At 46.8% G+C, this 71,713-nt stretch overlaps 1 protein-coding gene and 1 pseudogene across 1 annotated transcript; one reads left to right on the top strand and one right to left on the bottom strand.

Annotated features, from left to right (window-relative positions):
• Positions 1-28,354: 28,354 nt before the first annotated feature.
• Positions 28,355-29,091, bottom strand: LOC112609314 (annotated as a pseudogene).
• A 3,217-nt stretch (positions 29,092-32,308) lies between these two features.
• CDRT4 (CMT1A duplicated region transcript 4) lies at positions 32,309-36,068 on the top strand. The gene is made up of 2 exons (XM_025361876.1): positions 32,309-32,336; positions 33,901-36,068. Exons 1-2 carry the CDS (start codon positions 32,309-32,311, stop codon positions 34,326-34,328), a joined length of 456 nt encoding a protein of 151 aa, XP_025217661.1. The 3' UTR covers positions 34,329-36,068.
• The last annotated feature ends 35,645 nt before the right edge of the window (positions 36,069-71,713 follow it).

The following is a 71,713-nucleotide window of genomic DNA, read 5'->3' as shown; positions in this document are numbered from 1 at the left end:
GAGTTAATAAACTGACCTCACACATTGAGATTTTTCTGTGATTTTTTTGTTCATATACAGCTTGAGCGTGGAGGCCAAAGGGATACACCTGAGCCCATTTGGCCAGTGATTTGGGGTTGTGGGGCAAGAGGAAGAGCAGCCCATGTGAGTTGGGGAGGGGTGGGGGCTCTGGGCAGGCTCACCATGGATTTCAGGGGGATTCTCAGGTGGGGAGAGCTGCCTGGTGGCCCCTTCTTAGCGGTGTATCTTCTGGAGTTTGCACTTTGATTCTTCTACTTGGGAACTGTGTATCCATGGGCAACTTACTGGACTGTGTGCCTTAGTTTCATCACTTTGTAAAATGGGGATTAGAGTAGTGGAACCTGCCTTGTAGGTATTTCTGGGAGTTTTGAGGTGGAGTAAGTTAGCGTGTGAACAGTTGTGAACAGTACCTGGCACGGGGCATGTGCATGGGTGACCTGGATCTGACTCTGGAACCCCAGTTTTTAAATTCTTTTTTTTTTTTTGAAATGGAGTCTCACTCTGCCGCCCAGGCTGGAGTGCAGTGGTGCGATCTCGGCTCACTGTAAGCTCTGCCTCCTGGGTTCACACCATTCTCCTGCCTCAGCCTCCCGAGTAGCTGGGACTACAGGCGCCTGCCACCACGCCTGGCTAATTTTTTTGTATTTTTTTTAGTAAAGATGGGGTTTCACTGTGTTAACCAGGATGGTCTCGATCTCCTGACTTTGTGGTCCATCCACCTCCGCCTCCCAAAGTGCTGGGATTACAAGCGTGAGCCACTGCGCCCGGCCTAAATTCATTCTGCCTTGAATGAAGGGGCTGGCCGCGCTTAGTACCTGCCTGTGGGGAGGTTACCAGGCAGCCCAGTGCTCAGGCCAGCAAGGGACACTGAGGGACCTCAGAAGCACTGAGGTCAAGTCCTGGAGTCCCATGGAGCATCTCCGGGGTGGTCAGCACTGGGGTCACATTGCACGTTTGCTCAGCTTGCCCCTTCTCAGTGCCAATAGAAGCCCATGGTGAGCCCAGATACAGGGTCTGCTGACTCGCGGGGAATTTGTTGCCCATAGAGGAGGGAAAAATGCACCTCCCCAAAGTCAACAATCAAAGGCCAGGCAAGCCCTGTGGGAGGAAAATAACTCGGGCTACAGATTTTCTTTTCTGGGCTTGGAGTCTTGCCATGGACAACACGGAAACAGACATGATTAGCATCATGGCTTCCTGAAACACCATCTGTGCACACTAGCAGGTGGTGGGCTGATGTCACTCTCAAATGGCTCTTTCTGCAGTCTGAGGGTCTGACTTCCTGCTGGGCCCTGGCCCATCGCACGTCAGTGTTAGGTATCAGCAGCTCAGAGAGTCACTTCCAGCTGCAGAAGACTTCTGGGGTGAGTCTTTGGAGGTTCTTGTGGAACCACAGGGGAGGTCCCTGCTCATCCGCTACACTTCACACCTGGCCTGTGCACTCAATGATGTCCACCGTCTTTCCCAGACTTGCTGGGAGAGACAGCAGAACCTTGTCAGACTGGACCACCCCAGCTCCCTCCTCATCCCTCTCACCTGTGCATTCCCTGTAGTATTTCCAGACACCCAGGCCGCCCCGCACCTCTGTGACTTTGCTCAGATCTTTCCCTTGTTTAGAGCTTGCTTGAAGAACTGAATGGAGGTACTCAGGGCTCACGGACACTGAGCCACAAAATAGGGGCCCATGGAGAGGTTGAAGGCACGGCTCCGCTGACAAGGGAGCTCCAGAGCGAGAATGAATTCAGAGAGTTTAGGGCTGGGCTTGAAGAGGAACTAGAGCCTGGAGAGAGGGGAGGATAGAGAAAGGCTTTTTGAGAACCGCAGCAATGAGTGCTCTGCGTGAGGCTCTAGGTGCTGGCTCCTGGGCAGTGAGGAGAGGTAGACTTTTGTTGGGGAACCACTTGATGTATGTTTCCTTACAACTAAATGATAAAACTGAAGCTGAACACAGGTATTTTCTGCCTGGTCTTTTTCTAGAATGCACCTCTCTCTGAAGATGATAGAGAACTATGAAGAAAGGGAGATCATGGGAAATATATGATTGAGTCAGTATGATTTGGAGGAGGCGCAAGAGCTTGCTGTGGTTGCACAGAGGTGAGGGGACTTTACATTCCTGGCTGGACAGGTTGAGCTCTGGGATGAGAGAGGTGATGGGGCAGTGGAGAGGAACAGACACAGGGAGAGACATTGCAAAGGATTGTCAACAGGGCTTGATGATAACACAGGGAGAGCAAGTCCAGCCTGTCTCCTGGGTACTGCCCCGAGTTAATGACCGCAATTAAACTGCCAGACTTTACAGCCTGCCCTGCACTGTGTCCTCCTGGCATCTTGGGGACTTTTTCACAGGGTCACAGGGGAGGTTAGAAGCTTCTCACTCTCTCCATTGCCAAGCAAGCACGGGCTGGTCAATGGAGTCGGGGAGAAGGAGGCTAATTCTCAACAGCCTTTTAGTGACAGTCATCCTCTCTGCAGCTTACGTAAAGCGCATTTGATTTCAGAAGAAGGCTGGGAGCTTGTTAGAAAGGCAAGTTCTTGGGCCCCACCCCACATCTACTGAATCAGAGACCCTGGGAGTGGGACGCAGCAATCTGTCTTAATAGACCTTCTAGGAGATTCTGGCGCTAAAGAAGGAGACCACAGGTCTCGTCTATCTCTGTAGTGGGCCATGTCTGGCCCAGAGTAACTGCTTGTTGAAATGATCAGAGATCTCAAACGAGGTCATGCATGTTGGGGGGTGTGTGTGTGCGTGTGTGTGTATTGTGTATCTTTGTGTGTGTGTGTCTGGTCTAGGGTTCGGCACATAGTAGGTGTTCACTCTTGGGGGTGGGAATAATCACTCCAATGTCCGCGTTTGAACACTGCATTGCTGGTGCCCACTGAGCCTGCAGAGGAGGAAGAGAACAGGGCAGAAGATTCAGGAGGGGATGCATGACAACTTCTGATGTCACAGTGCCCCCTTCACTCCTGACTTCTGGCTTGTGGGTCACTTTGGGGCAGGGACAAGAGGATGGTTAGGTGCAGCAAAGAGAGGGCCAAGGAGAAGTGTACAGGGGACAGCTGGAGACAAAATATAAACGCCGAGCAGGGAAACAGCCAGGATAGTGAAGGAAGGATGGGGAATCACAGAAACTTCTCAGGTAACAGTCTGGGCTGGAACACTGGGTGTCCCCAGAGAGGGAAGTCGAGGGTGAAAGTGAAAAGGCTCACACCCAACTTCCGGGAGAAGGTCAGGTCCTTCACTGAAGGATAATCCTGCCTTTAAAGGGTCCCCGGAATCCCCAGCATTACTTCCCTTCAGTGGATTCCAATCCTGGTCACCCAATGCCCTCGGGACTCTGTAAAACGTACTGATGCCCAGTGCCTGCCAACAAGCTCGTCCCGTTCCTGGGATTCTGATTTACTGTGTCTGCAGAAGGCTCGAGCTCAGGTGCGTCTATAATGACAGCCAGGTAATTCTATTGTGCACACACGGCTGACCACTCTACTTACACAAAACACACACACACACACACACACACAACCAAACACACACACACAACACACTCAACAAAACAACACACACACACAAAACAAAACATACACACACAACACACACACACACAACAAAACACACACACACAACAAAACACACACACAAAACAAAACACATACACACAAAATATATCCCCGTTCCGCCCCCTTCCCCTGGGGGTGATGGACCCTGGGGACGAGGGTGATGATGTTCCCACAGATGTATGACCTCTCCACAGAGCTCAGGACCAAAGGAATGTTTAGCCAGAACTGGCAAATGCCTTTTCAAAAAAAAATTATTAAGCACCTATAGAAACCTACAGGGACAAAGATAGCTAAGAGGATTTTTACAAAGCAATAATAATCAAGTCACTTATTTAAAAATAATTAATCATGCTTGTAATCCCACCACTTAGGGAGGCTGAGGTGGGAGGATTGTTTGAGGCTGGGAACTCAAGACCAGCCTAGGCAACATAGCAAGACCCTGTTTCTAAAAAAACAAAAAACAACAACAACAAAAAAATTAGCTGGACATTGGTGTGCACCTATAGTCCCAGTTACTCTGGAGGCTGACGCAGGAGGGCCCCTTGAGCCCAGGTGTGTGTCTGTGTTGTGTGTGTCTGTGTGAGCCCAGGAGTTTGAGGCTGCAGTGAGCCATGATTGTGCCACTGCACTCCAGCCCGGGTGACAGTGAGACTGTCTCTATAAAAATAAAAATTTAGGCCGGGCGCGGTGGCTCACGCCTGTAATCCCAGCACTTTGGGAGGCCGAGGCGGGCGGATCACGAGGTCAGGAGATCAAGACCATCCTGGCTAACATGGTGAAACCCCGTCTCTACTAAAAATACAAAAAATTAGCCGGGCGAAGCGGCGGGCGCCTGTAGTCCCAGCTACTCGGGAGGCTGAGGCAGGAGAATGGCGTGAACCCGGGAGGCGGAGCTTGCAGTGAGCCGAGATCGCGCCACTGCACTCCAGCCTGGGCGACTAAGCGAGACTCTGTCTCAAAAAAAAAAAAAAAAAAAAAAAAATTAAAAAAAAGTAATTTAGAACAAGGAATAAAAGACACCAGTGAATGAAACAAAAAATTAGTAGGAAACCTTATGATCCATGAAGGCACCTTGGTGTAGACAGGGGTGGGGAGAAGAGAACAGAAGAGACTCGTTTCTGCAGATGAGGCAGCCCTTCCCTTCTCCCCATCCCAGTGGAGGCCGGCCCGGCGCCCAGGCTCCCACCCCAGGCAGTGTTTCTGGAGGCCTGAGCCCCAAGCCCACTGTGCTAGAAGCTCTTGCTTTACACTCGTTTGAGCTACATTGAGTCAGTATGAGAGAAGCAGATAGGTGACGCAGGTTAAGAACGTGGGCAGCCGAGTCCCTGGGTTCAAATCCAGACTCTGCCACTTGTCAGTTCACCCACCGGTCTCGGTCAGGGAGCTGACCTTCTGGGTCCTAGGTCGCAGGCTTCCTCCAGGCTTCCTGGTAGGCTCTGCCCTCCCTCCCCCTCCCTGTCCCTCCCTCCCCCTCCCTTTCCATCTCTCCTTCAGGGATGTCTTCTAAGTGCTTACTGCTTGTGCGGGGCACAAAGAGGGTTTCCCCACCAGCTGTAGAACGCTCGGGCCCTGTAATACTTGACCTGCCCCCAGGTGTAGCAACTCCAGGATCCTCCCTTGCCCTCCTGCTGCTGCCACCCTTAGGGGTCTGGAGTCCTCATGCTGCGTGTCCTCGCCATGGTGGATGGCCAGGCTGCCTCCCCCTCTTCTCTGACCACAGCAAGAGCCCCTTGGCTGCCATGTTGGAAGGCGTTAGTGTGCATGTCTGTGCATGTGCAGGTGTATGTGGTGTATGTGTCTCCGTGGGTGTTTGTGATGTGTCTGTGTGTTTGTGTGTTTTGTGTGTTGTGTGTGTCTTTGTGCGTGTGTGTCTGTGTGTTGTATGAATGTCTCGGTGTGTATCTCTGTGCTGGTGTGTGTGTGTCTGTGTGTTGGTGTGTGTGTGAGTGTGTATGTACCCATATATCTGTGTTGTGTGTGTGTTGGTGTGTCTGGTGTTGGTGTGGGTCTGTGTTGTGTGTGTCTGTGTTGGTATGTCTGGTGTTGATGTGTGTCTGTGTTATGTGTGTCTGTGTGTTGTGTGTCTGGTGTTGGTGTATGTTTGTCTGTGTTGGTGTATGTCTGTTGTGTGTGTGTGTGTTGGTGTGTGTCTGTGTTATGTGTGTCTGTGTTGGTATGTCTGGTGTTGATGTGTGTCTATGTTATGTGTCTGTGTGTTGGTGTATGTTTGTGTTGGTGTGTGTCTGTTGTGTGTTGGTGTGTGTTTGTATTATGTGTGTCTGTGTTGGTGTGTCTGGTGTTGGTATGTGTCTGTGTTGTGCATGTCTGTGTTTCATGTGTCTGTGTGTTGGTATGTCTGGTGTTGGTGTGTGTTTGTGTTGGTGTGTGTCTGTGTTTATGTGTTGGTGTGTGTCTATGTTGGTGTGTCTGTGTGTTGGTGTATGTCTGTGTTGTGTGTCTGTGTGTTGGTGTATGTCTGTGTTGTGTGTCTGTGTGTTGGTGTGTGTGCCTGTTGGTGTGTCTGTGTTGTGTGTGTCTGTGTGTTGGTGTGTGTCTGTATTGGTGTGCATCTATATTGGTGTGTGTTGATGTGTGTCTGTGTGTTGGTGTGTGTGTGGGTGTGTGTCTGTGTTGTGTGCGTCTGTATGTTGGTGTGTCTGTTGGTGTGTGTCCGTGTGTGTGTATGTTGTGTGTGTCTGTGTGTTGGCGTGTCTGTTGGTGTGTGTCTGTGTTGTGTGTGTCTGTGTGTTGGTGTGTGTGTGTTGTGTGTCTGTGTGTTGGTGTGTCTGTTGGTGTGTGTGTCTGTGTGTTGGCGTATCTGTTGGTGTGTGTCTGTGTTGTGTGTGTCTGTGTGTTGGGGTGTGTGTGTTATACCCACTTGTACTTTCTTGAACCCCGCTTGATGTCTGTGCCTCTGTTCCCTTGTCCCTGCTGGTTCCTTCCCATGCCGGCTGTCAGCAGAGCTGTGAGTGTAGATGCCAGGCTGGAGTGAGCGAAAGAGCAACCGCTGGTGTGGGCCATTCCCTGGGGGATTGTGGCAGAGAAAAGGAGCAAAATAGAAGTAACGGAAGCTTGGGGGCCAATGGAAGAGCTTTTTAGAGGAGGGGAGACTTGGCAAGGTTTGAAAGCAGAAGGGGAAGGGTGCATGAGGAGGGACATTTGGAAAAGGGCTGGAGAGGAGAGCAGAGGGAGACTGCCAGGGAGGTGCACCAGCAGGGATTGGGGTGAGGGCGCAGGAAAGGACACAGCAACCCCACCCCAGGACTTGTTACCCAGCTTTCAGATTGCTAATGCCCAGAACCTAGTGCTGCCACTCAGGAATCAGCTCCAACTAGCAAGGGGTGGGAAGGGAAGAAGCAAGCTCGGAAAAGGCAGCTGCTGCCGCAGTGAGGGTGATATGTAATGCTCATGCACCCGTGCTAATCATTTCCTCCTCTGACTTGTGCCAGGGGCCAAGCCTAGTGCAGGTGCTGGTCTCTGCCTTTGATGGACTTAAGGTCTGTTTGGAGTCCGGATACGTCAGCTGTCAAACTTGAAGCCTTGCCTGGCCCGGGGGTCTCCACCTCTACCTGTTGGCGTCTCCATCCCCATCCCTGGCCCTGTGCCCAAGCTCAGTGACACGTCACCAGAGAAAAATGAGGCCAGAGAGATTAACAAGTTTCCCAAGGTCACACAGTTGGTCAGAACCAAGACTCAAACCTAGCACTGCCTGATGCCAACATTCGAGGTCTGCACCTCCATGCCATACTCCTAGAGGGCATTGGGTTCCTGGTCCCCGTGCTCTGTCTGACTTCTGACTCTGTTACTTGCTTGACCTTTGAATATCACTTTGCTGGCTCCTCTGCCCGCCTGACTTGGACCCTTGCTGATTTCACCCAGCTTGTGAGTCTCAGCTCAGACTTCCCCACCAGCTACTGGCCCCTGGCCAGACCCTAGCCCTGTATCTTCCCCAGGACCTTCTGGGGGCTCCCTCAGACTCCATTTCCTCAGGCCACCCACATCTCTGATGACAGGCAGGCAGGCGGGAGGATGCTCAGAAGACAGTGTTAAGGAGGAGGTACTTTAGGTTGGAATCAGCCAGCACAGCCTCTGGCACATGGCACGGTCGAGAGCCCACCGCAGAGAGGGCGGCTGGGAGCAGCTTCATGGCTCAGAGGGTGGAGCTGCATGGAATGTGCGGGGAAAGTCAACCAGGAAAGTTTGGCCAAGTTACAGTGAGTGCCTAGCTGAAACCAGACACCAAGAATTTGCAGCAGGTCAGGCCCGCTGCCTGGGAAATAGTTGGCCTGCTTTGCTTTTCAGTTTTCATCATTTATTTCTAAAATAAATGTTTATTTTACCTTTGTATTTAAGGTTTTTAGGAACATGGGAAGGAATGATTTTGTTCTGGTTTTAGACGCTTACTTTTAGCCTCAGAGAGACAGGAGCCAACTTGCTAATTACAGCCTCAAAGTCAGCGTCTGATGGTGGGGTCTTTCTTTGATAGATGCGACTGCTTGGTGGCACATCTCCAGGCTTTGCGTTCTCCACCCCAGCCCAGTGATCCAAGATTTCAGCCCCACTCCTAAAGACCCTAGCCCTCCCCTACCTACTTCTTCATTGTTTCCCAACACACCTGATCTTTCCTCACCCTTAATCCAGGGCTCCTGACTGACACTGAAGAGAATGGCACACTCACACCCACACACGCATACGTAGCCCTGCAGTCATGCTCTCGACAATCTTCATTTCCCTCCTTCTAGCAGTTTTTGTTCCATTCCTGTCCACCTCCTCCCGCCCCCATCTCCTGCTCAACTATCTTAATGTCTTAATTTTTTAAAAAACAAATTTGAAATATAAAGTGCTCAAAGTGAGGCACACAGCTTACATCTTGGTGATGTGTCTAAAGTGAACTCAGTAACAATCACCCATGACAAGAAATACGACACTGCTAGCTTCTAGAAACTTCCTTCCTTCCTCCTCCCATCAATAACCCCTTTCTCTAATCCTCAGAGGTCACTACTCTCCTGAATTTATGGGAGTCACACACTTGCTTTACACTAAATGTATTTCTAAACCCTATATTTTGCTGGTTTTTTGAACTTTATGTAAATTGACTCATGTTTATTATTTTGTGCCTGGCTTCTTTAATTCAGCATTATGTTTATGTGATTCATTCATGAGGCTGCACGTATGTATAGCCTGTTCCTTTTCATTGCTGTATAGTATTCTACTGAATGAATGCCCATATATATGAGCAATTCTGTCTGCAGCCTCCAGCTAAGGAACCCTCTGATTCCCCATAGGACCCAGCCCCAAGGTAGGGTCCCTTCATGGTTTCACTTCTACTTTTCTTTAGAATCTTTTCTTTTCTTTTTTTTTTTTTTTTTTTTTTGAGATGGAGTCTCACTCTGTCGCTGAAGTGCAGTGGCGTGATCTTGGCTCACTGCAAGCTCCGCCGCTCGGGTTCACGCCATTCTCCTGCCTCAGCCTCCTGAGTAGCTGGGACTACAGGCACCTGCCACCAAGCCCGGTTAATTTTTTGTATTTTTAGTAGAGACGGGGTTTTGCTTTCGGGGTTAGCCAGGATGGTCTCGATCTCCTGACCTCCTGATCTACCCACCTCGGCCTCCCAAAGTGCTGGGATTACAGGCGTGCACCCGGCCTAGAATCTTTTCTTGATAGAGACCTCTCCCCTGACCCTTGAGCACCCTCTGTATTGGCCACCATTTCTGCAGTTCCCTAAGTGTGCTGTGCTCATCTGTCTTTTATGCAGCCTGGCCTCCTGCTACTAATTTTTTAAGAGACTCGAATCTGCTGCTTACTTCAGTCTCACCTTCAACCAGTCTTTGTTTTATGCTTTATGCTTCAGCAATATTGAAATATATTTTAATTTTTAAGACTATATACTACTTTGTCCTTTTCCTCAAGTTTTTTCTGTTTTTCATCCCTTATTTGTTTCAGTAATGCCTACTCATTATTCAAAATGAAACCCTACTTCTTGAAACCTCCAAGAAGTACCTACTGATTCCTTTTATTTGTAGCCTATATTTATATATAGCCTATATTCCTATCACAGCAAATGGTATACAGCATTGCACTGAGCAATACTGATGGTGAGCTGTGACAAGAAAATGGTCCAATCTGGTGGTTCTCAAAATGTGGTCCCTAGATGACACTGGTCTTCACCTGGAGACCTGTTAGAGATGCAGATTCCTGGTGCTTACTCCAGGTCTTACTCCAGAATTAGAAACTCTAGGCATGAGACTCAGCAGTCTGTGTTTTAAAAGGCTCTCTAGGTGATATTGGTACTAAGGAAGCAGACCACTAGTCTCATCTATCACTGTAACTGGCAGGTCTGGTCCAGAATAGATGTTGAAATAAAATAAACTCAAATAAACTCAAATCATCTACCCCAGGAAGTCTTCCCAGCATTCCTAGGATGGGTGAGGAAATGCTTCTGTCCTCGTGGCAGCCCGCATGCTGTAGTGGAACTGCAGATGCCGACTTCCTTAAGGGCAGGGATTCTGCTGCCTTCGCCTTGCTATCCCTATGCCTGGCACAGAGCTCCGTATTATAGCTTTAGCTTTAGGTCCTGGGATATATATGAGAGAAAAGACAGAACAATTCCTTCCTTTCATGGAATTCAAGTTCTAAGAGGGCAGGCAGAAAATAAATCGTAAACAAATGTAAAATAATTTCAGATAGCAATAAGTGCTGTCAGGGAAACAGAACAATGTGACGTGATAGAGTTGGATTGAGTGGCTAGATTGAGTAGGAAGTTAGAAAAAGCCTTTCTGAGAAGGCAACACTGAGCTAAGATTTAAATGATCAAATGCCAGCCATGTAAAAATCTGTGAAAGTCAATCTGGAGGGAGGGAATGGTTGGAGTTTGGTGAGTTTGAGGACCGAGAGGGAGGCAATGTGGCTGGAGGGTGGTTGGGGGTGGGGAAGGCGGGGGACGGAGAGAGAGAGATAGAAACAGGGAGACCTAAGAGGTGGACAGAAGCAGCCACGGAAGGAGTTTGGATTTCATCCCAAGGGCTCTGGGGGAACCCCTGGAAAGGGATGTTTGTGTTGGGGAGTGGTGTGTACTGGTGCAGGTTTTAGAAAGATCACTCGGGCTGCTGTGTGGATAAAACAAATTATACAGGGGCAAGAGTGGGAGCAGGGAGGCCAGTTTGGAGGCTGTGGGGGCAACCAGGTGGATATGGGGGCAGCACAGGGGCAACACGCTTGATCACGTGGAATTCTGCTTCCACTGTATTAGATGTATATCTTTCAGGAAGTCACTGAACATTTATATACCTCAATTTTACCCTCTGTAAGAGGGAATAATCCAGCACTTAATGCACAGGTTTGCTGGGAAGGCTCAATGAGTTAATAAATATAAAACATAAACACCTATGGTGTGAGTTATTTTTGTATTATTATTAGCAGCAGTAGTAGTTGTCATAATTGTAGAATAAAGAGAACGAAGGATTTAGGATATTTACAGGTTGCGTTGACATGACTTGCTGGTAAATTGGATTTTGAAGATGAGAGGAAGAGGAAAAGAGGATTCCTAGTTTTTTGGCAACAGGTTCATTAGGGGTGCTGGTTAACAAACTGGAGGAAGGCCAGTGGGGAAGCAGGTTTTTGAATGTGGTGGGAGAGAGAGGTGTCAGGAGCTGTTGGAATGAGGTAGGTTGAGGTACCTATAAAACATCTGTGAGGAGATGTTTGGCAGGGATTGGATATAAGAGCCTGCAGTTCAGGGAAGAGCCCATGGCTAGAGACACACGTTTGGGAGTTGGGGCACTGTGATGAGTTTGCAGATGAAGATGTGAAGGGTGCCGGGGCAGGGGCTCCCTCACCCTAAGTGGAGCAGAGGAGCAGGGGCCAGCATGGGGCCTGAGAAGAGAGGCCTGTGAGGTGCTAGGACTCAGGAGAAAGGGGCCTGCTGGCTCCCTTGCCAATAGGTCAGATGAGATAAGCAGAAGAGGCAAAGGAGATCATTCCGTTTGGCAGCACGGAAGTCATCTGCCAAGTGAATGAATAGAATTCTACCTCATTGATTGGTGCATCTCTTTAGAAATCAATTCAATAGAGAAATCTGGTTGTATATGTTCCTTGATACCTACCAAGAGTGAGAGAATGGTGCAGGGAGGGGCCTGAAGACAACAGTGGAAATGGCCTTCTCACAGCCACCTTCAGAAAGGATGGCAGAGCCCCTGTTGGGATGGGTGCTACCAGTCAAAAGAAACCCCATTTGTCTTGTTGTTCATGAGTGGAGGGGAGGTTCCTGCCTCTTCTGCAAAAAAAAAAAAAAAAAAAAAAAAAAACGTTTTAGAAATCACCATGAAACAGTGGCCAAACTGAGGTGGAAAAAGTGTTCCTGAAACTGGAACCAAAAATTTCCAAATGACAGCTCAGGTTGGCATAGCTGTTCTGAGTCTAGGAGCATAGGAGCCCTCACGCCATTTCTGTGACCTGCCCAAGGCAAATCATGAAACTTGCAGATTTTGTTTATTATCAAGTGAGGCAGTGACAGACCTGCTCAATGATTCTTAAACTTTCATGAGCAACAGAAGCCCCAGGAAGGCTTGTGAGAATAGATTGCTGCGCCCAGCCCCCAGAGCTTCTAGTTCTAGTTCAGGCTAAGGTGGGATCCAATAAATTGCATTTCCAACAAACTCCCTGGTGCTGCTGCTGCTGGTGATGGTGGTCCCAGGACCACCCCTTGACAGCCTCTGGTCTGGATGATACAGGCTCCCCCAGAGCAGGGACTGTATCCCTCTTGCTCACGTGGCTCAGTAGGAGGCCCTCAATAATTCAGATTAAATGAGTGAATTAATAAGCCTTCGGTCGCGGGTCCCTCAGGGATCAGGAATGGGTGAATGCCATGGCTGTCAGGGAAAGACAGAAGTGACGGCCAGGACGAGATAGACTGTCATGCTGGACATTTAGCGGTTTGTTTCTTTGGCCTCTTCACAATGACCCAACTTGCCTCTGCCGCCGCCCAGCCACCCTGCCACTGAGTAGGACTCTACTCAGAGCTTCTGGTGGCCAAGTGGTCATCTTTGGACTCTCTGCATTCTCCTCCTTGAACGTTCCTGATCTGAAGGCTGCCCCCTCCACTCTGACTGTGAGAAATCTTCCAACAATTCGGTTCAGGCCTGCATCTTCGTGAATGGAATTTAGCGGAATTTTAGGCAGAGGGACACAGTGACATAAAGGGGACACAGTGACACAAAGGTGACACAGTGACACAGAGGTGATTTAAGGTGCAGTGTCTAGGAGATTCCTCAGAGACCCCGGGGTAAAGCAAGTCCTTCCTCTCCACCCTCCAGAGCCAGAGGAAACGGGGTGGGATCCTGGCATACGGCTATTGAGAGATGGAATTCGTTAAGTCCCAGTAAAAGAATGTCGGTGGCCAAATCCCATGCAGCACACACATCTTTTGGTTAGAAGGACTGTACCCTCGCCCTGCACACAGAGCCTTCTTTCTTCCTCGGGGAAAAGTGACTCTTTCACGGCCTGCTGGGAGGCAAAGGAAATGGAAAAGTCTCGCAGCGTCCTGAGCCCCTCTCTGTTTCCTTCAGGCTTTCACAAGTTCAGCGGCCTTTGCACACAGGCTGTGTCCTCTGGGGGAACAGAGGGTTCTTTAGCTGGAGGCTGTGGACAGCACTGCCCATGTTTCCATGGGAGAGGAGAAGCCCGGTGCACTGACCTCCTAGCCTCATCCCTGTCTTGGCAGCGTGTGGAGCGTGTGGAGCCCCTCCTGGCCCTCCCAGTCTGTGGCCCCAAAAGCAGAGCAGCTTAGCGGGGGCTTTTTTGAGAAGCTGCTGAGCTCAGACCCTGCTGGCTCCACATTCCTGGATGATGAGGGAGGGATTCCAGTGTTTACTTTGAACAATGTTTTCCTGTGTCTGAATCGACTGGGTGTTAAATTCTTCCAGATTTCTGGCTCCACGTTGCAGCTCCAACGGGACAGAAACAGGTTTACGGCAGTTGGCAAGAGAACGAAAGCAGGGCCCATCTGGGCACCTTCTGTGTCTAGAATTTCCACTCTGTGGTTGGAAAGGCTGTTGAGCGCCCGCTCTGTGGGCTCCATGCCCAGGCGGGGTTTGTTGTGGTCTCAATTCACAGAGCTCTGCACTTGTGCCTTTCGCATTTCCCACCCTAGAGGGCAAAAGTTAGCTTTTCTCTTTTGAAAACGCATCCGGGAAAGAGAACAAGCTGAGTTTTTGGAAGGTCAGGGCTTGCAGTGTTTTCTCGGTGAGTACAAACCCAGAAGTTGGGCTCATAAGGAATTCATTTGGTGGGATGTTAGGAAACTTCAGTGCATTCCATTTCCTGGGGACTGCTGTGCCAAGAGGTTTCAGAGACATACAGGAGATTCGAGCTGGAAGGGAGACAGGGTGCAGCAGACCTCAACCCTCATTTTTACCCAGGAGGAAACTGAGGTACAGAGAGGCAAAGTAGCGTGAGGGTTGGGATGTTGGACTGGAAGGGCCCAGCCCCAGTGCAGCTGGTTCCATCTCTTGGCGCTGTGCAGTGGGTAATCCCACCTCTGACCACGCAACCATGCAGGACTCTAGGGAACATTCTCCTCTTTATTCAGTGTTGGTAAATCAATGGCTTTAACGATACAGAGAGCTTCAGAAAACAAATAGGATCGATTCCAAATTAAAGGCACTCTTTGGGTCCACCATGCACAATAGTTTCTTCATTCTTGTATTCTGGTGAGCAATTCAGGGAAAACTCCCATTGGACTCCATGACAACCGGGGCTCCGTAGAGTCTGGTGGGGCGCCAGCCTCTAGGCAGGTAGCTGTCAGCCTCTGAATCAGAACAGCCCAAATCCAAGTCAGGCATGGGACAGATGATGGCCTTAAAACTTACTCCATTCTAGACCCTGTGCTGTTGAATTCTGGAAACTTACTCCTGAGCCCCGTGTGTGTGTGTGTGTGTGTGTGTGTGTGCGCGCGCGCGCGCACGCGCGCACGGGTGTGTGTGTGTAAGGAAAGGAAGATTAGTGGCAATCTTCTTGGCTTGAGTGCCTAGGTGGAGTTCAAACAGTGTTTATGTAGTAGGGTTGAATAAAAGAGTCCCATGACAGAACCTGACATTTTGATTTGGCTACTTTCACAAAGCCATTTTGGTGCCAAGAACATTTTTACTTAGTTTTCAAAAGAAACCATGAAAACGTCAGCTGTCTATACCTCTCAAGTAATGTGCAAGGCAAGCTCCCTAACTCCACCTCTGAGTATCTTGGATACTTCCCCCTGTATCTTGCCCTCCATCCATACCCCATCTGCAACCCCTCTGGCCATATTAGTATATCCACTGTCTCAAAATGGCCTTGTCAAAATCTGCTTTGTTGGAAGGGCAGGTTCATTTTTGTGGTATGTTATAGGCTTAAATTCTTTACTTACGTAGGTTCCCTTACGTTAGTAGAAATGGTGTCCTCTGGAGATGGAATGGGGAAGAAGGAATTATGCAGTGAAATCTCTCCCACTGCTGCCAGATTAGAAGCCCTTCTCTGTCTCAGTTTTGTGGGTGGGATTTTTCCTTGGTATGTCTGGTAGGGGCTTTGTATTGATTATCTCTTGGTGGGTAACAAAGCACTCCAAAGGTTAATTGCTTTAAACAAATATTTGTTATCTCACAGCTTCTGTGGGGCAGGAATCTGGATATGCCTTAGCTGTCTGCTTCTGTCTCAGAGTCTCTCCATGAGGCTACAGTCATGATTTTGGCCGAGGATGTGGTCTCATCTGAAGGCTCAACAGGAGGAGAATCCACTTCCAAATTCACTCATATGGATATTGGCAAGATTAAGCTCCTCAAAGTCTGTTGCACTAAAAACCCCAGTTTCTTGCTACCTCTTGGCTGGAAAACTCCCTTAGTTCCTTGCCACATGGACCTCTCCACAGGGCAGTTTGTAACATGGCAGCTGGCTTCCCTTAAGATGAATGAGAAAGAGAGTGTGAGAGAGTGCTCAAGATGGAAACCAACTTTTTTTGTGACCTAATCTCAGAAGTGACATTCCATCACTTAGACCATATTCTGTTTATTAGAAGTGAGTCATTAGATGCAGTTCATACTCAGGGGAGGGGATTTCACAAGGAAGTGAATACCAAGAGGTAAGATTATTGGGAGCCATCTTACAGCCTGCCTAGGATAGGCCTTATGGGCCCAATTGCTGTTCATCCTATGGGCTCTGTCACCCTTGCAGTTCTGTTAAGACATGAGTTGTGAGGGGCAGAGGAAAACCATTTCCATGTTCACCCTTACTCCTCCTGGGAGGTAGATAGCTTTGTTGGCATAGCATCTAGAGTTTTCTCAGGGGCAAAAAATTCTGAATTTCTAACCTATTAATAGTTACATCTACCCTCCACTCTCCCATCCCATCTCAGCTCCACTCCAAGGAAAGCAGATGAGCCCAAGACAGCAACCACACTGGTTTTCCCTTTCTCTGTGGTCTCTATCACTCTCTGAACAATGTGACACTTTTGTTCTGTCTAGAGTTCATCTAGTCCTCAAGTTGAATGCCAATGTGACCTAGTTTTCTTGTTTCCAGAATGAACCCCCAGCCATAAATCATAGAATAGAATTTATACCAATAGTTCAGGGTTCTTGGTGTTTACCAGAAAAGCTAATGGTTACAAAGCTCCTCATGGATCATGGAATACTTTTACTTACATCAATTGGATCATCACAACATCCCATGGGGCAGGATGTTTCCCACCTTGGGGATAAGGAAACTGAGGTTCAGAAAGACTAAGGAACTTGCTCAAGATTAGACATAATGAGGTGAAGTTGGGTTTTAACATGAGTTATCCTACTTCCGAATTCTGTGCTCTACCCTACAGCCGCTTGATGCTGTTTGCAGATCTAAGTCTCCAGATTACTTCCAGTAGGAATCTGGCAAGACTTCTTGGCTCAGTTTTGCTCCTTAAGTCATTCTAGACCAGGGCTGCAATGATCTGAGAAGAGAAATAGAACTCAGCTGGGACAAGGGATGTCACAGCTGGGACAAGGGATGTCGAAGCTGGGGTGAGGGAGAGCGGACATGGCTGGTGACTTAGGGAGTTACACAGGTGTGTGCCTGTGTGTGTATGCATGTGCCTGTGTGTGTACATATTCGTGCATGCATGTGTATGTGGCTTGTAGACTCTTTCTCACGCCAGTGACTATTTGGATGTTCTGCTCAGGCCTGTGTGTATATGTGCACTTGTGTGTATTGCTGTCTATTGGCTGGAAACCTTCCTCAGTTAACATGTGCACATATGTGGCTGCAAGTGGACGCAATGCCTGGGACCAATGCCAGATGGCTGGGACCCATCTGGGCTAGGGGATGAGCTCTAGAGAGTGCCTTTTAGTGAGCAGATGGTATAAACAGGACTCTTGGGATGTGAAAAGTAGTGTGGCTGGGGAGGGATGGGTGAGATGTAGGGATACCACTGTGGCAGCAGTTGTGTTGAAAAGTCCCCTGAGCATGTTTTCTGACCTCCTATGACTCTAGTCCCTTCCCCGATCTTCAACGCAGTGACTCAGTTTTGGCAAGATGTGTCTTGGTACTAATTTCTCCAGCCTGAACATTGGACTGCATTGTTTTGGCATTGCAGCAGACATTGCCACCCTGCATATTAATGATGATAACAGTCCAGCCAATAGGCTCTTACCATGTGCCTGTGCCCTCTGCCCAATGCTGTATATGAATTATCTCATTAAATCCTCATGGCACTCCAAGGATAGTTTCTCTTACTGCCTCTGTTTTACAGATGAGAACACAGAGGCTTCTGAATTTTAACTGTCTTGTTCCTTGTTCCTGGTCACGCAGCTAAGTCACTGACCTGTCTTGAACTCGAGCTCTGAATTCTATGCTATACTTTCCCCAAAGCAATTGTTTAATATGCAGTTTTACTGTTTTGGGAACTTTGGTGAATTCTCCTATCAATTGCCATCTTCAGATATTGAAATCCATACACAATAATATTGCAGAATCTCACTGGAACAGTAAAGAGACGGTGGTTTTTCTGCAATGCTGCACGAGGGTGGTTTTTAAAGGCCAGGCCTTTGTTGGGGCGAGGATGCCACAGAACACGCTTCATGAAGGGCCGGTTCCCGGATTTTAAAAGTATTTGATGCATCTCTCCACCATGCCAAGAAGACACATGAAAACCCTTTTTGTTTAATTGGATTTCTGACTCAACAAAAACTCCTTTTGTCAGAACTTCAGGATTTCCTGGCATGTTACCCACACATATTTTCTATGTGGATAGTTATGTTTCATTGTATACTATTGGGATATCTTTGTGCCTAGAAAGACTCATTTGAAATGAATAATTAAAGGTTTCTGCCCAATTTCAAGAGGCCTCTTTTGTGACTTCTGGGGAATGGACAATTGCTATTTTAATTTTTAATTACAGGCAACAATTTTTTATATATTTAAGTGTCGATTCTCTCCCCATCCCCACATCATTCATCTTAGTTACATTATATTAAAATTTTGCCAGTTAACCTTCCTGATTCTGTGTTTCTCAGGAACCCAGTGAAATGAGCTGCACCAGGGACTTGAAGAAAGAGTTTTCAGCTGGGAGAAGAGAGGAAGGCAAGATATCAGGACACGGTAAGCGAATATGGCCTTGGGTTTTGACCAGAGTCTATCCTCCCAATGGGCCAAGAGTTGTCTGGAATGTAAGGATTTCACCTCTGAGCCTTAAAAACACAATTTAAGAAGAGGGGGGGGGGGAGAGAGAGAGATATCAACTAACTAACACATAATGGGATAGACAGCCCTGATAGATAAGGTTCAGATAACATACTTGGGAGCAGAGAGGAGGGCCTGTCTATTCCACCTAGAGGCCTGGGACAGCCTCTCAAAAGAAGTATCACTGGAGCAGTCCTGGAAGGAGATATGAAGGGCGTATAGAGGAGGGACTATGTGTGTGAATTTACAATCATTATGAGGCAGGCAACTTCATGCATTTGAAAAAGCAGCTAACATCCATTAACAACATACAGAAGATACCCCTGGTGCTGCATTTGGTGGTGATGACACCTGACCCTGGTAAGAACACATATTGGACCAGGTGAGACTAGAAATGGAGTTTCGAAGGGAAAGTGGAGTAGAGCTTGAGTTAGAATTTGGTACATTTAGGTCCCATGAACTTTTTCATATTAGACAAGGTTTCATTTCTTCTTTCAACAAAGCCTGAATCCTGTACTGTCATGGGTCTATGTGCTTGAATTCTTGCTCCTTAATAGGCACTTGCGATGTCTCATTCAGTCTTCACAATAAACCTACTAGGACATGTATCATTCCCATTTTATGGATGGGGGAAAACTTTAAGACTCAGAGAGAGATAGGGCAAGGGATTTGCCCACTTAAAAGCAGTAAAGAGCAGTGCTAGGATTTGAACCCAGGCCTCTCCATTAATCCTATTTGTTTGTCATATTTTTCAGGATAATGTCCCACCTTTTGCCATTTTACCTTCTCTAGTAGTGGCTACTGCCAGGTGAACCAGTCTGTGTTTTTCATTTGTGTCCCATACAAGTGTGCAGCTGCTGGATATTTGGATTTCCAGTGATCCCTGGAGATTCCAGGAAAAGTTACTTATGGCAATTGCAGGAATGTCCATTTATCTGATGATTTTGACCCAAGGTCCTGGGGACAGAGCAATGAATGTGATGGATGAGATTGCCGCTGTCATGTGGCCTATAGTCTAGTTGGTTAAGAGAAAATAAATGAGTAAATCATAAGAAATGTCAGGCAGGGATAGTGTTAGGCAGAGTATTAAAATAGGAGATGTGATAGTGACTGGTGGTGCTGTTATGTAGTCAGGGAAGGCTGAGCAGTTGACATTTAGGCTGAATCCTGACTTCTAAGAAGGAACAACCCATGTGAAGATCAGGGACACATGCATCCCAGGCAGAGGCAGTAGCTGGGGAAGGACCCTAAGGTGGGAACAAGCTTGATGTTTTTAAAGAAGACAGGCAAGGCCAGTGTGGCTGGGCACAGTGGGTGATGTGAGGAGCCACTCTAGCTAAGGCTGGGAGGGGAGGCCGGGGCCAGATCAAAGAGGGTTTGCAGGCCAACATAAGGAACTGGCATTGGCTTCTAAATGGAGGGGGAGCCATGAGAATGTTAGGCAGGGGGATGATTTAATCTGATCATGTTTAAACATAATCACTCTGGGTCCTCTTTGGAGAAGGAGTTGTAGGGTGTATTAGTCCATTTTCATACTGCTATGAAGAAATATCCGAGACTGGGTAATTTATAAAGGAAGGAAGTTTAATGGATTCACAGTTCCACATGGCTGGGGAGGTCTCCACAATCATGTCGGAAGGTGAAGGAGAAGCAAAGCATGTCTTACATGGCAGCAGGCAAGACAGCATGTGCAGGGGAACTGCCCTGTATAAAACCATCAGATCTTGTAAGACTTATTCACTATCACAAGAACAGCATGGGAAAAACCCACCCCCATGATTTAGTTACCTCACACCAGGTCCCTCCCACAACAGTGGGGATTATGGGAGGTACAATTCAAGATGAGATTTAGGTGGGGACACAGCCAAATCATATCATAGGAGAACAAGAGTGGAAGCAGGGAGACCAGTAGCAGGTGTTCAGTAGTTCAGTTAATAGATGTTGACGTCTTAGAGGAGGCTGGTGGCGTAGAGAAGTTAAATCATGGTGGGACTGGGGAGGATAATGGGCTGGAGATATTGAATGAAGAAGCAAGAGATGTTAGATGTTTGAATTGGGCAATTCGATGAATGATGATGCCTCATTCATCATTGAGATGGAAGAGACCAGAAAGGAACATTTTATGGAGTAAGGTCAAGAGTTTGTTTGAACCATGAAAAGTTTGAGACCTTATTAGATATACAAATAAAGATGTAGTATATTGGCAGTTGGATATATATATTTGGACTTTGGGAAAGAAGTCAGTCTAGTTAGATTTGGCAAATTGATGAGATATAAAGCCACAAAACTGGTTCCCATCACTTTGGGGATATGTGGAGATAAAAAAAAAAAAAAGAAGGGGACCCAGAAATCCTCAATGGAGACTGAGAAGGAGCTTGCTGAGTGATGGTGGGATTCTACTCCTGTGGCGTCATGGAAACCAGGTAGGAGAACATTTCAAGAATGTGAGAGTGTGTGCTCAACTCTATCCATGACCATTGCATTTTGGAAGGTGGAAGGAGAGAGGCCTGGATTGCAAGTGGGGAGGTGTTCTTTGACAGGAAAAGGGATACTTCATTCATTGTAGCAGGAAGGAAGGCAAAGTGCAGTGGAGCATATGGTGGAGAGTTGGTACAAGTGATGGCGGGAGATGAGGGAGTTCTTGATGGATTCTTGGATTTTTCTCAAAGCAGGGCAAGACAAAGACATTAACCTATAATGGAAGGAGAAGGAGGTGAAGAGGAGGTTTGAAATAGTTGCTTGGTGGGGATATAAAATATTTAACTTCTATTGAAAAAAACATGAACATTTCTTAAAGAACTAAACATAGAACTACCATTGGACACAGCAATCCCACTACTGGGAATCTACCCAAAGGAATAGAAATCATTTTATCAAAAAGACACCTGCACTCATATGTTTATCCCAGCACTGTTCATATAACAAAGTCATGGAATCAACCTAAATCTCCACCAATGGTTGACTGGATAAGAAAAATGTGGCATACATATGCCATGGAATACTATGCAGCCATAAAAAAGAATGAAAGACTGTCCTTTGCAACAGTATAGATGGAGCTGGAGGCCATTATTCTAAGTAAACTAACCCAGAAGCAGAAAATAAAATATCACATGTTGTCACTTGCAAGTGAGAGGTAAACGATGTGTACACATGGACATAAAAGTGAAGACAATAGACACTGTGGACTCCAAAAGGGAGGAGGATGAGAGGAGGGTGAGGGTTGAACAATGACCTGTTGGGTGCAATGTTCAATATTGTAGGTGATGCGTTCACTAGGAGCCCAAGCTCACCATGACACGATATACCCATGTAACAAACAGGCACATGGACCCCTGAATCTAAAATAAATATAACATTAAAAAAAGAAAGAGTTGCTTGGGGAGTGGAAGAGTGAAAAGAGTAGGAAGGGGGAAGTGTTGGTTGGACTAGCTCTGTTGATTGACTTGGAGATAGAGGAGCAAGTGTGTGGAATTATAAAGAAAAGGATTCTGCAGCTAGACTGCCTGAGGGCAAATCCTGTTTTTTTGGTCACTTTATTGTGTGACCTTGGATAGACTGCTTAATGTCCCTACAGGCTCCAGTTTCCATGCCTGTGAAATGAGATTAATACAATAGTACCTAATGCATATGGGTTTTGTGAGGATTTAATTAGTTACTATAGGTAAGATGCTTAGCCTGTGCCCTGGTCGCACCACATGTCATAGAAATATTAGCTGTTATTCCACGTGGGACCAATCGGCACGGTGGCGGTTTCCTCCCATCATGCTTAGTTGCTGAGATGACGGCATCCAAAAGAGCCCCACAGGTGGACTGAACTGGTATTAAGGCTTTGCCATGCAAATATGTGTTTGCCCGGCACATGGGAGAGGGATACGGGGTTAAGGGTGTTTGCAAGGGACCATAAGGAGGAGCTGTGGGGTATCAACAAGATAAAGCAGGAAGCTGGGACACAAAGAGGACACTAAGGGGAAGGTGGGGTGAGTGAATTGAAATCCAGGAATTGCTGGACTGGGAACTGCTTGGGGAGTGAGCTGGAGGGATGGAGGAGGGAAGAGTAAGAGTGAGATGCTCGCAGCTTAGATTTTGGACATCGTGTGGTTATTGGGGACGATAAGAACAGTGGGCTGATCACAGAGGCAGGGGTGGTGGCGACTGAGAGGAAGACCTGGTGATTGGAAGTGAGCAGGTCGAGGACTGCTGGGCTGGAGGTTTGCACAGATCATTCAGGAGATGACGAAGAAGACACGGTGATGACAGGGTAACAGCGCAGAGGAGGACAGCGTGCCTGGGGCTCAAGTTGTCAGGGACTGAGGGACAGAGGACAGTGCTCAGAAGCTGGCAGCAACCAGGCCGGTGAGGTGGTGATGTAGCCCGGGCACAAGCTTCAGGGGAGGAGAAATGGTTTGAGGATGGCAGTTGTGGGTAAGGAACGTGACTGCCTCCAGGCTCCGGGGCAACCCTTCCTTGAGAGGTCTGCAAGGGCCCAGGAGAGAGAGCACGTCCCCTGATGATGACCTGACAAAGCGCTCTTGGCAGAAAGTCCCAGGGGTGTCTGCAGCAGAAGGGAGAGAGGAGAAAGGGTGTATGTCTCCATATTTCAGCTTCTTATCCTCAGCTTTTCAGATTTTGAATGCAATTTCATCAGTTTACCCAAGGCGCGAAGTAAAGTCCCACACCTTTTTGCTTTCTGGCAATTTCTCAACATAACTGTGACACACACTATTTATAATACAGTCACTCTCACCTTTCTCTGAGAGCGCATGAGTCATTCCCTTCCTGGAAGGGTTAGGAAAGTGGTTTCTGCATGGTCATGCTATGGTCCGGGGTATTTGGAGGATGTGCAGTTCCTTAGAAGTGGAGACTGGGTCCAGGTGGCTCAAGCTTGTAATCCCAGCACTTTGGGAGGCCAAGGAGGGCGGATCATGAGGTCAGGAGATCGAGACCATCCTGGCTAACACGGTGAAGGCGCATCTCTACTAAAAATACAAAAAAATTAGCTGGGTGTGGTGGCGGGCGCCTGTAGTCCCAGCTACTAGGGAGGCTGAGGCAGGAGAATGTCGTGAACCTGGGAGGTGGAGCTTGCAGTGAGCCGAGATGGCACCACTGCACTCCAGCCTGGGCGACAGAGCCACCTCGCTCCGCCTCAAAAAAAAAAAAAAAAAGGCCGGGCGCGGTGGCTCAAGCCTGTAATCCCAGCACTTTGGGAGGCCGAGACGGGCGGATCACAAGGTCATGAGATCGAGACCATCCTGGCTAACCCGGTGAAACCCCGTCTCTACTATAAAATACAAAAAACTAGCCGGGCGAGGTGGCGGGCGCCTGTAGTCCCAGCTACTCGGGAGGCTGAGGCAGGAGAATGGCATGAACCTGGGAGGCGGAGCTTGTAGTGAGCTGAGATCCGGCCACTGCACTCCAGCCTGGGCAACAGAGCGAGACTCCGTCTCAAAAAAAAAAAAAAAAAAAAAAAGAAGTGGAGACTGGGAAGAGAATTCAGGGCAAAGGAACAGAATGTGCCAAGGGGTAAAGGTATGAGAGCTTGGCTAGCATGGGGAGTGATGGGGCGTTGAGAGCTGAGTGTGTGTGTGTATGTGTGTGACTATGCATGCATGTGCACACATGTGCAAGTAAACATGTGTATGTACATGTGTGCGTGCATATGCATAAGTGCATGAAGGTGTGTGTATGTGTGCAGTGGGAGAGTCTTGGTGATGGGAGCTGAGAATGGGGAGACAAGATTTTGGGGGATGCTTATTACTCAAGAGTTGGGCGCAATGGGTGATGCATGCATTTTCTCACATTCTGACATGCGCTGGGGAACTGTGTGCTACTGAGTACAAGCTATCAATAGGCTGATGGAATAACTGAATCATGTAGGAGGCAGCTACTTTCTTTTCTTCTAGGTAAAATCTCAAATGCAAGTCATGTTCTTCAAGACAAACACTGGCCTGGATTCCTAGTGCTTTGAACATTTCAAAAGGGGTGGCCTGGCCCACGGATTGAGCGCCGTCCTGGGAAATGCCTGGCTGTTTCCCCGAAGTGTTCTCCAGGTTCACAATGTCCCTATTGTTTCAACGGAGCAGGACTTCCTTTTTCTGATGGATTATTACATTGTGAGGCCACACATTTTAATGGTCACACTGCTCGGGAGCCGTCAGGCAGAGAAAGGGTCTCTGGGCACAAATTACTTAAAGCCTTTCATGTTTGTTTTCCTGAATATGAGGTTGTAGGGCTATTTCTTACAGCCTGTTTCTCCATATCTTTCCTACGTGTCCAGCCTGCCAGTGTACAAGCCTACCCCAAAAATGTCCATGGAAGAAAAAGGTTGTAAAGCTCTCCTCTGATTATGCCTGCCTGGCTTGTTCTGGAAATTCGATTTTTAAATTTGGAACTATATCTGTAGATAAGAGATCAATAGATAATGGCCACATGTGTTTTATGCTCAATGGGCCTTCCAATGTCATCTTAAAGTGGGAGTTTAATATTTATAATTGAATATTCCTTGGATAAATGTAAAATTCAGATTCACGGTTGTACCTGATAGGTATACAATGCCTAATGCTTCTCTCTTGCAGTGAATTTGTAAAGTGTTTCTTCAGCCAATTCAGCATTATAATTCACATGCAGAAAACGCACTGTTTGGAAACTGCCTATTTATCTGCATGCTGGAAGGAGGACATGGATCTTGAATGAGCAAGCATTTCACTCAGGATTTGGAAACATTGAGGTTGGCATTTAAACCATGCCCACTGCCCATCATTTCCTTTGCCCTTTGAGATTTAGCACAAACATTGTCTCTTCTTGAATCTGCTTCTTGACACCCCTCCCCACCCAGGTTGAGTTAGGAAACTGGTGATCTGTCTTCCTCATGGGGCTGTGAGCTCCTTGAACCAAGGCTCAGTGCCTGCCTGGTGTATGAGATGCTTAGTCAGTACCTGACTGCAGAGTGGTTGATGGAACATGTATTGTCCTATGTACTGGGAGGCCTCTGCTTTTGTTTCTCATAACACAGATGGCAAGGATTCGTCTGGATTTATCAGCATGGGAAACCTGGATTGTGGACCCCTGACATTGAGAAGGGTAGATCCCAAAGTAAGAGGCAAATGCGGAAAATCCACAGTGGGTTCTGGGTGAGTGCAGGACCTGTGCCTCACAGAAGAGTAATGTTTGGAGCTCAGGATAGGTTTTTTTGAATGTGTGCAAGTGTGCATTTGTGCATGAATGAATATATGTTGAAAGGCCATAGGTACTTGAACCGTTTTCACCATTGGACAATAAAATGCCCTCAATGTACACGTATAATCGATACAGAAAATAAAGTATAGAAGCATTATCAAGAAGCAACATATCCCCTCCTTCCCATCATAAGTGATGAATCAGTAATGCCAAGTCTGTGTTAGAAGATGAGCAATTCTGATTAGACTCCCACCTCCCCACCCTGATGTGGTTAGAGACAGTTGACCCCCCAGAAAGAGGCACGGTCTGTATAAGAACATGCTAACACTACCAAATGGCCCACCGTATGCAACGTGACTTTTTAAAGACAGTGCGGTAATGGACTTGTTTCTCCTCTTCTTTGTGTGTCTGTTTGTTTCTGGGGAGGGGCGCTAGGGAGGAAGAGATGATGTCCAGCAAATTATTGCACAGGGAGAAGGAGAGAGATGCCTTCTTTCCCGAAAGAACAAGTCGCCCCTCCCCACTCCCATTCCCCTTTGTCTTAACATTTCTGGGATTCCCAAGGCTCCCCATTGTCTGTGTCACTAAAGGCACAAGAAATGGTCATCTTCTTGTGTGCACCCCGCAGAGCCCATTTGGTAGAGGTGGAGCCATGGTGAGTTGCCATGGGATAGGGGCAGGGTGAAGAAGTGGAGAGAGTCAGAAGGGGGCGCCACTGAGAATCCGGAGGTGTGCACTCACTGTTTCCCCGCGTTTCTCAGTTTGAAGTTCAGGGAGTCGGTGCCTGTGCTGATCCTGTGAGATGGGCAGTTCTGTGGGTCTCCTGTCAGCCCATTCGGGTGGAGATCAGCATGGAAACCGCACGTTCTGCTAAGCAGATCCTTGTCCAGGAGCATCCTTCCAGATCTCAGAGATGAGCTTTTCAAGACACTTCTGGCTTTAGTGGCAGCTTCCTCTTTAGCCAAAAATAAATGAGGAGTGGCCAGAGGGTAGGAAAAAAAAAAAAGAAAAAAGCTAAGGGCAGGGAGGAGATGGAAGGTTAAAGAGGATAAAATGCAGAGGTGAAATGAGGCTTTGCATCAGGTTCCTGTTTGAGAAAATGTGATTCTCCTTCTGGGGCCAGGCAAGACACCTAGGGATGGCTCAGGGAGAAAAGTGAGAGGTGAGACAAACAAAAGAAGCCCTGCAGATTGGAGCAGAGAAGAGATGAAAGAGGCTGAACAGAGGAACACGGGTCTTGTTTCTAGTGGAGCTTGTTCTTCTGCATAGGGACAGTTTTGGGGACTCTGCAGCTGATTTCAGAGGAGGTGATTCATTGAAGACCCAGTTATACCCCGAGAAAGTTCATCATTCTATCCTCTTACTCCATAACGTTCTCTGAGGCTTGCAATTCCAAAACAAGGGCAGAAGAACATTGTTTCACAATCGCCACAGATATGTCACTGGATTCTAGCTCCATGAGATGCCTCACACAATAAATGAATGAATGAATGAATGAATGAGTGATTCCTTGGTCAAATGAGATTAGGGGAAGCTGCATATTCAGTCTTCCTTTTGGAGAATTACAGAACAAATTAATATACAACAGACTGAAAATCCTGCTCCAAAGGAATTTTTTTTAACATGGCAATTTTTTTTTTTTTCTAACTTAGTTGACTGAGGACAGGCCTGAAATCTTGCACAATTTAGAAGATGTGGCGACTCCTGGGTTAAACAATCTATATGGCTTTATAGGGCGGCTTTTGCCGTGGGCCCCTTCTTTTTCTTTAAGTAATACCTATTAACACCTTGAGGAGAGACTCTTGCATTCTGTGGGACACGGTTTAGGAAACACTAGATTGAGATAATAATCCACTCATCATGACTATGTAAATGGCACTACTTTCACAGCATCAGTGGGGCAAAAAGTCTGAGTGGGGTCGATTTGTGCCAGAGCACTAATCCATCTATCCTGCCTGGAACCCGTAAAATCCTTTTGCAAGATGGTTTCCTGAGATAAGGATGCAGCTTGTGGCCAGAGAGGGTGAGATCATTAGATTTGCATGAGAATCCCATGGCGACCACAGTTTCCTTAGCTCTGGACTTTAAAGCCACTGCTTCTTCTTCTTTGATCTAAGTCAATTTTGGTATTGTCAGGTGGTGGCTGTGGAAATACTCGATGGCCCTTTTAAATGTTTAAAGGCTCCTGAGATGCACTGCTGACTGTAATCAGGGATTCTTCAATGAAAGCATGTGTCTTAGGACTGCAAAGGGACTGAAAAGATCTTCTGGACCCGTTCTCTCTCTCTCTCTCACCCAGGCTAGAGTGGAGTGGGGTGATCTGGGCTCACTGCAATCTCCTCCTGGACCCAAGCAATTCTCCTGCTTCAGACTGCCGAGTAGCTAGGATTACAGGTGCCAAGCCTGTGCTTGGCTAATTTTTGTATTTTTAGTAGAGACAGGGTTTCACCATGCTGTCCAGGCTGGTCTCGAACTCCTGGCCTCAAGTGATCCACTCACCTTGGCCTCCTAAAGTTCTGGGATTACAGGTGTGAGCCACCGCACCTGGTTTGTTTTCTGTTTCTAAGTAGTTAATAATAATATTTTATAAATCTTCAGTGGTATTTTGTTTTAGATTCTAGAACAGCATTTCCCAAATTTTGCTGCACAGAGAAATTGTCTGGGAAACTTTTAATTCCAATGCCTGTACTGCATCCCATTCCAATCAAATCATGATGTTGGGTGTGGGCGCCTACATTTGTATTTTTCCAAGATCCCTAGTGATTCCAATGTGCTGCAAAGTTTGGGGACCACTGGTTTACAAGCATTTTAACTTCCAGACATTTTTTTTCCCCAAATCAATTGGTCTTTTATTGCATCTTTTAATATCACAAATAGGTCTTAGGAATCATCCGGCATCTTGTTTCTGTAGCTGGACATCTCTTAGATCTTATTCATCAGCCTGCTGAACAGTTCCTTTTTCAGAGACATAAATACCGTCCAAAAATTTCCTGATATCCTTGTTTTTAACTGTTGTGGCTTGCTGAATCAAAGCCGCTGAATTTGAAACAAGCTCAATGTCGTTGCCTTCAAGGATTAATTCATCTTTCTGGGCTTGAGATACTGAACAAGCAACACCTGGTCTCATCTGAACCCTGCGGATGTGTTTTTCACTCAAGAAATTTCGGATTTCAACAGGAGACCCCTCTCCCGGATAATGACATTGATGGGGAAGTGACCATACACAGACCTCAACTTGTAATGGAAGCCCAGTGTAACACCCTTGATCATGTTCTGTCCACGAGTACAAACAGTCCGAACGGTAGCCAGTTCCTTTCTGTTACCCCACGATTTGTCAACCTGGAGCCTTTTTTGTTTTCTTTCCGAGAAGACTGAGTTCTACATTGATGTGATTGAAGTCCCTCTGGGGCCCTTCACGATAACTGTGCGTCCCTTCAGAGTAATGTCAACATTTTCTAGAATGTTGGCAGTCTGATGGCTGAGAACGGCCTTCATTCTTGCAGTAGACGTGGCAAAGAAAGCAATTTCCAGACATTTTTAAAGCAACTGTGGGGTAGGTGTTATGATTCACACCTATAATCACGGCACTTTGGGAGGCAGAGGTGGGAGGATCATTTGAGCCCCGGAGCTTGAGATCAGACTGGGCAAAATAGCGAGACCCCTGTCTCTACTTAAAAAAAGAAAAAATTATCCAGGTATGGTGGTGTGTTCCTGTAGTCCCAGCTACCCAGGAGGTGAAGGCAGGAGGATCGCTTGAGCCCAGGAGTTGAAGGCTGCAGTGAGCTATGATCGTGCCACTACACTCCAGCCAGAGTGACAGAGTGAGGCCCTGTCTCTAAGGAAAAAAAAAAAAAAGTTTACAGAACTGTGTCTCTCCGGGACAGGAGTTCATCCTCATCCTCATTTTGTAAGTGACCACTGAGGTCCTAAGAAGTTAAGGAAGGTGATCAAGATGGATTGTTTCACGTTCCAGGTAATTGAATGATCTAGGCCAAACCCAGTCTATCAGACTAGATTCTGAAAATGGTGGGATGAGAGATTGAGTGGGGGGAGTGGGGAGCTGGCCCTGAAAGCCCAGTGGTCTGAACATGGGCTTTGTGTCTGCAGGAAAAACAAGAAAGCCGCTTCAACACTCTGCCTCCTGCCCCTCCCGTCAATGCTGTTTCTGTCTGTAGACTGCTGGTTTGCATTTCATTTACAGGGACACAAAATGGAACCTTTGTGCTGGAATTGAAGGAAATTATAAAAGCCCACAGCTTCTCTTCAGACTTAATGTCAACTATTTGTCTCCTGTTATTTTCAAACAAACAAGTCCTTCCCATGAGTTTCGAGGCAGTCTCAAACACTCCCTCCCTTGGCTCTTTCTATGGTTTCCTAGTCCCTGCTTCAGCAGGCATGAGAAAAACCCACCATTTGTAGACTTGTCCTATCAGTCACACGGCACAGCTGTAGGGGTCAGGTGAGTCCTGGCCAGAGGCTCTGAGCAGAGTGGTGGGTCACACAGATGCACACAAGTCTGGAAACCAATGTTTGACCAAGACTGCGCTTTCCTCAGGCTTCAGGTTCATCAACTAGAAACTTAGAAGCAATGATGAAAGAAATGACTCCCAAATCTCCCAAATACTGCCAGCTGAAACATATTGCCACCATCTGGCATCCTATTTTACATATGAGAAGATGAAGAAATTTCTTTCTTTTTTTTCTTTTTGGAGACGGAGTCTCACTCCATTGCCCAGGCTGGAGTGCAACGATGTGATTCCAGCTCACTGCAACCTCCGCCTCCCGGGTTCAAGCGATTCTTCTGCCTCAGCCTCCCGAGTAGCTGGGATTACAGGCGTGCACCACCACGCCCAGCTAATTTTTTATATTTAGTAGAGACAGGGTTTCACCATGTTAGCCAGGTTGATCTCGAACTCCCGACCTCAGGTGATCCACCCTCCTCGGTCTCCCAAAGTGCTGGGATTATAGGCATGAGCCACGGTGCCCAGCCAAGAAATTTCTGACAATGCTAAAATGTGGAAGACAAGTAAAGAGTTCTATTTCCACTAGAGGTAGAGAGAGGCCCAAGTTGAGTGGCCACTTGCATGTCATGCTCTGTGTTATGGGGGACTTGGAATGGATGACTTTAAATTCTGAGGCCCTATAGTAGGTCTTAGAAGGAAAACTAAGATGCTTTACCTTACAATTAAAAAAAATGATGACATGAAAGTTTCTGTAGGTTAGATGACTATTTGAGCATTATTTCTTCCCTAGCCTCAGAATAATGACATTGTGAATTCTTCTAGAACTGCACTGTTGTGGAAGATTGCCATTGATACCCACAGCAGGGACTCCGTAAGATCTGTCTCTAAATAGGTTTGACCAAAAAACACCTTTTTTTTGGAGTATGAATGAATCTGGGATGTCATCCTTTGTTAGATGCTGAAATGTGTGAGTAATTTACTTTATAAAAATAGTGGAATTTAAAGTTGCCCCTGTCAATGACACACTCACTAGTATTCCACAATAGTTCCTTGATTAGGGAAAAAGGGGGATGAAAAACCTGGGAAGTGCTTATCTCAGAGGAGTGTTCCATGCAGAAACGAGTCAGTCCTCACGAGTATGTGGGAGCTGATAAAAAAGGCTTAACACTCACTACTCAGTCTAAACCGGGGCTACTCAGAGTATGAACCACAGACCAGCAACATCAGTATCATTTAGGAGTTAGTTAGAGATGCAAATTCTCAGGTCCTCAAAACAGACCTACCGAATGAGAATCTCTAAGGTGGGACCTGGGTATCTGTGGTTGCACAAGGTCTCCAGGTGATTCTAGTACTTGCTAAAATTTGAGAAGCACTGCCTTCGATCCATGGTTCTCAAAGTGTGGTCTCCAGACCAAAAAGCACCAGCATCATCTGGGAGCTGTTCAGAATCATCTGAGACTCTTTCTCAATGGGCATTTGCAGGTGATAGTGGAAATGCTTCATGGCATTTTTAAGTGCTTAAACGCCGCAAAGACGGCAAAATTGAGTATAGAAATGTAATGAACTCTTAGGTTTGTGCATGTGTCTTAGAGCTGGAAAGGAACCAAAAAGATCTCCTGGACCCATTTCTTGTCTCTAGGTAGTTAATAATATAACCTTACAAATCTCCAGTAGTTTTTTTTTTCTTTCCCCGTTTTGGTTTAAAACAGTGGTTGCTAAATCAGCAACTCTAGAGGTGGGCCCAGCAATCTGGGCTGTAACAATCTCTCCAGGTGGACGCAGCCTCAAGATTGAGAACCGCTACACGGTTTCCATTGGATTTTCCCCCCTGCATGGCCGCATAGAGCATTAGACTTCCATGTTTCAACTTGGGCTTGGGGCCCCGGTAGCTGACTCCTGGCCGCTGCCCATCTCTGCTACCTTCTCTCCCTGATTCCAGGCTGAGACGTGCAGGTTGTATGTCGCACTTGTAGTAATGTGACCACTCTCGGAATCTGGTAGAGGAGATAGCAAGGTTTTGAAATGGGGACTTTTTTTTCCCACTTCCCCTCTGTGAACCAGCCTCCACACAGCCCTCAGCCTACCCAGCCTCTCTCCTTTAAAGCTAGGAGACTGGAAAGCAGAAAACCAAGAGACTGTCATGACAGCCTACAGCTCTTGAGCAAGGCCATGCCTGCAGGCCTTTGCGGGGCTCAGCTGGCCTGTCTCCAGCTCCACAGAAAACATGTCCTCTTCTCAGGGGATGAAGTCACCTTAGCCTCATGCAGAGACCATATAGGACTTAGGACCTCCCGCCCAGGGTGGCTACTAATCGCTTTCCTACACTCAGGCCAGTTTGAGGAGTCTCTGGCTAACAGGCGTATTTTCCCATAGGAATCCGGACCTGTGATGTTAAGAAATCAGTAAATATTAAAAAGAAGATGGATGCAAGAAGGATGAAGAAAGAAGGTAGGGTTGGGAGCGTTACCAATGGAAGCTCCTGCCCTGGGGCTGTCTAGGGTTGGAGGATTTGCAGTGGGAAGAGGCCACTGCGCGGCCACTCTCGTTATGCTGGCAGAGAACAAAGCATGTTCAGGAGATGGAAGGGGGTTGCTGCTCATTTTGCTCCAGGCAGTTGAGTTTGGACTCTGCCAGATTCATGCAAATGCCCTATCCCACAAGATCTTTACATTTGCTCGGAGGAGGCAAGGGTGAACAGTCTGTGCTTGGAGGCCTTGCCGGGAATTTTCTAGGGAGAGGCAATGTCACACATGACTTTTACAGGGAGATGGAATCCTTCTACAGCACATTCTTTCCTGACAGCTCTGTCCCCAGACAAGCTCCAGCTCCTGGACACGCACGAGGTAGTGTGGGAATACAACCTACACTTCACTTGATCATCCCCACTGACGGCATTTTTTTTTAAAACTGCATTCAGTTTGGAGATGGCAAGATGACTCTTTTAACTCCCCTCCCTGCAAAACTCCAGTTGAACTGACCAAAGAAATAGAGAATGAGGGAAAGAATGCACCACATAAGAACACAGAGGAAGGTAGCAGCTGCAGGAGAGAAATGGAATCATTTCTGCTAAATAGAGTGACGTTGCAAATGAAAGATCGGAAGGACTGACATGCCCATGATTTTGGATCTGTAAAGGAACAGGCTGCTTGATAAACTAATGGACTGAATTTCTAGCAACACCTACCCCTCTTGGCAAACACCCCAAACTTCTGGCCAGCAACCATAGTGAAAAGCTTTGTGTTTTTTTGAGCCTTGTTAAGCTTGAGTTCAAACCCACTACTTGTTAGTCGTGCAAGCTAGTCAGCCTCAGTTTCGTCCTCTATTAAATGGGGAGAATACCTACCTTATAAGGTGTAACTAGGATTAAATGAAATAGTTTGGGCTGGGAGACATAGCCAAAAGTTTTAGGTACCATTTACTGATTGCTACATGTCATGTACTGTGCTAAAAGCTTTACATAAATTATCTTTAATCCACAAGAAATTTCCATGAACTTTGTCTTGTTCTAATCACCATTTTACAGATGAGGCACTTGAAGTTTAGCAAGGTTAAGAAACTTGTTCAAGGTTCACAGCTACGAAAAGGATAGAGTAGGAATCTGAAGCAAACAAGTACAGAACCCATGCTTTTAAGCACTAAGATGTACTGTTCCAAGCCCTTGAAATAATTATTTTCTTTAGTTGTCAGGCCTTCGATTAACCACTTTTATTGGTGAAAAAATAGAAGTTTAGGGGTAAAACAATTTGAGGTTATGCAAATATTTAAAATCAATCAGGTCTGTTTGATTCTGTCTCTTGCTCCTTACGATTCTGTCATTGTTTAATTGATATACTTTCTAGGATGTCATTCTGTTCCCCTACTTTGAATTGGATTTTATTCTGACTGAATACAAGGGGTGCAAAATAGGGAGGACTTCAAAATCTGGTTCCGAGGTCTTCCCATTGTGTGACGAATCGAGCTATTGCATGTGACTGCCTCTAAATGGCCTGCATTTGTCTTTCTTTGCTGGTAGGACTCACAGAAAACACTGGACTTCCCCGGAAGCTGCTTGAAAAACACGACCCCTGGCCAGCCTATGTCACCTATACCTCCCAGACAGTGAAACGACTCATTGAGAAAAGCAAAACTAGAGAACTGGAATGCATGCATGCCCTTGAAGAAAGCCCCTGGGCATCTAGGCAGAATAAACCTTCCAGCGTCATTCAGCCAAAAAGGAGAAAGTCGTCCAAGTCTTCCGGCAAAGCTGTGTTCAGGGACATGCTGTCAGAATCCACGTTATCAATGTGGGGTGCTTATTCGGTCTCGGCCATGGCTCCTACCGTGATCCCAGAACCCACACGCTTACATACGGATTCCAGAGACTGTCCAGCTGAAAACTATAACAAGATCATCTTTGCCCGAAAGCCTGTGATGAGGATGCTCTCTACAGTTCGCTACTGACCAACAAGGAGAAACATGCAAATGTTTAGCTAGGGGTCCCTGCAGCCATCCCCCAAGAACGTACAGCAATTAAGCTCCATTTACCACTCATTTCATGGTGTCCTTTAAATCTGAACTTGCTCTTGCTTATGCAGAGCTTGGTTGAGAGAAACCAGATTAGAATGTGAGCTGTAGGTGGGTGGGTGAGTGTGTGCCCTCCCACACTGCTCTCTGGTGGGGTTGAGCAGTCCCCGGCTCTAGTCTCTGCCACAGATGCTCAGGACCAAAATGTGGGTGATTCGTCTGGGTCCAGGCAGGAGATAGAAATCACACCAGCTATTTTATTAGAGATAATATAAAGGATGATTAACCAGGTGACAGTAAAGGGCAGGAAGGGAATACAAAGGTATGCATGGAGGTAGCACCACAGGAAGCAGGCATCACACTTGAGGCTTGGGAACAAGAGGAAGATGCTGGACTCATTGAAAGGTAGTTGCTTGGAGAAGGGAAACGGGGCTGAATCTCAGACTTCTGAGGTGGGGGAGTGGGGATGCTGCTCAACGCAGCTGGTATCTCTGAGCTCCAAGGAGAGCCCCTGTGGGGATGGTTCCCCTGCCTTTGAATTGGGGAGCTGTTTTGTTGGTGTCTCTGAGGGGACCCCCACTGAGGCTGCTTTTGTGAGTGTTGGAAAAACCAAAAACTGCATTGAAACGTTTCTGGGAGGAGTTGCCACTGCCCAGGTGAAGAAAAAGTGCTGCTAAGGTTAGCAACCTGTCTGGCAGGGATAGGAAGCTGATAGAAAGTGAACAGGAAGCAAACAGGAAGTGAACAAGGAGCCACTTCCTACTTCCTCCTTATCCTTGCAGATTCCTGCTAGCGCTCCCGAGGGCAGAGCCTATCAGGGCACGAAGCCAGAATGTGGTTTGTAGAATCCCAGCCCCAGCATCTCCAAGCATAGGATGGATTTTGAAGCCAAGAGAAAATTAGCTCTTGGCTGGGTTCTGAGTGATCCCATCCAGCTGCTCCTGAACCTGGTATTGAGAGGTTTTTCCCTTGGAGGGCAAACAAAGTGGCGGTGGGGACCAGGGTGCCCCCTACTGAGAAACGGAGAGCCCTTTTCCCCTGTAATTTTCTGAGGTTTGCCTCGTGGAGCCGAGTGCTTGGGGGAGGAGCTCCTGGCAGGACTCCTGCTGTTATTTGTCAGAGGACAGCTAGGATTGGTTCACCCATGCTCTAAGTTGGCCCCAAAGCGAGCTATGCTGAACTCTTCTCCATCTCCAAGAAGACAACCTTTGTCTTTACATGCAAGAGGGATCCAGTTATGACAGGCTGACCCAGTTGGTTTTGTGTTTGGGGTTTATCTACTGAGTAAGGCTGACCTTACCTGAGTTTCTGTATGTGTATTTGCAAGACAGTTAATACTAATCCAGCATCCTTCACAGAGATGTAGTAACTTATAGAAGTGTCATTTGGAAAAGTTGAATTTGCCCTGCAAGGCATGTTCTCCATTCAAGGGTCTTGTGTAAACGTTTGCAGACACAGGTGCGGCGTTGGAGAACTCACCTCTGGCTCCTCTGCTTTTGTGTTGGGACAGCTGCCTAAATTAGGAGCTCTAGACCTGTTCTTGGTTCCCAACTGTTGGTCAGAATGAATTTTTTGCAAAAATATAGGTGGTTTCCAGGGAATTTAAATGATTGTATTTTGTGTCCATGGAATGTTTATAGACATGGAGGCAGGCGATAAATTTCTCCAGTACTTTTTAAAATCTCTTTTGTTCTTTTATGGTTGTTCATTTCTAGGTTATATTTGGGAAAGTATAGATTATAGAGACTCGTTGAGTGTTAGAGATTATTGGAATTTGGGGTTATTTCTTTTAATACCTTGAAGGGCAGAGTGGTATGGTAATTTACTGAAGATTGCACAGTTTTTTAAAAAATTTCTAAGCATTTAATAGTTTTTACAAAAGTATGTACTCTATAAATTAAAATGATTTTTCTGTTTTTTGTTTTTTTGTTTTTTTGTTTTTGAGAGACAGTCTCGGTCTGTCGCCCAGGCAGGAGGGCAATGGCACAACCTCTGCTCATTGCAACCTCCACTGCCCAGGTTCAAGCAATTCTCCTGCCTCAGCCTCCTGAATAGCTGGAATTACAGGCGTCTGCCACCACATCCAGCTAATTTTTATATTTTTAGTGGAGATGGGGTTTTCCCATGTTGGTCAGGCTGGTCTTGAACTCCTGACCTCAGGTGATCTGCCCGCCTTGGCCTCCCAAAGTGTTGGGATTACAGGCATGAGCCACCACACCCAGCAAAATAATTTTTCTGTAGATATCATTGTTTAAATTAATTTAATTCTCAGTCTGTTATAACAACACAAGCATTAGCTTAGGATATCATTAACATCTGATGTTGTGATAGAAATTGTCTGTGTTCCATGACTGTGGTCCAGAAGCATTACCTCCTAAGGCAATTTAACAAAGAAAAAGAGTCTAATTCCTTTTAATGGGGAACTCTGCTCAAGCCCGAGCTGGGACTCGCAGGTCTGGCTAACACTGAGACTTAACCAGCCATGACTACATGAATTCCACCAGAGAAGAAGCAGCTGGATTCAGTAATGAAGCCTTGGTCACTGGGGGAGGAGGATGATCCTGGGGGAGGAGGATGACCTGCCATGTCTGGTGCTCAGATGTGTCCCTTGGTTCAGCTCTTCCTGAGTGCCATGTGGGTGGTGATCAATGATTCAAACTCTCAAATGGCCCTTTCACTAAAAATCCTTGAAGAGCCTGGGGTACATATACAAAGTGGGGAGAGGTCTTGACTTCACAATGCATCAACAAGAAGGTCCCACTGCTCTGGGTATGGACAAGAAACAGCCAGGTCTGGTAGACCCCATGGGTGCTTGGCAGGACCAGCTTTGTTCATGAGAAACCAAGAGACATCCTTGGCACTGCCAGAAATAGACATGGAGCCCTTGCTAAGGCTTCATCATGAGCAGCCAGGGCATGGAGTGGAATGCAGGTTATTCCTAATGTAACCTCATCTGTCTGTCCAAGCTGGAGAGGCCCCGGGGTATCTCAGATTACACTAAACATATTTAACTTACATCTCTCAGAGGGACCTGCTTTCCTCTGATGTTCCACAGCCCGCAGCCTCTTTTTATTTATCTCTTCTCCATATGGAATTTTCTGCTTGGTAGGAGAGCTGTTTCAATTAGTCTCCCTGACGTAGCAGGTTCATGAAACATCAGAATATGTACTTTGTTAGTCCGTCTGTGTTGCTCTGTAACTAAGGCCCGGTCTGACACGTATTGAGCAGCTGCTTTGAGCGGATTCTTTGGCTCCCTGTACAGAGTATGGTATTTACCCATTTGCAGATTCCACGGTTGGCGTTTAAACAGTTGAAGTTTAACCTCGGCAGCATGACTGAGCCTGCTGGTCATTTTCATGTTGGCAGGAGCTGTTAGGACATCAAATAGTTCCACATTCTGCAGCCTTTCTAGCCATGGGCTGGGAGCATGTCTTAAAGGATGTTAGTCTTCGTGACAGATAAGACGCTGCAGGAGGCTGGGCGCGGTGGCTCACACCTGTAATTCCAGCATTTTGGGAGGCCGAGGTGGGTGAATCACCTGAGGTGAGGAGTTCGAGACCAGCCTGGCCAACATGGTGAAACCCCATCTCTGCTAAAATACAGAAAAAATTAGCCAGGCGTGGTGGTGGGCGCCTGTAATCCCAGCTACTCAGCAGGGAGGTGGAGGTTGCAGTGAGCCAAGATAGTGCCATTGCACTCTAGAGCCTGGGCAACAAGAGCGAAACTGTCAAGAAACAAACAAACAAACAAAAACAAACAAAAGAGGCTGCAGGAAAGTCTTCAAGGGGGTAACTCATAAACAAAGGCACAGTGCAGATGTGGGCAAGCCACAGATATTTGGGGTGGCCTAGGAGCCCTCTGACTGGAATAGGAGGTCGGGTGAGAACTAAACAAAGAGCAGTTGTCGACTTTATCAACAGCAAGTCTAGGAACCCCTTTGGAATGAGACTAGAGCAGTAGGATCAGTCCCTTAGTCTTTTTTTTCGTTTTTTTTTTTTTTTTTTAATAGAACAGGGAGAACAAGATGAGCACCCTGAGGTAGGGTTTTGATCCTTGGGTCCTAAAGGGGGTCTTCAGAGGCAGTGGAGGAGTTACATGCAGCAGCGCAGCTCTTGGTGCTGGAATCCCAACCAGGGACTGACGATGCATCCAGGAAGACAAGAATCTAGGAGTAGGAATGGCAGCCCTGCAGCCTCACTCCATGTGGACAGCGGTTGCGAAAAGATTGTTAAAGTGCTTTGCGAGCTGGGTCCCAGCAAATGTACGTATCTGGACGATGTGGCTCTTTTCAGCCTCGATTGAGTCATTCATTCTTGGAGGCTTTTTGGAATCCCCACACTTTTAGACCAAAGGGCACATTTTCAGAGCCCACACATTATCAGTGCCAGATAAGAGTAGACGCACTGAGAAACCAGGGGAGGTAGAGCCGGGGAAGGGGAGTAAACAGGGACCTGAGGTTTACTGTGATCTGATGTTGTCAGAGCCGGGGCTGAAGCTAAGGGCTGGGCTTATGTTTGTCAAGCAACCAGGAAAATCTCTGTCTTTTCCTTTCACTACACATCCCCACATCCCCTTCCCGCTGTCTCTCACCAGGAACCCCAAGACTTCAGCCAGCTACTGTGGTGCTTGCAAACCCCACAACGGTGTCCTAGATCTGTAGGGCATGGCTAGGCTGGGCCTCTCCCCAGCTCTGAGGATGTATGTGGGAACATGGGGGCATGCTGGGCAGGGCCAGATGGAGATGAAGAAATACCTCACGTTAGGTGGGGCTTGAAGCCACCCCATATTCTCTGCCTTGAGCCTGATGATGATCTGACTTCTTTATGAGGCAGGCCAGAATATACAGGTACCCACTCTTGTTAGCACACTGCTCAGGGCAGCAGATGGCATGGAAAGGACCCTTGACTTGGTGCCGAGACCTTGTCTTTTCTCCCAGGCCCTATATTCCAGGGCCAATGGAAATTCCAACCCCATCTATGGCCTTTCTTAGAAGCTTCTGTTGTTGGGGGCCCGGCAAAGCTCATGGTTATCAATTCACGTCCTTTCTAGATTCAATTGGTCAGTCACCCAGAGCATTCCATTATTTTTGGTAGACAAAGGGATGTGAGAAGCCACAGGATTTCAGGCAAGTTAAAAACCTGACCTTTGGGTTCTTTCTGTGTGTCTGCCAATGGGGAGGGTTTTTATGGAGAGCAAAGTTAGTCCCAGAAGTACTAACTTCTGGAAGGAAGACAGGTGGCCCTCAGTGTGCCAAGCTCTCTGCTCACAGTTTTGCATTCTGGAGCTTGTCTAAGCTCCCACAGACTTAGACCCATGCTCACTAGTTGATTAGATAATTATGGAAGAAGGAGAGCCCCTTCGAGATTGGAACTTGGGCCTCTCAACTCCAAGTGCAGGCTGCTTCCCCGAAATTCAGATCTCCTCTTCATTGGTGTTACCCATGACAACCCTGCTCGTGTCCTCAAGTACAGCAGATGAGTTTGTCCAGTGGCTGCTGACCCCAGCTTCAGTCATGGCTCCTCAATTGTGAAGCAGCCCCGCTGGAGACCCCTCTTCATGTGGCCGATTTACCGTGTGTCCCTGGACCAGCAGAGGTAGGATGGTGAGGCTGAAGGTCCCGAGACCTGGGCGAGGTCAGCTGTGTTTGCCGTCATATTTCCAGAGCCCTGCAATGGCCTGGCACAGAGTTGGTGCTCGAGTATTTATTGAGCAAGTGATTTGTGAGAACAAGTCTTAGCACCCAATCTTAAATGCACTGGGAAGAAGTTTCTTTCATCATGTCCAGAGGCTGGAAAAACCACTTGACTTTTATAAAGTTTGAAACACTGAGTAGGCAGCTCTGCTATGAAGGCTACGAAGGTTCCGTCTAGTCCCAAGAGTATGATTTGAGTGAACTCTTCAGTAGGTTCCTTTCATGTACCCTTCCTTATGGGATATTAGAGAGAGAGAAGGAACAGGAGGCACAAGTTCAAAAAACTTAACATATAGTGATTCTATTCTTTTAAATGACCAATCCATACCTATCTGATGGAATTCCAAGTAGATTTCCTTTTCTTTAGCCTTCATCAGAAGGGGCGTAATTTCCCAGACCTAACCTATTCCTTGTTCCCATGTTTGCAGCATGCCAACAGGCGCTCAACAAATATGCACCCAGTGCTGCCTGTGCCAGGCTTGGTGCCAGGGCCCCAGCCGTGCACACAGGAGATGCAATCAGGCTTACGTCCCGGCAGTGGAGCGTTAGACAAGCGCATGATCGCATTGCAGTGGTGATGCGAGTTACGAAGTGCAGGGCTCTGTGAGTGTATTTGCTTTAGGCTCATGACGCGTTCTCTCAGTCTCATGAAAGAGGGATTACGGAAAGAGGCAGGATTAGTATCAGGACAGCTGCTCATAAAAAGGAGTGAGGTCATGGAGAATTTTTGGCCAAGTTGAATGTGAGTGGCTGGGTAAGTTTTTAAAACTTTGCAAAGCTGCGTTCGGGTTATATTCAGCCCCTACATCCATGTTTGTTTCTGTAGCGCCATGGAGCGATCCCTGGTTCAGACAGGCTTTAGGTCAGGGCATCTCTCTCTGTAGCCCAGTGTAGTGACAGCACAGAGGAAGTGTCAAACATATGTACGCTGTTTGTTCCAGGTCTCTTATTCCCTGACTGCCTCTCTATCCTAGAGGACTGAGCTGGGCAGCTACAAAGGAGACCTCAAGGCCCCATCAATGTCCTCTCCAGACCTGGGGCAGGTGCCAGGTCTAAGCCTTTAGCATCTGGCTCCTGGCCTGCTAGGCCCCACCTCACATTTCTAGTTCTCCCGAGCAAAAGGGCTAGCTCTTCCTCTCATTTCTTGACTGTGGCAGATGGCCCCTGCTCCCAACTTGCTTGGTCAGGTTTCCGGGGGCCTCTCTGTAGACTGAGGTGTGGGGTACATTTCAACCGTGACTTTGCCCTCGTTCTATCTCCTTCCAACTTCTTTGGTTATAGCCATAGTACTCCTCACTCTGTCTTTTATTCTTTTACTCTTCTTTCCTTCCTTTCCTTTCTTCAACTTTCTTTCTTCCTGTTGCCTCCCTCCCTCCTTTCCCTTCTTCTCTACCTTTGGAGCTTCATTCATTATTTTTTAAATTGCAAAATTAAATGATGCGTGTTGCAAGTAACTCAGGTTTTCTTGAAGTGTGACAAGTGACCCTGACCATGTCAAACCTTAGGGGGGAGCATATATTCTTTAATATTCAGATATTAGGAGTAGGAGCTCCAGCCTGAGGACAAAGGAGAGTTCCTGCATACTTTCTGGGAAGCGCTAAGAAATGTTTGTGTATTCCACAAAACCACCCTAATGACCACTGGTCCCCTCCGGCCACCCATCTCCTCCCTGAAGCAGCGGTTGCAGGATCCCAGGTCACTGCTTTTCTGCCCCTCCCCACTGTAGCTATTGGATCCCCCTGCAGCTTCCCAAAGCACAGCTCTGCTAGGTTCGCCAAAGCCAACCATGTCTGCTGTGATGGATTGGGGACATCAGAAGCTAAACAGAGTAAATTACAATTGCTATCAGAAGTGGCTACTCTGGATGGGGTGGTGGGGGGTGGGGTGAGGGTGGCCTAAATCACAACCTAAACGTGATTTCTGTTCCCTGGTGAGGGCTGGCTCACCCTTCAACATGGATCTCAGTGTATCTGCATAACTCAGAATCCAGGACCAGTTCTTCCTTAATCCTGGAGATATTGGGGCCTCCTGCACCTTACTTTGCCCTGTCCATAGGCTCCCTCTTTTCTTGATCATAGACAAAATTACCCTGAGAACAACAACAGCCTCATCCATGAGATGTAGTTTAGTTTTCCTGGTATGGAAAAGACAACCACAATATCCAACAGTACATTGTCTGTTGCATGACTTGTTCAGTCAGGAAATACAGTGTATTTGGAGCTTCAGAATGATTTAACAGAGCAGGGGGCTTTTGTTTGGTCCTCTTTAGAGTTCCACTGCCAGAACATGGGGTAAGTTAAGCCTTATAATCACTCACAGCTTTCAAATAGAACACACACAGCATCTCCACCACCATCGAGATGACCACCTTCATCATCTTCACCTGCAACCCCATCACTACGGCCATGACTATCACCACCATACCACTACCATCACCATCACCTCCACCATCACCACTGTGACCATCACCTCCACCTTCATTACCACCATCACCATGACCACCACCACCACCTCCATCTCCACCTGCAACCCCATCACTACCGCCATGACCATCACCACCATCACTACCATCACCTCCACCACCACCACCACTGTGACCATCACCATGACCACCACCATCACCACCAGAAACACTGAACAAAATAATGAAAGTGCAGCCTTAGGCTGGGCACGTTGGCTCACACCTGTAATGCCAGCACTTTGGGAGGCTGAGGCGGGCAGATCACTTGAGGTCAGGAATTAAAGACCAGCCTGGCCAACATGGTGAAACTCCGTCTCTACTAAATGTAAAATACTAAATGTACTTCTCTCCTTTGACATCTACCCCAAGGAGTAACCACTGTTTACAGCTTGGCATATATCCTTTCAGACTCTTCTTTTTCAGTACAAATACACATATATATTTAATGTATGTATACACATAATACACACAGTTATTTTTAATGATATCTCTATACATATCCTACAACTTGCTTTTTCCGCTTAACGTCTCTCCCTGTTAATTTAAAATTGCCTCGATTTTTTGGATTGCAGAGAAATGCTGGAGCTCATGTATCCATTCCTCCTCCTGATGAGTACTCAGCCTGGTTTCGCTTTTTCTCCACTCCAACCATTGTTGCAATGAGCTTCCTGAGGCAGCTCATCTCCTTGTCTTCCCATGCTGCTTCCCTGAGTGTCTCAGGGGCTTTCTAGGGCTCATTCCTGAGGAAATTGAAGCAGTGGGATGTATGGGCACCTCATATTTGAGCTTCTTTTCCTGTAGGTTCTTTAGAAACGTATGTGTGTGGTGGTAGGAGAGTCCTGGCTTCTAGAATGCACAAACAGGACGATCAGAGATCCTGGTGCTTGAGTGATCTCAAAATATAAATCATGTTTCAAATGATGAAGCAAAGCAGGGGTAATGACTGCCTCACTCTTTTTTTCCCACATCCTCCAGGTCTCTGCATGTCTTATTACAGGATTCCTTGTACAGTTGCACATGCTGAGCACTGCACAATTTCAGAATGATGGGAGTGGAGACACAATTTCACATAGACCATAATGAAAATGAAGTTCTTTGGAATAGTGTAACATGACAACCCTGGCTTTATAGTAGAAATGGTTAAGTAAATGTTCTCTTTTTTAAAAAAATACTGTTTTTACAAAGAGGAGATCTTACAAAATAACTTTCTTTTGACTCTCTCATGTAACAGTGCATCATGGATATCCTCAAAGTTAACGGATAGAGCTATAACTCACTCTTTCCAATAGCTGAGTAGTGCCCCATAGTAATCAATGCTTCCTCATTTGATTTGATTTATTTGATTTTGGCAAGTTCAAGTCCTGGATCTCTAGTGTTACTTTCCGCCTCCTCACCCTCAGACTTGGCACAGTTCTGGAGTCTGGGAAGTCCAAGATCAAAGTGCCAGCAGATTTGGAATCTGAAGAGAGCCTGCTTTCTGGTTCATAGATGGAATTTTCTTGCTGTGTCCTCACATGGCAGAAGGGGCAAAAGGCCTCTGGGGCCTATTTTATAAGGGCACTAATATCTTTCATAAGGGTGCCACCCTCATGACCTAATCACCTCCCAAAGGCCCCACCTCCTAGTACCATGATCTTGGGGATTAGGATTTTAGTACATGAATTTTGGGGGTATGCAAATATGCAGACCCTAGCAACACCCTCTATTTGTATGGAATGCATTTATCCTCAGTGTGTTCACCTTTCTTACTTGATGCCCCAACCACTGTCAGCTCAGGAAGACTTAGGTTAAGAGAACACCCTAAGTTCACATAAGCAGAGAGGCCTCAGCTTTTTTTTTACCAGACAGCATGGCCTCCCCATGCAGGCCTCGTCGTCATCACCCCTGCCTGTCCCACAATACTTGCTTTTAATCATCCTCGGGCTGGGAGCTCCCAGCTTCCTCCACGAGGGCATGGCGCAGCCCCCGTGCTCCAGGACACATGCACCTGGCAAACAGCCATAGAATTCTGCCCTGTTAGAACCAAGGTGGGCTGTGGGGTTCCTGACATGGGGCTTCACCTGTCTGCAGGCGGATGAAGATTCCCTGTTAGCTGGAGTTGGGACAGATCTGATGATGTGAGGCCTCTTACATACCACCATTACAATAGTAGACCGTTCTGAATGTATGTGAGGTTTATGTTGTCAATCACCTGCTGTAAACGGTCTGAATAAACACACAGATCTACAATGGCCACCAGGTGAATGGCACCCCCTGGAGCTATACGATGGCACCACCTGTGCCACCACACAGGGTAGTTCTGAAAGGAAGTGGTGCTTGATTTCATACCTGAAGGGCAAGTATGATTTAGCCTAGCAAGTGTGTGTGTGTGTGTGTGTGTGGCGAGGGGAGTAGGGGGACGTTACACTTAGGAAAAACAGCATTGGAGAAGGTGTGGAGGTGGTGTAGTATTTTGAAAATTTTGTCCATAGATTCTTTGATATCCCTCCCTTCCAGAGGTGGAGCTTAAATTCTACTCTCCTGGAGTGCAGGCTGAACTTCGTAATTCATTTCTGATGAACTGAATGTGGCAGGAGCGATGGGATATCCCCTCCAAGATTAGGTTATAAAGAGACCTTGGCTTTAACAGTAGGCGCCCACTCTTTCTGCCTCAGATCACTTGCTCTGGGGGAAACAGGCTGACATTTCACTCCAGCAGTCCTGTGGAGAGGCCCATGCTGGAGAAACAACTGAAGCCTCCTGGCACCAGCCGTGGTGTGAGCTTGAATGCAGATTCTGTGGCCCCTTCAAAGGGCTGAAGCTGTGGCCAACATCTCTGCAACCTCACGAGAGATCCTGAGGCAGAACCACCAGCTAAGCTGCTCCTGAATTCCTAACCTAACTATGACATAACAAATGTTTGTTGTTTTAAGACGCTAAAGTTTGGAGTAATTTTTCATGCAGCAATAGATAACTAATTCAGGGAGGAAGGAGGTCAGTTCATTCAAGACATTAAAAGGAGGTCAAAATGGCCTAGTGGAAGCAGTGGTTTTCAAACTTCAGCATTCTCGCGAATTGCCTCATGCACATGCTAAAAGTGCAGATTCCTGGGGTTCACTTTCAGAGTCTGATTGGTAGATCTGATGGGGGCCCAGATATTTTGCCTGTTAAACACGCATGTTGGGTAATTCACATGCAGCTTACCTGAAGATGACACTCTGAGATGCCCCCGTGTGGGAGGGCTGGTGGGCTGGGTGACCCACGTTGTGGCTGGAAGGTAAGAAGAGGTCTAATGTGCATCACATTAAAAAGCAAAACAAAACAAAAAGATAAACCTTTTTTTTTAAACTTTAAGTTCTAGGGTACATGTGTACAACATGCAGGTTTGTTACATATGTATACATGTGCCATGTTGGTGTGCTGCACCCATTAACTCACCATTTACTTTAGGTATATCTCCTAATGCTATCCCTCCACCCTCCCCGCACCCCACAACAGGCCCCAGTGTGTGATGTTTCCCATCCTGTGTCCAAGTGTTCTCATTGTTCAATTCCCACCTATGAGTGAGAACATGCAGTGTTTGGTTTTCTGTCCTTGCAATAGTTTGCTCAGAATGATGGTTTCCAGCTTCATCCATGTCCCTACAAACGACATGAACTCATCCTTTTTTATGGCTACATAGTATTCCATGGTGTATAGAAAAATGAACAGCCATGCAGGGTTTTGGGCAGGACAGGAGCTAAAGCTATAAGCAGAGGATAAAGCCTGCTTGGTTTTCTTCTCTCATTGACCTGGCAGTGTGAATACTGGCTTATCAACAGCTCAACACAAAACCTTAAATACGGAGAGGTGAAGACAAGCAGGATTTAAGGCCTGCCTTTGAAGGACTCACAGATAATTTTTAAAAGTATACACAAGAACTTGCATCCCCAAGTGAGAGCTGTCTACTTCAAAGTTACCAGCATGAAAGGTTGTTCTCATTCTAACAAAGCGGGAGCCGCCCAGAGCGTTTTTTGAACCCCACTTCTGGTAATCATTTTCTGAGTCAGTTCATGGTCGACTCCCAAAACCAGTTGCTTTAAAACCATAGAAAGATCAAGTGAGTAGAAGGATTGATTGTTTGAGATCATTTTACAGAGATCCTTTAATTTCACCAATCATTTTGAAGATGACGAGACAGGGTCAGAGAGCCCCAGTGATTTTGTTGAGTATCTGGATTCAATACATTCACGTTTTTCAGGTTCACTGCGGATGCCTGGTGACCCGTGTGCTGAGCACCTCCTGGTAGACTGGATGGGAGCAGGTGGATTTCTTCTGCGATGGCTTCCTGAAAGAGACAGTCATTTTAGTGCTGGGCTTGAAGAAGCAGAGTGACATGAATGGGCGTGGAGGGGAGGGTGGGGCATCCTGGCTGGATCCAAAAGTGCATGGCTATCTACAATTTCTTTTCTTAAAAAAATAGTGAACCATACGTTTTCCTAAAGGCATGTTTTCAAAGCTTTTTTCCCCCTCACCAGAGCAGAATGGACAGAAAGTGTTTGCATGCATGCCCCTGTTCCAGGGCCTTCTTGGTTAGGCTACAGGAGAGGTACAAGAGACTGCGGGTTTGTGCAACTCCCCGAGTGCAGCTCTAAGCCCACCCCATTTTCTTCTGATTGTTCCATCTTAGTGTGACATGAAATAAAGAGCAGGGTCTATTTTTTTTTTTTTTGAGACAGTCTCACTCTGTCACCCAGGCTGGAGTGCAGTGGCGTGATTTCAGCTCACTGCAACCTCCGCCCTGCAGTTTCAAGCAATTCTTATGCCTCAGCCTCCGGAGTAGCTGGAACTACAGGCATGTGCCACCATGCCTGGCTAATTTTTTTTTTGTATTTTTAGTAGAGACAGGGTTTCACCATGTTGCCCAGGCTGGTCTTGAACTCCTGAGCTCAGGCAATCCTTGTGCCTTGGCCTCCAAAAGAGCTAGGATTACAGGCATCAGCTAACACGCCCAGCCAAAGCAGGGTCTATTTTGGACAGTAGGGTGAAAAGAACTTGAGGTGAAACCATCGTACGCATTTTTAAAAAGGCAAAGCACACCCTGCAGCCAAGTGCCCACGGGCCCTCCATTTCAGCACCTACCCATGGCGTCCAGGTCCAGGCACTCGACATACTCCACCTGATAGCTTTGCCCTGATCCCCTGGATGGGAAATGGAGCTAAGTTCCCACAGAGCTTCTCTCCTAACAGCAAATACGAGTTGGTGGATAAACAGCCCAGCTTCCTTGTCCTTAAGTTGAGCAAATAACTGAGGGGTACTCCACATGGTCTCCCAGAGTTCCCAGCAGGACCGTGCCTCAGTTATCCAAATCGTAATCTGCTCAAGAATGCACCCTGTATTGCCCTTTTTGCCTTCTCTGTCTCACTTCCTCACTCCTCTACCAGTGTCTCCTGGGTTCATCTCGTAAATAGACTCCTCACCTGGGATGTCCTCCAACCCTCTTCTCAGGCTCTGCTTTTGGGGAAGCCAGTCTGAGTCATTATCCCAACCAGCCCTAGATTACCAAGCTATCCAGGAATAAAAAGATCCCTTTTCAGGGGAAGTTCTTTATTTTGCATTGCACATAGCATGCTCTTTTAAAAAATAAGAAAGCATTATAAAACAAGAAAACAAGGAGGGAGCTATGCACTCAGGTTGGGGAAGAGGAGAACCAAACGAAACAGCCCACGCAATAGAATGCCAAGGAATTCCCCCACACCTCCCGCTTGCCTGCCACCATCCATCTGCCCAGAGGCAATCACTGTCACGGGTTGGTGTGCATCTCTTTGGAAGTCTTCTCTGCATATTTTAAAAACTTTAAGTCAGATCATGTCACATGGCATTCGAGGTGGAAATCAGAGTCTGTCAAGCCCCTACAAGGACCTCTGCGTTCCTCTTCTGTGGACCTCTTCTCCCATCCTCCCCTTCTCACTCACGCGCCCCAGCTCACCGGCACCCTCGCTTTCATCCTAGCAGTGCCCTTCCTTCTGGCTGGAACTCTCTTCCCCATGTGAGCGCACCGTGCGTTCTCTCACTTCCTACAAGTCTTGGCTCAAACACCCGCTTTTCGGTGAAGCTTTTTTCGAAGAACCTTTTTCGCAGCTGGATTCCTTCACAGACTCCCATCTTTATTTTTCCTCATGTGACTCTGCACCATGCGGTACATGACATAGTCCATTTATTGCTTATTTTTGTTCTTCTTCATTAGAAAATAAGCTCCGTAGGCCGGGCGTGGTGGCTCACGCCTGTAATCCCAGCACTTTGGGAGGCTGAGGTGGGTGGATCACGAGGTCAGAAGATCGAGACCTTCCTGGCTAACACGGTGAAACCCTGTCTCTACTAAGAATACAAACAATTAGCCGGGCATGGTGGCCGGAGCCTGTAGTCCCAGCCACTCGGGAGGCTGAGGCAGGAGAATGGTGTGAACCCGGGAAGTGGAGCTTGCAGTGAGCCGAGATGGTGCCACTGCACTCCAGCCTGGGTGAAAGAGCGAGACTCCGTCTCAAAAAAAAAAAAAAAAAGAAAAAGAAAAAGAAAATAAGCTCCACGAGGGCAGAGAGAGGAGTGTGTCTTTTTCTTTTCTTTTCTCCTTCCTTCCTTCCTTCCTTCCTTCCTTCCTTCCTTCCTTCCTTCCTTCCTTCCTTCCTTCCTTCCTTCCTTCTCTCTCTCTCGCTCTCTCTTTATTTCTTTCTTTCTTTTTTGAGTTTTGCTCTTGTTGCCCAGGCTAGAAAGCAATGATGCAATCTTGGCTCACTGCAACCTCCGCCTCCGGGGTTCAAGTGATTCTCCTGCCTCAGCCTCCCGAGTAGCTGGGATTACCAGCACCCACCACCACACCTGGCTAATTCTTTTTGTTTTTTTTTAGTAGAGACGGAGTTTCACCGTGTTGGTCAGGCTGGTTTCGAACTCCTGACCTCAGGTGCTCCACCCACCTCAGCCTCCCAAAATGCTGGGATTACAGGCGTGAACCAGCTGGTTTGTCTGTTTTGTTCACTGCTGCATCCCTTGTGCTTAGAACAGTGCCTGGTATGTAGCAGTTGCTCAGTAAAGCTTAGCTGAATGAATACAGTGTGACCTCACCCCCAAACATACAAACACGCACATATACGCGCACACACATTATATAGTACGCATATTGTTCTGTCCCCTCACTTTTAACACTTAGTAATCTTGGAGGTTGATTCTCTTAGAACATATGGAATCATCTTATTCTTCTAACCCACTTTGCAGTATACGGTTGTGTGAATGTATTTAGCCAGTTTCTTCTTGATGAACTTTGAGACTCTTTCTAGTCTTTAGCCCTTGCAGACAATGCTGCAGAGAATCCTAGACCTTTGCAAATTCACTCATCTTGCAGATGGACTCATTCATATGACAGATGCTATCAAGTTGCTCTCTAAAAACATCACACCTATTTACACTCTCCCCAATAGCTGGTCAGAATGCCTGTTTTCATGTATCTTAGTCAACACTGTGCATTATCAAACTTTTAAAAAATTGTACTGTAAGTTCTGGGATACATGTGCTGAATATGCAGGTTTGTTACATAGGTATACATGTGCCATTATGGCTTGCTGCACCTATCAACCACCATCTAGGTTTTAAGCCCGGCATGCATTAGTTATTTGTTACAATAGCAAAGACTTGGAACCAACCCAAATGCCCATCAATGATAGACTGCATAAAGAAAATGTGACACATATACACCGTGGAATACTATGCAGCCATAAAAAAGAATGAGTTCATGTCCTTTGAAGGAACATGGATGAAGCTGGAAACCATCATCCTCACTAATACAGGAACAGAAACCCAAACACTGCATGTTCTCACTCATAAGTGGGAGTTGAGCAACGAGAACACCTGGACACAGGGAGGGGAGCATCACGCACTGTTGACAAATGGGATCGAACTAAACTAAAGAGCTTCTGCTCAGCAAAAGAAACTATCTCACGCTTGTAATCCCAGCACTTTTGGAGGCCAAGGCAGGCGGATCATGAAGTCAGGAGATAGAGACCATCCTGGCTAACATGGTGAAACCCCGTCTCCACTAAAACTACAAAAAATTAGCCAGGCACGGTGGTGGGAGCCTGTAGTCCCAGCTACTCAGGAGGCTGAGGCAGGAGAATGGCGTGAACCTGGGAGGCAGACCTTGCAGTGAGCTGAGATTGCGCCACTGCACTCCAGCCTGGGTGACAGAGTGAGACTCTTGTCTCAAACAACAACCACCACGACCACAACAACAAAACAAAAACAAGAAACTATCATCAGAATGAACAGGCAACCTACAGAATGGGAGAAAATTTTTGCAATCTAGCCATCTGACAAAGGTCTAACACCCAGAATCTACAAAGAACTTAAACAAATTTACAAGGAAAAAACAAGCAACTCCATCAAAAAGTGGGCAAAGGATGTGAACAGACACTTCTCAAAAGAAGACATTTATGCGGACAACAAACTTTTTAATCTTTGTCAACCTACTCAGTAAAACATTTTTACCAATTTTAATTTGCTGCTTCTTTTAATTTCTTTCATTTGTTCTCTCTCTATGTGAATTGCCTGTTTCTGTGTTTTGCTCATTAAAAAAATGAGTCCTTAGCCTTTTATTTGTAGTTCACAGTCCTGTTTTTATATTAAACCCTTTATAGATTAGTCTTTTGTTCATAATTTGTCTTTCAAATATTTTCCCCACATTTTCATTTTTTTATATCACTTTAGTATTTTTGGTATATGTGAAATTATAAATATTTATATACTCAATCTTATCAATATTTTTATGTATGGCTTTTGAGTTTTGTCTTGATTAGAAAGACTTTTTCCTCTCTCAAGATTATATGAGAAGATTACCTTATGTTTATTTCTGATGCTTTAAAACTTTAAAAAAATTAAATATTTTTTTTTACCTGTAATTTATTTTAGTGTAAAGACATGAAGGAGAATGTAGTTTGACTTTTCTTTTCCTTTATGATTGGCCAGGTTTTCCAACAATATTTATTGAATCATCCATCTTTCCTGCAATGATGTGAAATTTGCCTTATGCATTATTTTATATTTTCCAGTCTCTTTTGGGACTTTCTGCTTTGGCTCATTGATCCATCTGTCTATTTATGCACCAGAATCAAATATTTTCATTAATGTAGCTTTGCAATCTCTTTTAATTTCTGGTAAGACCAAGCACACAAGATCTTTCTGAAGTTTTTTTTTTTTCTGATTGCTACTGAGCCTTTTGGTAAGAATGAAAGCATTTTTAGGGGGTACAATTGCCCTCCTTTCTTTTGGGTGCCCAGAATGGTGCATGGAATATATGCTTCTTTATTCCATTATTTAACAAGTCCCATTTCCCTGCTGAAAAGTCAAACTTCATAAAATGGAGATAGTAAAATAAAAGCTAGTCATCTTCTTTCCTTCAATTCCCCTGAAGTTAGTGCCCTGACTGCAATCTGACACGTTGAGGTTAGGCTATGGCTTGGATTGTCGGTAGCAGATGTGATAGGATGGGTCGAAACTTGAATTTACCAATGAATGTAGCAGTCTGAAGATATAAGCTTTCCACTGAAAAAGAAAGCAAAATAGAAAAAAAATACAAATTGCACACAAAAAATCTGGCCCTTGGCATCATTGGCCTGCAGCTGGTACACGTGATTCCATGAAATGTTTAAGGAAATGCAAAGCTCGTGAAGCCTGGGGCTAAGGCCGTAGGGCTGACATGCTGCCAGAGCTGGCATAGAGGCGGCTTCCTCTGCTCCTTCCTGGGCCTCCTGAAGTCCCTGGACACTGATGCAGTGGGAGCTTGGTATGAAGTTAATGTTTTGAGTGGGTGAGGTGTAGGAAGCAAAAACAGATATTTAGACATTTTTTTCTTCTCTGCTTCTGTCTCATGGAATATGCCTGGCTTCCACGGGAACAGGCCCCCATTGTGTACCCCTGCCCTGGGCAATTTGGCAAGGGTGCCGTCTGTGGCCTCAGGAGAGACCATCTCTGAGAGTGTGTGAAGAACCTGGGGAGCAGAACCCAGCTCCTCAGAGAAGCAACTACAAGACAGCCCCAAGTGTACCCACCCTGACCTGGGTGAGCCGCAGGAGTCATCTGTTGGATGCCTCTGCTGTCCTCCCCTGAGCATCTGTCGCTGCAGAATCACTCAAATCTCAGGGTAGAAAGGTGCCCACAGCTTGGTACTTACAAGCCAAGATGAGCACCCCCTTCCTCACACACATACCAGTGAACACATTTAGAGCTGGGCGTCTTCTCCTCCCTTTCTCAGAGACCACGCTAATGTGTGCCTGCAATGGAGAAGGGCGGTTGGGGGGAACTGGAAGGTTCTGTTTTGAGCGAATGAGCTATGTGTGCTGTCCAGGTTGGAAGGAAGTCACCTGCTTTCAGCTCAGTGCACCCTTAGCGTCCTCCCCGCTGTTCAGTGTCAACCGCAGCTCACGGATGGCTTTGCAGGACCTGCTGTAGGGGTGGGAAAGGTGGGGCAGACACCCCTGTAGGAGGCCTCGCCTGTGGGATGTCCTAATGGGCGCTGCTGCTAAACCACACCTGCCTCCTGTGTTGCTGCCCCAGGGCTCTAGCTTTGGCCATTTGAGGTCACTCCTGCCTTGTCTTCTGTGTCTCTCTTTTTAAATGCTCTCCTCTGTCGCAAAACGTCCCCTTTGTTGCTTCTGTCTTCCCAGAGCACTCCACTTTGTCATCCTCAGGGAGGACTGGGAAATTGGGGGGCAGGGTCAAAAGATGAATTGTGACGTGGGCCTCCCTGGGAGGCCAGAAGGCCATGCACAATGTTCCAAGCTGTAGCCACACACATGCTTACCAAGGAGGGGCTCCTGTTGGCCGTGGGATGGGCATCTGCTTCCCATGGCTGATGAGAAGATTCAATGCATGCGGTAATAACGGCAATTCTGGTTGTTTCTGTTTATTGAATGTTCACTATCTGCCAGGTACTGTTCTCAACCGCTTAGTATGTATGACTTCACTCAATCGTCACAAAACCTGTAAGCACCTATTTTTATTTTCCCTATTTTTATAGATAAGTCATAGTGAAGTGCTAGAATTCAATGAGCCCGAAAGGGTGCCTGTCTCACAGTAAAATCTCAGTAAAGGTTGTGGCTGTGGCAGCCACTTGTCTTGGCTCATAGAACCAACTAAGTCAATCTCTTTCCAACTCTGTGTACGGGGACTTTGCATTGGTAGCTTAAAAGTGGCCATGGTGGGAGTATTTACACTACAGGAATTGTCAAGTGCTATAAGTTTTTTTTCCTTTTTTCTGAAGAGACTACTTCACCACCATGACTACTAATATTATACTTCTACTGGCATAGGAATAATCTTGGAATTGGTTCCTATTAAAATCAATGCACTAAAAGAGGAGAACCTTCCCAAATTTCTTTAATGGTGGAAACACAGTTCTTTGCACCCTTTTGTCACCATATTACTAAAAAATCCAACCAGAGGTTGGGTGCAGTGGCTCACGCCTGTAATCCCAGCACTTTGGGAGGCTGAGGTGGGTGGATCACTTGAGCTCAGGAGTTCGAGACCAGCCTGGCCTACATGGTGAAACTCCGTCTCCACTAAAAATGCAAAAATTAGCCGAGTATGGTGACATACACCTCTAATCCCAGACACTTGGGAGGCTGAGGCATGAGAATCACTTGAACCGAGGAGGTAGAGGTTATAGTGAGCCAAAGTTGTGCCACTGCACTCCAGCCTGGACAACAGAACGAGACTCCATCTCAAAAAAAAAAAAAAATTCCAATCTGGGAAGAGTTTTACTGCAATGGACTTCAACAGTGGGAGTCTTAGAGGGGGCCTATAATTAGGGGCAAATAGCCCTGAGAATCCCCAGGTACAGCTTGGAAAGTCACATGTAATCTGTCATCACTAGGTAAGTTGGGTGTCACTGAGGCTGCCATACCATTTTTCCTGAACACAAAGATGTTGTCCAATAATCCGATCATTTGAAGCAGACTGTGGAAAGAGAAGTTCATTCCAACTCCAGGAGAGGCTGGGGACGGAGAGGCAGCTGGACAGAGGGGATTTAGCATGGGATAACGTGGAGCTCCTTGGATCCTGGTTCCAGTCCCATGTTGACCTGCCTGTGGGGACTCAGGAAAGTCACTTGAGATCTCTGCTCTTTTCCGCAAATCAAGGGATTTGATCTAGAAAGGGCTGCAGAAGGCATCTCATCCATCATTGGCATACACAAGTGATTTGTTCACAGAATGTCTTGAAGACTATAAAGCATTGATTTTTTTCTTATTTTTGCAACAAGCCAAGATGCGTCTTGTAGGGAAAGAACGGTGGCTTGGTGTTTGTGTGGAATGGATAATAAACGGAGGTGGAAGAAACGGAGCTTGTGTATGTCTTGCTTGTCTAGCAATCTAATGCCTTCTGAGGACCTGTACTTAATGCGTCTGACTTCTGGGCTGCCTCCATATCCTGCACATACTCCTCCTGCTTCTTTGTAATTGTTCATTATTGTTTCTCTGTGCCCCTGTATCGGATAAGATTTGGGGGAGCAGGGCTCAAAATGTGTATTCATTTCTTCATTCAACAAACATTCATTGAAACCTACATGTGCTTCAAAGAACATCAGAGGTGGATGAAACAAAATTCTTCTTTATTAGGGGCTTGCTGGGGGGAGGATGGCAGAGAGGAAACCAGTGGAAAATAGCACAAAGCGGCATATAATGGAGAACTTGCTAACAAGGTGTAGACTGCAAGTGTCTTAGAAGCTGAGAAAAAGAGGGATCCATAGGGGACAAGGGAGTTGAAAGACACAGTCAGGGAATGTTGGGGTTGAAAGTGGAAGTGACATGAATAATATGACTTTACTGGGAAAAGCTCACTAGAGACACAGCCCCTACGCTCATGGGAACTGTAACTTCTGATGCACCTGGAATAGTAAAAGGGGACCTGTAGGCCATGAGAGAAATAGAAGGATGTGAGTGAGATTAGAACTCTCCAAAACAAGGTGAGCAGCACGTGGAAACAGAGCACAATGCACTCAGAGGCCGAAATGAGCTGAGGGATGCAGTGCTGAGAGCCCCTGCCTAGGCTTAGGTTACCATAGGCCCCAAGGCCAAATAAGGGAGCAGACTGTTGAGGGTACTGTGTGCTTTGCTCTGACCCTTTGGAACGGGCTGACTGCCTTGGGAGGCACATGCCGTGCCCTGAGGAGCAACGTGTGTTCAGAGTGACTGCCAGCAGCTGACTGCTCAGTTGCACCACTTGAGATGCAACCTGAGGCCCTGGAATCCTCATGCTTGGAGCCCTGGGCCTGCCGGCTGAGCCAGACACACAGAGAGCATCATTCCTCAGCCTTCACACTCCCCAAAGCTGGCAGCAGGCTCTAAAAGCCAGACGCCTCTCAATGGGCACCCAGGGAGTCCAAGCACCTCCCCACATGGTAGTGAGTATCCTGTCCTAAAAGCAACTCAAAAAAGCCATTTGGTGGGTGTGTCCTAGAAGGGCTTCCAGCACCAGATATGTGAAGGGTTTAATGGCTATGAAGGTTGCTTCTAATGCTGAAATTCAATCCTTCTGCAAAAGTGCATTTGTGATGGCTAGAGGTATTTATAGACCAATAATCCATAGAGTCCTGTGAGGAAGTGGAGGTGAATTTGCTCCAGAGGCCGCCCGTGGCTTCTGCACAGGACTCTACCTCACCTGGATACCCCTTGGCGCTAGAGTGCACTTTTAGGATAGCACTTTCCACGTGACGTTCTGTCATCTGTTTCTGAGACTCTGTCCTGCAAATACACCAAAGCCCCTTAAAGGCAAAGATTTTTTTTTTCCCCTCTCACTTTCGTGCTCCCAGCTCTTACCACCATGCTTTGAATATAGGAGTTCTCCACTTATGATTCAGGAACAGAATCAAACCAGGTAAGGGGCCAGACAGCCACCAAAGACTCTCCTTCTGGCCACTCTGCTTACTGCCCCCATGTCAAAATATAAGAACTTAATTTCCCTAGGAGGGGAACGTCAGGAAAATAACCCCACGATGTGCTTCCTTGGGAAGCACAGCCTTGAAGCAGGAACACGAAGCTTTCGGGAAGATGCACGGCCTTGCAAGCTCAGACCTTCCTTCTCCAAGAGGTGGTTTCCCACAGAGACAGCCAGATCCGTGGAACATTTAGACCCTCATGGCCTCTTTCAGGAAGGAGCTGGTTCTCTTACTTGGTTTCATTTTGAAATGCTAATTAGGTACACACAGGACTCTGCCACAGTGTCCAAGCCAGAGGTCGATCTGCTTCAGTACACTTCTTGTTTTCGATGGCTGGAACATCCTCTCTGGAGATGACACCCCTCTTAGGTTAAAGTATGTTCCTTATTGTGTCGAAGTTGATCTTTCTCATTAGGAATGAACTATAGATACACATGTTCAACTTCACACAGCAGTATCAACCTTGAAATCATAGGTGTGTTGAGTATCTGCACTGTATAGTTGAGTACCTGTATAAATAAGTTTTCCATGCATGTATTTTTATAAGATTATATGCATGGAAAACTCATTTATACAGGTACTCAACTATACAGTGCAGATACTCAACATGCATATAATCTTATAAAATATATGCATGGAAAACTCATTAGCTAAACCAGTGGCATTAATGTATATATGCTTGCATGCATGCATGCATTTTTTTTTTTTTTTTGTAATCATGGAGATCTTTTACCTAATAAAATCCTATGTGGGAGCCTGTTGTACCAAACAGGTGACAGATGAGGTCTCTGCTCCAAGTAGGGTGAGCTGGAGAGGAGAGAACAGGGTGCTTCTGGCATCTTCTCCACCCCTTTCTCCTTTTTCCCTGGAGGAGGCCACAGGAACCTATGTGGGAAATCCAAGCACGCCCTGGGGCCTCCGAAAACCACTAGTTTTAAGAAGCCCTACAATTACAAATCCTTTAAGACATGATTTCAAATGTTTTTCAAATATAAATTGCTATTCTCATGAACCACATTCCCCTCAGTATTTCACTCCAGTAACCTGGGTTTTAATGCAAACCTTTTGCTGTACCTAGATGACTAGAAGACGTGGGAGCTCCTTCATCCGGATCAAAGCAGCATGTCCTTCCCGTGACAATGCAGTCCCTCCTCTCAGCTTTCCTCAGGCCGAACCTCTCTGTGCCTCTTTATCTAGTTGTCCATCTCCAGCCCACCCTTTAGCTAAGTGACTCTGCATGGCCTGAATGTACCTTTCATTCCTCAGTCTCTCTGGCTACAGAGCCTTCCCCCGGCATCTGCAGCAGAGAACCCATGCTTTAAGAAGCAGACATGTCCCCATGAGGGTTGGAGGAGTCCCCTAAGAAAATGAGTCCACAGCCCAATTCTGTCCAAGGGCAGGACCGGGCAGGAGCAGGAAGCTGTCTGCAGGCCCATACACAGCATCCTGGCCCACTTGAGGTCCTCCAGGGAAGTAGCTTTAAAACAACATCAGCATCAAGAAAGGGGTTTGAACCCACCCATGAGTCTCTCCTCCCACCTCAATCACTACTGAATTCACCAGAGAAACAGAAGCCTAGGACAAAACTCTCCGCTGACTGAAAACAGAGAAGGGTGAAATCACCAAGCCTGAGTTCTGGGGAATTTCTGCAAATTCCTCAGATAGGGCAGAATGGCCTGGACAGCTGTGAAGTGAGCACGTGTGAAAGAAGAGGGAGGAGTCCCCCCAAGTGACCGCCAAGGTGGGGGCTGCAGGCACCGAGGATGTGCGCCGGCCATGGGGCTGTCAGTGGTCACGGTGGTTAAATTGTGTCTCCTCCACCCCAGATTGGCACGTGGAAGTCTGAACCCGCAGTACCCCAGAAGGTGACCTCATTTGGAGATAGGGTCTCTCTATAAATGTGATCAAGTTAAAGTGAGGTCATTGGGGTGGGCCTTAATCCAGTGTGACTAGTTTCAAACAAAGGGGAAATTTGGACACAGAGGCAGACATACAGGGAGAAGGCCATGTGGAGATGAAGACGGATCCATACGCCCGGACAGGGGCCCGGAACAGCTCATTCCCACAGTCCTTAGAAAGGACCTGCCCTGCCAGCATCTTGATCTTGGACTTCCAGCCCCCAGAGCTGTGACACAGCCAGTTCCTATTGTTAAAGCCAGCCAGCTTGTGTCACTTTTACAGCAGCCTTAGGAAACTAATCCAGATGGGTACCCTGGACCGGTACCCAGGATGCCAGCAAAGTGGAAATACTGTTGCTGGAGCTCACGATGAGGTGGTGGATTCCCCGGAATGGGGCTGCAGAAAACCTTCAGTGAAGAGCAACATTGCTCTTGAGGGCTGGGGCTCCGGTTTTTGTCTCTGGGGATGGATTAGCTGAGATGAGACTTTCAGCTGAAGCAAGAAGGCCCAGATTTAGTAGAATCGCACTGGATTAGGGCCCATCCCAATGGCCCATCTGACTGCCCTCCACTGCTCAGCAAAGACAGGGCGGGGTTGTCTCCTGATCTTCCCAGATGAGGTGGAGTCCCAGGGAGTTCTCAGCTGACTGGATTTCCAATCTTGCAAAACAAAATTTCAGATCCAACTTAATTTGAGTCTTCTTGCTTCAGCTGTAAGTCTCATCTCAGCTAATGTATCCCCAGTGATACAAACCGGAGCCCCAGCCCTCAAGAGTAATGTCTCTCTTCACTAAAGGTTTTCTGGAGGAGGAGGCAAAGAGCGTGCTCTGCTACAGTTTCTTTTGATGAATGAGGTCTCTGCTTCTTCCACTTCCTTTCTCTCCTCCTGCTCCAACGGCCCAAAGACAGAGCAGCTGCTCAATGCCTTCTCTCTCTCTCTCTCTCCTCTCTACTTCTTTTCCCCCCCTAAAATCCCAGCTGCACCGCTTCTGCCCTACTTTCCCTTCCCTTCTCTGTTCCAGCTCTGTCAACTTCCTTCCCCATTTTGTGTATTTTCCCCGTTTTTGCTAGCGTTGTGCTCTTCCGTATGCAGATCAATTTAGCTTCTCTTTGCTTTTTCTAGTCTCTTCTGCAGCCTTTGTTTCAGTAAGAACAACAAAGGCAGGGCCAGGAATCAGCTGGACCAGACCAGAGAAGATTCCTTCCTCATTTGAAGGAGGAGGTCGCAAAGACATCATTTAAAAAATATGAATTATATTTATGTATGTATGTTTTTTAGTCCCAGTCACATAGGAAAAATATAAACTTTACCTTTTCTCTTTGTTTAAGCCTAAAATGTTCCTGTACAGAAGCATTTAGTCTCAGAAAAAAGTTTGAGTTCCCCAACCGGAAACATACAAACCTCTTTATTTTTATTTATTTATATTATTTTAGACAACGTTTCGCTCTATCACCAAGGCCGGAGTGCAGGGGCGTGGTCACGGCTCATAGCAGCCTCGACCTCCCAGGCTCAAGTGATCCTCCCACCCCAGCCTCCTGAGTAGCTGTGACTACAGGCATGCACCACCATTGTTTTTCTTTTGTCGAGATGGGGTCTTGATGTGTCGACCAGGCTGGTCTCAAACTCAAGTGATCCTCCCGCCTCAGCCTCCCAAAAGTGCTAGGATTACAGGCATGAGCCACTCCACCCAGCCATAAACCTCTTTAAATGGCTACCAAACGTAACTACCACCACCTCTCAATGCCACTGTTTCCTTTACAACATTTTCTGTTTTTAACATATAATATGTGTGTCTTTTAGAAAAAATGCACAGAGAAGCTAAAAGAAAAGAAAATTAATTCCACTACTCAGAGATAACCACTGCTAACACCTTGGTATATATCCTTTTACATTCTGTTTTATTGAAATATACACATGAATATATATTTATCTGCCTAAGAATATGTATTTATAAAAGTGGGATTACACCCATACTATTTACATATTTATGAAAATGGAATGAAATACATACTCCTTCATAAGCTTTGCTGTCTTTCCACATCAACACATTTATTTGAAGCCTCATTTTCTGTGGCTGCCCAAGTCATGGTGGAGGATCAGAGGCAAATCATTTTCTTGATGAGGACGAGGAGCGAGGATAGGAGACGGAATTAGAATCTGTGGCATTGCCAAGCCCGAATGCACAGGTGCTCATGAAATAATTGTTGATGGATTGAGCAAAACATTAAAGGAAGATTTCTCAAAGAGGACAGCTAATTTATTCAGGATGAATTGTAACTTTTTTAATACAGGGATTTTAGATCATGGGAGAGTTGGCCTGACCTGCCTTGAAGCGTAATATTTCCCAGCAACTCTGCTCACTCAGGCATGTAGACTCATTTTAAATTTGAGTTGAAAAGTCCTACATCTAACGGCCAGCTGCAGGAACTCACTAATGGGGGTGTCCATGAATCTGGAGGGCCTCTGCATGGAGATGGCATTTGGGTGAAACTCTCAGGCTTGTTTTACGGATTCAGGATATTCACTAAATCTGGACATCCTTGAGGAACCACCCATACTTTAGGGAACTTTTTAAACCAAACTTTCTGGGATTTATGCATCACCACACAAAAATTTCCCATGACTTACATGACCAAGAGGGAAAACAATGCTGGTTTTCATAAACACTCAAATCTCTTGGCTCAGGACACAGTGGCTGAGGAGACACCATGGACTGAGCAGAATCATATGGGCATCCACACATTCTCAGCTGCGGTCGGGTGCAGAGCCACCGGCGCCGCTGTCTGGCACAGGTCTGCCGGATGGCCGTGACGGTGCATCTGAGTAGAGTGGTAGAGGGGCTGCGTGTCTTAGTAAATGCCCTGAGGCTGGAAATTATTGCTGAGATATCTGGCATTTTAAATGCACATTCCAGGCAGGCTGGGGGCTTCTGGCCAACCTACGTGAACTTAAGGGAACAAAATCATTCTCCTTTGAAATGCCCCCATTACCAAAAATGGGACTCTTGTTATCTTGTACTCAGTCATGATCGGATGAGGGAAAAATCTCAGCCTGGCAACTCCCTCCTCCTAACTACTGTCTCAGAGATTCTCAGTGGAGGCATCTGAAGTTACCTCCTTTGGGTGGCCAACTGCTTGGAGTACAGACAGGTTCCCTGCCCTGCCCTACTCGGGGGATTCTTTCATGCCCTTCCCATAAATTAGGAAAATTGGGGCTGTTTCAATGGTACAACTGGGGTGGTTCCTTCTAATGGGCTCTGTAGCTTTTTGGTTCACCTTCTTGAACAGGGTGACTGTAAAAGAGAGTCACTGATCTTTAGGTCAAAAGGCTCTGACTTTTTAAACCCTTTAGTTTGAAAAACAAACAAACAAACAAACAAACAAAAAACACCTTTGTAGCTCTGTTGATACGATATAGAACACTATGTCCCCAAATGCCCACCCCATCTCGCACCCTAAGTAGATTCGATTGCTGACCCTGGGATCTGTCCTTGTCTTCTCCATCCCGTTTCAGCCCTAGGCATTCATGCCTCCTTCTAGCACTTTCGCTTCCCTAACCCCCGCATTTACCAACAATGTTGGTCAAGGCTAACTTTGTAATCACAAGTTTAGTTTCACCTTTGGGTGGCACAAGAGCTCCACCTGGGTACTCGATGTGCTGGGGTGACTGGGGTGAAGTGCAGGCAGTGGGTGCCAAGCTGGCCCCCACCTTCCCCGACACCCAGCACCTCACCAAGGACGACTCTCAGCTCCTGCTTTCCTTATGGGTTATTTATCCAGGTGCTGGAAGTCTGGTTCCTTTGAACGGGCTCCATAGCTTTTTGGTTCACCTTCTTGAACAGGGTGACTGTAAAAGAGAGTCACTGATCTTTAGGTCAAAAGGTTCTGACTTTAAAAAATGTTTAACTTTAAAAAATTGTGGTAAAATACACATGACATAAACTTTACCATTTTAAACATTTTTTAAATTTTATTTTATTTTTTAAGAGATGAGGTCTTGCTATGTTGCCCTGAGTGGAATGCAGTGGTATTCACAGGTGCATCCCAGTACTGACCAGCATGGGAGTTTTGACCTGCTCCATTTCTGACTTGGGCCGGTTCACCCCTCCTTAGGCAACTCGGTAGTCGCCCGTTCCCAAGAGGTCACCATATTGATGTGGAATTTAGTGTGGACACCCGATTGGCGTAGCCCAGAACTATAGCCTAGATATCCTGGGCTCAAGCGATCCTCCCATCTCAACCTCCTGAATAGCTGGGACCACAGCTAGGTGTGTGCCACCTTACCTGGCCATCTTAATTATTTTTAAGCACATTCATATAGTTGTGCAACCATCACCACCATCCAGCCATAGAACTCTTTTTATCCTCCCAAACTGAAACATCACAGCTCCTCTCCATTCCCCATTCCCCTCTCCCCTAGGCCCTGGCAACCACCATCCTACTTTCTCTATGAATTTGACTATTCAGTATATATCGTATGAGTGGAATCATACAGCATTTGTCCTTTTGGGTCTGGGTTATTTCACTTAACATAGTGTCCTCAAGGTTCATCCAGGTTATAGCATGTGTCAGAATTTCCTTCCTTTTTTTTTTTTGGAGACAGAGCTTCATTCTCTCTCCCAGGCTGCAGTGCAGGGTGGGATCTCGGCCCACCGCAACCTCCGCCTCCTGGGTTCAAGCGATTCTCCTGTCTCAGCCTCCTGAGTAGCTGGGATTACAGGCTTGCAACACCATGCCCGGCTAATTTTTATATTTTTAGTAGAAACGGGGTTTCACCATGTTGGCCAGGCTGGTCTCGAACTCCTGACCTCAGGTCATCTGCCTGCCTCGGCCTCCCAAAGTGCTGGGATTACAGGCATGAGCCACCGCGCCCGGCAGAATTTCCTTCATTTTTAAGGCTGAATAAGGTTCCATTGTATGGATATGCCATATTTTGTTTATCCACTCATTGTTGATGAACACTTAGGTTATTCTACCTTTTGGCTATTGCGAATAATAGTGCTATGAATATGGGTGTATAAATATGGACCTGAACTATGAGATCATTGTAGATTCACATGCATATAGGAAATAATACAGGGGTGTGTGTGTACATGTATTTAGTTCTATGCAATTTTATACCTGTGTGGGGTCATATGGCCACCACCAAAATCAAGATACAGAGCAAGAATCCTTTGTGTTGACCAGGCCCCCAAGTTCAGCCCTAAATTTTAGTTTCCGTTTCTAAAGGGTGAGAAGCAATAAACAGCTCAGCCCTCCTTTGGAGTGTCCTGTTCTAGGTTTTCTGGGGGATACCACAGTGGTAGCAGTGGGGAGACCTGGGCCTAGGCTGATGGCTCCTCAGCCTATGGTTTAAACTGGGGCAGTGAATTCAGCTGAACATTCAGGGCAGTGAATGGAGCAGGGGATGGGGGTGTGGCCTCTCTTATCCAACAGCACTCCCAGCCAGTCCCCCCACTTCACATCCCACGTCCTGGATAGTGACCACCAGGCTCATGCCATCCATCCCCACACTGCTAGTCAAATCTCAGCCGATGCCATCAGAATTGCACCCCAAGTGGTGGCCCCTCAAATGAAATGCTTCCACTAGAACAGTGCTGTCTGATGAGAATAAAACGTGAGCCACATAGGTAATTTTAAAATAGTTTCCTTAAAATTAAAAATAGGTAAAAGTAATTTTAATAATCCATTGCGTGTAATCCAATACATAAAAAATATCATTTCAACATATAATCAACAGAAATATTTTCAGTGAGGCACTTTAGTTTTTTTATATCCTTTTTCCCCCTCCATGCTATGTCTGATATCTGGTGCATAGTTTGCACTTACACCAACCATGTCTCCGCTTGGTCGAGTCACTCCTCAGGGACTCAAGAGCCCACATGGATTGGTCAGCATAGTTGCAGATGCAACCTCTGCACAATCAAACTGGGACCACCTGTTGTCCCAGGAGCTTCCTAACTCCTCTGATGGGAGCGTCTGCCTTGATCAGCACTCAGGTAAGCCACGCCACGGACCAGCTGGTGGTGGGGAAAAGGCCAACTTTGCTTTTAGGGATTTCTTATTGTGGGAACCTGCTGCTCATCAGCAGCTCTAGCTGGTCCACCTGCTTTGTGGCGCCGACATGGGAACCTGTTTCGAGGGTCGAAGAAGAAGCACTTGGCCCTCAAAGCAGGTTGACATCTTTGAGGAGGGTGGAGGCCAAGTCAGTAGGCAGCAGCTTGTAGGGGAATTAAAATGGAATTCTGAACTTTTGGAAAGAAGTGGATTTCTGGCACTTAGCATAGTTCCAGAATGAACTCTGGAGGTCGGTGTAGTTTCTTGGATCCAGGAGGCTTGGGGGTTCCATATGAGTCATCTGGGTTGACCTCATAAGTGCCCCAGGGTGAGGGGCAATCCTCTGTCCCCCCCAGGCACTTCTGTTCAAGTATTCTGCCCAGGATTTGGCATGGCCACCCACATCCAGCCACCTCAAGAGATAGATGGAATACCAGCAGCCCACAGTCGTCCCTTGTCAGCAAAAAGCACCCTGGAAATGGGTGGCTGGATAAAAGGTCCTCTGTCTGTTGTTGGCTGGGACAGCGTCTACCACAACCTACACTTGTATTATGGGAATATTTCTCTATATGCTTAATGCTCCTGAGATAAGTGCACATTTTCTGCTAAATGTGTGACTTCATGGGCTTGCAGTTAATGGCTTTCCTCGGAGAGGCCTTCATGCTTCTATTTGGGGTCTGACTCCTACCTTTCCACCCTCAGCCTAGCTAGGCCTGAGCAGGTGCATAAAGTGATCTGGCCTAGTGAATGGGAAGGTGCTCACAGACAGAATCTGTATATTTGACGTATACTGCATTCAATAGAATACAATCATGCGTCGCGACATTTTCATTAATGATGGACCACATATACAATGGTGGTCCAGTGAGATATAATGAATCTAGACCATCTAAGTTTGTGTGAGTACACTCTATGATGTTTGCACAACAATGAAATCATCTAGTGACGTATTTTTCAGAACATATCCCTGGTGTGACTGTATATAAGGCCAATTCCATCTGTTTCTTTTTATTTTTTATTTTATTTTATTTTGAGACGGAGTCTCTCTCTGCCGCCCAGGCTGGAGGTGCAATGGCGCGATCTCGGCTCACTGCAAGCTCCGCCTCCCGGGTTCACGCCATTCTCCTGCCTCAGCCTCCCGAGTAGCTGGGACTACAGGCGCCTGCCACCACACCTGGCTAATTTTTTGTATTTTTTTAGTAGAGACGGGGTTTCACCATGTTAGCCAGGATGGTCTCGATCTCCTGACCTTGTGATCCGCCCACTTCGGCCTCCCAAAGTGCTGGGATTACAGGCTTGAGCCACTGCTCCTGGCCCTTTTTATCTTTTTAATGTGGCTACTTGAAGGCTTAAAACTACATACGTGGCTTGTGTTGTATTTGTGTCGGGCAACACTTTTCCAGTGGACGCTAAATGTTATGCTACGCTGGGCTGGGAGTCACTGCATCCCAGTTCCAATGTCATCTGTTGCACTAACAAACCTGGAAGGCTTTGAGTAAATCTGTTCTCTGGGCCTCCGTTTCCTCATCTGTAGAACAGGAGAGTTGAAGTAGATCATATCCAACCTACAGGCAACTTTCAACTTTTCTGCTACCCAGGTAATGGGTAAGTTAGAAAGAAATGACAGTTCGCACAGCCGGTCTCCATTCCTGCAGAACGACAGGGCACGTGCTCGCACTGTCCGATCAAAGGTTAAACAGCATGGCACTGCTAAATGGAGGAGCACACAGGGCACTCTTTTATTTATTCATTAGCCACCGCCCACTGAATTCCATAAAGACTACTCTCTCTTTGGCAACCTGAGCTCCTGAGTCTCCTTACATACCCATGTCCAGGACGTGCGATGGGCCGAGGGGCTGGGCTGAGAAATCCTCCATCCCCGCAGCCAACTCACAAACGCAGGGCCCTGTTTCTCAGAAATCAATTTCAGGGCAAGCGGGGCAAGGCATTAACTGTCTCTTCCAGGAACACGTCACAAAACGTCTTTTAGGAGCTGGAGAGGAGCGGCTGTGTCTGGGCTCTCTCATTGTTTATGCATGCAAACATTGAAATTAATATTTCAGATGAGCAAATAGAAGAATGCAAATCACTCACTGGCCTCTCCTCTGCATCACAGAAGCCGGCAACTGTTTCTCCTTCCTCAATCCCAGTCTTGTTTCTGGCGGCTTTGTCGGGCTTCCCTTCCCATCTTGCCACTTCCTTGCTTTATGGTTTCTCTTTCCCTGGGAACAGATCTTGTCTGGTGTTCCAGTTTCCCCTCGGCCATCTCGCCCCCATTTTCCTGCCCAGGCCTCCTGCCCCTGGCCCCAGCTCCCCCAGGTGACTTGCTTTTCCTGGACCTTGCCCCGCCCAACCACAAGCCCTGGCTCATGGGGTCCCCTCTGCTGGACAGGACCTTTCTTCCACCAGCAGCCCTGCAGTCTCCTCTGTCTCCGGGTTCCCAGTTTAGGTGACATGGGTTTCCTTTGTAAATAGCTAGCCTTACGGTGCCTCATTGTCTGATCCTTGCCATCCCCGCTTCATTTTATTAATCCTTTCAACCACCATGCCAGGTGGGGGCTCTCACGAGGGAAATAGCAGGTCAGGGAGGTTGGAACCCAGCCAGTCCGCTCTGGAGCCCACACAAGTAACCCCTGTGCTGACTCGTTTCTCCTGAGGATTTCTCTCTCTCCTTTGTGTTCCTGCAGCACATTTTCTGTATCTCTGGTATAGTGCTTGTGTTAGTTTGCCAGAGCTGCCATCCAAAATACCGTAGACGGGTGGCTATGGTATTTTATGAAATAGAAATTTATTTTCTCACAGTGCTGGACACCAGACGTCCAAGAGTGAGGTGTCAGCAGGTTTTTGAACCATTTTCCGGAAGCCTCTCTCCTTGGCTTGTAGATGGCATCTTCTCCCCATGTCCTCACATGCTCTGCCTTCTCTGTGCATCTGTGCCCTAATCTCCTCTTCCTATAGGGACACAAGTCATATCGGATCAGGCCCACCCATAAGACCTCATTTTAACTTAATTGCCATTTAAAGACCCCGTCTTCAAATACAGTCACATTCTGAGGTATTGGAAGTTACAGCCTCGACATGAGAATTTGGAGTAGGTGACACAATTCAGCCTGTAACAGTAGCAATCACAGTTAACTTTAAACTGCAGTGAGTCACGTGAGTGCTTGTTCCATTTCTGGCTGACAGAGACTGCATCTGAGTTAGCCCCGTGTTCTTCCCCGGGTTAACTTCAGCTCAGCACTATTAAGGGGAGTCCGGATATTACACGCCAAGATAACCAGGTGGTTATCTTTGTACGGTGGGAGGATGCGTCGTGTCTTTTTGTTTACCTGTCTCTGTGTGATTGAACAGAGGAAAAAAGGAGAGGAGGTTCAGGCTGACACAGCATTCGCTGCTCGGGTTTCAGCTACAAAAGGCATCTCAGGAGGCCTGGGGATCTGGTAGGGCTGTGAGCATAGGCCTGAGAATAGGGAGAGGGTGGCTGGGGGCTGAGCTCCAGGCAGAGGTGTGCACCCATGACTCAGGAGTGAAGAGGCCGTGGCAGGTTGGTAGGCTGCTGCGGTGCCTGAGATATGTGTGTGTGTTGGTACAGGGCAGCGAGGGGCCAGAGACTAACACCTGAAATCATGAAGTATAGCTGGGGCTAGGTTTGGGATGCTATGGGAGTCAGCCAAAGGTGCTGGGTTTTCTTGGCTGTTCATTGTACACAAAGTCCAATTATAGAGACAGTTTGAGGAGCAGGGCAGTGCACTGGCAGTGAGCAGTGCTGAGAAAGGGCTGGTGAATTCAGGGTGTTGCTGGCCCCCTCCTCAAGTTGGTGGAGTGCAGTTTCCTGGAATAGGCACCTTCAGTTCTCACTGTCACTCTTTTTTAAGTAAAGAAGATAGAACGAATCTTGCAGAACTGTTCCTAGGGTTCCCTGTCTTGGTAAACATCACCACACAGATGCCCAAACCAGAAATCGGACCACCATCCAGCCTCCTCCCTAAACTTCATCCCCCTTAGTGAATCCATCACCAAATCCCACTGATTCTTCCCCACTGAAGAGCTCAGATCCAGCTCCACTGTATTCCCATGTGCAGGCCACTGTCTTCTCTCCCTGGGACCCCTGCTGGGGTCTCATCTTCCTGCCACGACCTAGACCCCTCTCCCTGCAATTCGTTTTGCACTCAGCTATCAGAGACATTTTCCAAAATTTAAATTATGTCTCTCCATAGGACTGCCTGTGGCTCTCCATTGTTCTCTGGGCTAGGTTCACACTCTTTGTTGACCCCTAAGCCTGTGCAAGCCCCAGCCCCCTCCTCTCCCATCGTTCCACCACCACCCTCCAGTGGGCCACATGGAACAATGCTGGAGTTCTAGGTTCAGCTCCGGCCTCTTCCTGCCGCCTCTGCTTGCCTAAGTCTCACTCATTTTTCACATCAGATGCCACCTTTCTTGGGAGTCAGCCTTGATTCCCTAGACTGGGATCACATGAGAGGGGCCTTCAAAAAGTTCCTGGAAAGTGAGTATGACGAAAAAACTACATATGAATTCAAAATTTTTTGGCATCAAAAGAAACTTGCACTAACTTGCTATGACGTGCGTGAACAGGATCTAGCTTGAGGCACTAAGGAGAGTAAGACGTCAGTTTCAAAGGCGCCTCCACCAGAGCAACATGAATTCTATTAAAATTGAATAAAAAACCCAACTCATCAAGTGTATGGTAATGTTTGGGTGGAAAAATGATTAAATCATTGATTTTTTTTAAATGAAGAGTTTATGGGAACAATGCTCCAAAACAATCACCAGTTTACAAATGGATACATAGTTTTAAGAAGGGATGAGATGATATTGAAGGTTAAGCCCACAGTAGCAGACAATCCGCATCAGTTTTCAAAGAAAAACTTAATACTGTTTGCGTCCTAATTGAAGAGGACTGATGATTAACAGCTGAAACGATAGCCAGAGCCAACACCAAAGCTATCTCAAAGATTCAGCTTATCCAATTATGACTCAAAAATTAAAGTTGAGCAAATTTCCATTTGATGGGTGCCAAAATTGTTATGCCCAGATCAGCTGAAAACAAGGGCAGAGCTTTCATTGGAAATTTTAAACAGGTGGGATCAAGATCCTGAAGCATTTCTTCAATACTTATAACAGCAAATAAAACACAGCTTTAGTAGAATGATCCTGAAGACAAATTACAATCAGAACCGTGGCTACCAAGAGGTGGAAGGGGGCCAGTCAAAGCAAAAGCGGACCAGTCAAGGGCAAAGGTCATGGCAACAATGTTTTTTGGATGCTGAAGACATTTTGCTTGTTGACTTTCTGGAGAGCCAAAGAACAATAACATCTGCTAACTATGAGAGTGTCTTGAGAAAGCCAAAGCTTTAGCAGAAATATGCCTGGGAAAGCTTCACCAGAGAGTCCTTTCATCCATTACAACGCTCCTGCTCATTCCTCTCACCAAACAGGAAGATTCTATGAGGGTTTTGATGAGAAATCATTAGGCTTCTACCTTACAGTCCTGATTTGGCTCCTTCTGTCTTTGTTTTTTCGTTCCCTAATTTTACAAAAATTGTAAAGGGCACCCATTTTTCTTCAGTGAATAATGTAAAAAGACTGCATTGGGGCTGGGCATGGTGGCTCACGCCTGTAATCCCAGCACTTTGGGAGGCCGAGGAGGGTGGATCACCTGGGGTCAAGAGTTTGAGACCAGCCTGGCCAACATGGCAACCCCATCTCTATTAAAAATACAAAAAATTACCTGGGTTTGGTGGCAGGCACCTGTAATCCTAGCTACTTGGGAGGCTGATGTAGGAGAATTGCTTGAACCCAGGAGGCAGAGGTTGCAGTGAGCCAAGATTATGCCATTGTACTCCAACCTGGATGACAGAGTGAGACTCTGTCTCAAAAAAAAAAAAAAAAAAAAAAAAAGACTGCGTTGTTAAATTCTCAAGACCCTTATTTCTTTAAGGATGGACTAAATGGCTGGTATCATTGCTTACAGAAGTATGTTGAACTCAATGGAGGTTATGTTGAACTTGGAGGTTATGTTGAGAAATAAAGATTACATTTTTAATGTTTACCTTTTAATTTCATTTTTTCCAAGAACTGTTTGAAGTCTCCTGGTACTTGTTTCTAGCACCCTGGCGTAACACTTGCCATGCAGAGGGTACCCATTTACCTGGTTACATCTTCTATAGATTCTAATCTCCTATAGTACAGGGCCAAGGCTACTTGCTTTTTGTTGAACTCCCAGCATCTAACCGCAGAGTTTGCATAGAGAAGGGACTCAATGTGTACTAAAGAAATGAGCAAATTGATCATGCACTCCGATGTGAGACCACAGTCACCCTGTTTCTGCTTTCGTGGGTCGGAATTTTGGGATGCTGCCCTCTCTGTAATAGACCTAATTAAATCTGGGGTCTGCAGTTCTGGTTATTTATTTATTTATTATTATTAGCAGTAGTATTGAGAACAAGTCTCACTCTGTTGCCCAGGCTAGAGTGCAGTGGCGTGATCTTGGCTCACTGCAACCTCCACCTCCCGGGTTCAAGCAATTCTCATGCCTCAACCTCCTGAGTAGCTGGGATTACAGGTGCATATCGCTACACCTGGCTAATTTTTGTGTCTTAGTAGAGATGAGGTTCTGCCATGTTGCCCAGGCTGGTCTCGAACTCCTGGGCTCAACTGATCCACCCATCTCAGCCTCCCAAGGTGCTGGGATTACAGGCATGAGCCACCACACCTGGCCAGTTCTGATTATTTGAATCAAGGCCCAAACTCTCCATCAATATAAATAACTCCAACAATGTAGGTGGAAGGAAGGAATAACCCACCAATCTGGGTCAGTTCTTCCTTGCCTGTCTCCGGGGCACCTGGCAGGTTAGAGCACAATGTATACCAGATGTGTGCATGGGGAAGGGCAGGAGCCCAGAACAGAGCTGGACCTCGGCAGTTTTCCCTGATGTTCAGAAATAGATCCGATACCAGGATGTCATCAGTCAGAATAGGCCCAGGGGTATAAGGCTCTTCTTACTGTGTGTCTTAACGCCAGGCACCTTCTGTTTTCTCTGGGGGAAATAAGAACATCAGGCTGAGGGCTGTGTTTGCCTGACTGACACTATACCTCCACATCCTAACACAGACCCCATGGGAAACACACGACATGACAGAGGACGTAGCTCAACGTGCTTCATAACTTGCCACGTGGGAAAGAGTGAAGGGACACCGGTTTCTCTCCCCAGGGGTTTGGCCAGCCCTGGCAGACAGAACAAGACACTGGAGGAAGTT

This window comes from Theropithecus gelada, chromosome 16 (genome assembly GCF_003255815.1).
Source record: "Theropithecus gelada isolate Dixy chromosome 16, Tgel_1.0, whole genome shotgun sequence".
Lineage (NCBI taxonomy): Eukaryota > Metazoa > Chordata > Mammalia > Primates > Cercopithecidae > Theropithecus > Theropithecus gelada.
The sequence above is the reverse complement of the archived record's forward strand: the minus strand, read 5'-3'. Positions and strand labels throughout refer to the sequence as shown.

Coding starts and splice junctions, on each gene's coding strand:
- CDRT4 (XM_025361876.1), top strand. CDS start 32,309: ATGGATGCAAGAAGGATGAAGAAAGAAG. Junction 32,337..33,900: donor AAGAAGGATGAAGAAAGAAG/GTAGGGTTGGGA, acceptor CTTTGCTGGTAG/GACTCACAGAAAACACTGGA.